Here is a 71,174-nt window from a genome sequence, read left to right on the forward strand (position 1 = left end):
CAGGGGGCAGAGAACGGTAACTCTAAAAGCAGTGTCACGGCAAAACATGGGACGCTAAAGGTGTGTTCACACCTACGCGATTCACCACCGATTCGATTCTATTGAAAGTCAATACAATTCGCGCAAATTTGGGCGGCGCAGTAGGAGCAAATCAGGCGGCGCGGCATGGGCGAACCACTGCCGGCGGCGAAACGCCAGAGTTGGATTTTCTCATCTTTTGCGGTGGATTCGCGCGGTGACCCCACATTTCAAGATGGAGGACACCCTTATCGTTGCGGTTTGTGCGCGGCCAGTCCTGTACAATGTACCGCCGAATTCTGCGGCGAGATCAGGGTGAACCCCGTGGTGTGACCTGGCGGTTGGCGCTGTGGTGTGAACACAACAGCTCTGACGGCCAATGAGAAAGCGCCGCCGGGCTTTTGTGGGAAGTGCACGGCCGTAGCGGTTAGCGCTGTGTAGGCGGCGTGCGTTCAGCGCTCATGGTACAGGCGGCTCTTTGGTAATAACTCGTTAAACCCGGTTGCGGTCTCTTCGTCGGAGAGGGCCTGGCGGCGATGGCCAGTTCTATGACTGGCTTCTCCCTTTCAATCTTCACTTCCACCTGCATCTGCTGCTCTTTGTTTGCCGGCTGAAATCCCCCCCAGCGAGTCCCGTCCAAACTCCCACGTGCCTCTCACATCCTTTTCATATATATATATATATATATATATATATATATATATACATAGTATATCCTCTTCGGTGGACTCGAGCACCTGCCTGTGTTCCACACATGAACATGTTCACATTACGGAACTTGCTTGACGCTCCGGGGGCCTGTTGCCGTGGCAACGATGAGTCCTTTCCGCCGCTGTTGTCCTTGTGTGTATCCAGTCCGGACGTCATAGATGGTACACACACACACACATGCACGCACACACACACACAAACACATGCACGCACACACATACACAGAAAGACAATTCCAAAGCGGTGGCCTCATTAGTGTGTGTGTGTGTGTGTGTGTGTTTGTGTGTGTGTGTGTGTGTGTGTGTGTGTGTGTGTGTGTGTGTGTGTGTGTGTGTGTGTATGTGTGTGCGTGCGTGTGTATGTGTGTGTGTAGAGATGGAGGCTGTGTAACTACATGTAGCTTTTCATCAAATCAAATCAAACTTTATTCATATGCACATTTCATACACAGAGGAAACACAATGCACTTTACAGAAAGAAAAGGGGGGAGGGTGTACATTTTTATTGATCCTACCCCTAATTTTCCAGAGGGAGGCAAAAAAAACAGTTGATCCATACGCTATAAGTTAGCTGGCCTCAGAATGCTACCATAGCTTACTGTAGGTGTGACATTGTGAAACGTTAGGAATGCCTCCCCTTTAGTCTGGACATCCATGGACCCGTTCATGTATCTGTAGGAGGGGTCAGCCATGCTGTCCATGGCTATGCAGGACAAGTGGTTAACTATTACATCACACAATTTCTATGGTACGATTAAGCTGGTTTCAGGACGTTAGCCTTTAGTTAGTTCGTCTGTCCGACTAACATCATTTCTACCTTAAAGTCGCACTGAAATGAAAAAAGCATTCTGTCCCATTTTGGTTGACATAATTGGTCATAGTGTTCACCTATTCAACGATGTATGCCAAAAAATAATACAAAATTCTACTTTTGTTGTAATCTTATATCAAAGTATATAATTTCTTACTTCCTGGAAAACGGTAGGTCACGTGCAATGACGACAACAGGTACCTTAGATTTTAGGGCAATAATCTCACGACATCCACCCGTCAATCAACGCTATCCTTCTATCGAATCTGTCTGAAGTTCTTAAAACCCGTCCACTTGTCAATGTTCCAATCAAATTCCTCTAAACATATGTCCCACCCTCATAGCTTGTTTGCGTCGGAAATACGTCAAACTACGGAAGTTAGATCTCAAACGTCTGTTTCTGTGCGACTTTAAACACTCTCTCTCTGTCCTCCCAGTCATCCATGCGTGTGGTGACATCAGTCGTAGGTGAGCCGGGCGTGCGCCCGCTAACGCGTGTCATGCCTCCCCCGCAGGGTGACGAGGAGTCCAGCCTGGGCCTTCCCATCAGCCCCTTCATGGACCGCTCGGCGCCACAGCTGGCCAAGCTCCAGGAGTCCTTCATCACGCACATCGTCGGCCCGCTCTGCAACTCCTACGACTCCGCCGCCCTCATGCCCGGGCGATGGGTGGAGCCTGGCCCCGAGGGGGAGGAGCCTGGCCCTGAGGGGGAGGAGCCGGACATGGCAGAGGAAGACGAGGAGGAGGAGGAGGAGGAGGACGTGTCCACCAGCTCAGAAGCATCGCGTAAGGGGGCGTTTGATTGATTACTTTCCGGTCTGACTGATCGGTCTGTCTGACAGCACCGTGTTGCGCTGAAATCAGATAGATCAGTACATCACACGCACCACACCCCCTCCCCCGCACCACACCCCCTCCCACGCACCACACCCCCTCCCCCGCCCTCCCTCTCCATCCCCTCGCCCCCCCCCCCCCCTTTCCCTCTCATTAAAGTACAGTGCTGTCAGGATATTGGCCGCGCCTGCTTGTATGGCTGCTTGTCGAGGGGGGCTGCCTGTATGGTAATTCCCTCCCCCCTCCCCTCTCCCCCCTCCCCTCCCCTGGTATTGTATTTTGTATGTATTGCATTTTGTATGTCGCTCTTTCTTCCTTTTTATGTTAATATTATCTTAATATTTGTATTGTGAAGCGGTTTGTGCATTTGTGCTGTGAAAGGCGCTATATAAATAAAGTTTACTTACTTATGGTGCGTTCGTTTATAACTGGGAGGTGGCAAATTGCGACTTGCTACTAGGAATGATTAAATAAAACACCGCATGAACTCACACTTCCTCGTCGCAAATTCGGATATGTTTCTCAGCACCCAGTTGCTCAAATGCACTAGATATAACTAGGTAACTGTGATATAATGGTATATAGCTCGAATGCACACAGGTCGGAGGTAGGTATTTTGCCACTTGCGACTTGCCACCTCCGACCACAAACGAACGCACCATTACTTACTTACTAGTAGTACGCGTTGTTACATAACCCTGCTGCTTCTTTGTTCCCGTCTGTTCAGAGACATCCGCCCCTAAGAAGAGGAGGAAAGTGTTCTGCCAGATCACCCAACACCTGATGGAGAACCACGACATGTGGAAGAAGGTCATCGCAGAGGAGGTTCTCAAACAGGGGCCGGGGACGGAGTCTGCGCGCCTCAACAACGTGGCTGAGCCAATCCTGGCCACCCATGAGGAGGAGGAGGAGCCAGCGAGCAAAGAGGAGCTGGTAGAAGGGGAGGAGCCAGAGGAGATGACAGAGGAGGAGGAGGAGGCGGAGTGGCCACTCCCCCCGCAGGAAGACTCTGAAACTACAGAGGAAGTACGGGAAGACACAGAGTGAAAAGGCTCATGGGATACATGGCATCTGCCAGAGCCAGGAAGGGATTTTTATTTTTTTTTGTCTATCAACAAGACTCGACTTCAACAAGACTTTCTTTTTGTTTGTTGCTAGCACATCACTAAGACACAACACTGTAGACGCTTGGGAAACGTGTGCCTATATAAAGAAAACAGGTTTGGGGATATTACTTGTGTTTTACACTTTTGACCTGAAAAGTCAGGTTCAGAGAACTCAGTCCTTCTGTTGAGGAACTTTCCATATTGCAATACAATATCGTACATGTACGTATAAGGGATCACAAAACTATACTCTTTTGCTACAGTCAAGAGAGGATCAAGACCCGTATGAAAGACCTCAACTCACCGTGTAAGCAAAGACTGTAGAGACTGCTGCCAATTTATATCTAAGAAATATTTTCTAAAATGCAATTATACTTCTTCACATTCACTTGTACTGTAGTCGTGTTCCGTCATTGGTCATTTCTCTGGTTCTAGAACTCCTGCGGTTACATTTCCTGTTATTGGGTTCTATCAGGGAGCCTATTAGGGTTCTATTAGGGAACCCAGGAGATGAGACAGCTGTTGAGCATCTTTTTTTCCTCCATGGACTCCAAAGTTTGTCTCCCATCTCTGCTCTGTAGCTCCTCTGTAGCTCTCAAAAGCAAGTGACAAGCCTCCTCTCTCTTCTTCTCTCCTCTCGTTATAATGTGTGATTAACAATCTTGCACATTTTTATGATTTTACTTTTCTGTCTGATGCTACAGTATGGTTCTATGCTCTTATTTTTCCACAAATAGCCAAAAGAAGGGAACATTCGTCTTCTGTATCAGTGTAAACAAGTTTTAGCAGTTCATCTGTCTTTTTTTTTTCTTTTTTTTTTTTATCTGTATAAAACCCCAACGGAATGTGATTCTTGTAATCCGAGAGAAACCTAATTCTTCTAGAAAGCATCCTGTCAGTTTCCTCATAGTGTAGGTTTATGCTGGTACAGCACCATTTAGGCACTGCAGGCATTGAGCTGATTCAAAACCAAAGCATGTACTGTCCATTCTCTCCCACCACTCGTAGGTGTAGTTATTACAGCTACAGTAGTCCTTCTGTAGTCATCTCCACAGTGAGGTGTTCACCCCGAGAACAAGCCAGCTTTAGTCCAGATCCCCTGTCGTTCTCTGTTCTGACTCCTGCTTGTCATGGAGAGAGAGAGTTCTTCTCTGCTAGCCCGGTCCTGTGTCTTGGATCAGTCATGGTCCATACCTTTATTATTATTATTATTATTATTATTATTATTATTATTATTATTATTATTATTATTACTGTATGCTGTACCACAGCACCAACCATTGATATGGGAGACGACATCTGTCCATCCATGGGTTTAGTTCTTCACCTCTCAGGGTTTGGTGATTGTGTTGCTGTCGGATGGATGAACTCAGTGGAACAGAGAGCAGGGGCAGAGCAGACTAGCTTGTACCTTTCAGCAATACCGACATCTACTTTTCGTCTCAGGTTTGCGATCTAACAACTTGAAATCAAAGGTGCCAACATAGCGGGAACTGCTGATATAATGATGAAGAAAGTGTTGGTTAGCTTAATGGCTAGCTCGTGTGGAAGTAATGCACACTCTATGATGTTAGCATCCTATGAAGGTCAGCGAGGGGAAACAACATTCTAGACTATTCCGGTGCTAAGGATGAGAGCATGTCCAGCAGTAGGCTTCAAGGCCCATGCTACAGTATCTGTCCCATTACATCATCGGATTATCTGATCCAGTAACCAGCACATAAACAGATGATGTGGTAAACCAAAGCTCAACAAAAGGCTTGCTGGCTCTCTTTATAACTCACAATGATAACAGACTTCAAGCTTTAGATTCTCTGTTCAGATCAGCTCTTCCGTTCTTTGAATACCACTCATCTCTCTCCCTCATCCCTGGAGAGACCAAGAGGAAGATCATTCGAAGGCCCAGCGTCCAAAGACGTCCCTAGACGGTTCACACACCATGCTGGAGGTCGTTCCTGCTAGCGTGTCCGGATGGTGGCAGCTTGATTCATTTGATCCTCAGAGCTGTGTTCCACTGTCCACACTCACACACTTGGATGTGCTGCCACTGCTGACGCATCTAGTAGGTTTTTCGACCAAAATAGACAATGTTTATTTCAAAACGTCTGTTTTCAGGGAGCAGAATGGCCTATAAGAACTTTGACAGCAGTGCTCTACCCCCCTCCCTCTCTCTCTCTTTCCTTCTCTCGCTCTCTCCCTCTCTCTTTCTCCCCCCTCTCTCTCTTTCTTTCCTTCTCTCGCTCTCCCTCTCTCTTTCTCCCCCATCTCTCTCTCTTTCTTTCCTTCTCTCGCTCTCCCTCTCTCTTTCTCCCCCATCTCTCTCTCTTTCGTTCCTTCTCTCGCTCTCCCTCTCTCTTTCTCCCCCCTCTCTCTCTTTCTTTCCTTCTGTCTCTCTCCCTCTCTCTTTCTCCCCCCTCTCTCTCTTTCTTTCCTTCTGTCTCTCTCCCTCTCTCTTTCTCCCCCCCTCTCTCTCTCTTTCTTTCCTTCTCTCTCTCTCCCTCTCTCTTTCTCCCCCCCCTCTCTCTCTCTTTCTTTCCTTCTCTCTCTCTCCCTCTCTCTTTCTCCCCCCCCCTCTCTCTCTCGTTCTCACTCTCATGCTCATGACTTTCTGTGTTAAGACTCAGACATGGAACAGCGTGTCCTCTCTCCCCAACTGAGCCCATGTCCACACTAAGACACAGTGTTCCTGTCATAAATCAGACAGGACACCAATGAAACGTGAGCCCCTGGGGTAGTGCCCCAGCCTGGGGTAGAGCAGGTCTATCTGGGGGTAATCGGCTCACTCGCTGATTGGAATAACATCAGACAACTGTATCAAAGACGGCCTTCTGCTCTTTTGACTTCTCTTTCTTTACTGTACGATTTCTCGACCTCACATGCCATCCGTATGAGCAAGAATCGTATAAACACAATCCCAGTTGATTATTGACAGTTATCGGGGTGCACTGTAAGCTGTTCATCACATACTGTAGATATAAGAATGACAGTTAACACCCAAAGAACCTTCTAGTAGCAGAAACAGTAGCAGGCGCATTCTTCTCAGAGATACCGGATGCGACGCTTGGCTTCGCCCGCTCAATTTCACAGTACAGTGTGTGCTTTTTGAAGCTTTTATACTTTATGGAAACTTTGTGAGGACAGTCAAACTACAGTATGTATGATCATTTGGCATCAAACACAACATATTCTTGATTTGACCAGCTCTGTGTTGCGCATTCAGCTGCTGGTACTGCATACCATTCTAAAAAAAACATCTACGGTACATCCTTTGCGAAAATACATGATTATTTATACGATATACAAATTTTATACAATATAAAAATGTTCATATGTCAAACAAGTTCAAACAGATGAAAAACTATTGGTTTTCCTAATAACTGAACAGAATATCATATTTGCATCTTTGGCCTATTTGTTTATTTTTTTATTGAATACAATTAAACACTCATTTCTCCAGCATTGAGTTGGATATATTTATATCATCTTATGCATGTTGGCCCACACGTGTGTATGGAATGCCTTTCTGAGCTGTGAATGTTGAGTGCACATGTACAGTGTGTGCTTGTGCGTGTGTGTATTTGTGTTTGTGCAGCACAGTCATCTGTGTTCACCTCTAAGAGTCATGTTATGCGTCGGTGTTCATTATTGTGAACACTTTCAATGCTTCCCTCCAAACTGTGGTTAGGAATCCTCCTTCAGTTTAGGTCAAATTAGCTCACCTGTTGATCCCCAGAGATATCTTTCCCTGTTATGACTGCTGAGGAGAAAGTTCAGAGATATCTATCTCAGCTTATGAGGTGTTAAGGGGAGAACGTTCAGACATATCTATCTCAGCTTATGAGGTGTTAAGGGGTGAGAACGTTCAGAGATATCTATCTCAGCATATGAGGTGTTGAGGGAGGAGAACGTTTAGAGATATCTATCTCAGCTTATGAGGTGTTGAGGGAGGAGAACGTTTAGAGATATCTATCTCAGCTTATGAGGTGTTGAGGGGGGAACGTTCAGAGATATCTATCTCAGCAAGGAGGTGTTGAGGGGGGAACGTTCAGAGATATCTATCTCAGCTTATGAGGTGTTGAGGGGGGAACGTTCAGAGATATCTATCTCAGCTTATGAGGTGTTAAGGGGTGAACGTTCAGAGATATCTATCTCAGCATATGAGGTGTTGAGGGGGGAACGTTCAGAGATATCTATCTCAGCTTATGAGGTGTTAAGGGGGGAGGACGTTCAGAGATATCTATCTCAGCTTATGAGGTGTTGAGGGGGGAGAACGTTCAGAGATATCTATCTCAGCTTATGAGGTGTTGAGGGGGGAACGTTCAGAGATATCTATCTCAGCATATGAGGTGTTGAGGGGTGAGAACGTTCAGAGATATCTATCTCAGCATATGAGGAGGTGTTGGTTGAAGAGGGAAGCTCTGTTCCATGTTTCTCTGGAGCGTGCGCCTCTCTAATTCCTCCCCTGTCATGTTTCTCTCAGGTGGAGTGTGCGTCTCTCTAATTCCTCCCCTGTCATGTTTCTCTCAGGTGGTCGTTCTTATTCACAGGACGTTTTTTAGCATCTTTGTGCCCCTGCCTGTTCTTTGATCTGGACAGCGCATAGCAGCCACTGGGTTGAGCGCAATGGCAACAGCTGAGGGATGTTCAGCAAGTTAATATATTGGATTCCAACAAGTAAATCTCTTGGATTCACCAATGGGGGTGTTATGGTTTCTGTATTTCCAGGTTTTTGTATTACTTTACCATTGTTGCTCACCTTGTTTTGAAATGCCAGAAGTCTTCGTTCCACCCCCAGTACCTACAGCTCATGATTTTGAAAGTCCGATGTAATATTGTGCTCTTTTGTCTTAATTGGTCTTTATTTGGTTGCCATGGTTTTTGACATTTTACCATTTACAATGAGAACCAAACAAGCTTTACAGTTCTGTAAACAAAAAATGAGACTTGTATTTTTATATAGTTGACACATGATTCAATGATTCATTGTTTTCTTCCCACTAGTACCTTGCACTTCCCACATGTAGCAATACTCACACAAAGAAGACTATATCAGAATACACAGTATTTGTTAAGTACAATGATTAATTTTCCTTGCTGGTTGATGCTCCATTTTGTACAATATATATGCTGTACAGTAAAGAAATATGAAAACTACAAAAACTCTTTTAGATATACATTATTTATTTTTACCATTTTGTAATTTAGACACTATACTGTAGCTACTATATTGCCAGAAATTACTGGAAGTGCCTATTGGTATTATGTATCAGTGAATATGTTTTGAGATCAGTAGAACTTGTCACAAGCTGAATAATGTGGATGTTGTAATGTGAATACATTGAATTACAAGACTTTAATTTCTGTGGTACTTAAGTCTCTGTGTATTTTTTTCCTGCTGGAATATAAACATAATTTTGAGAGGGTATGTAGTGTAGCGTGTTCTAGGCTTTGAGTTATGACTATGACCAGTATAATTATGATTATACCGCGGTTATCACAAATATGAAGGAAAATGGATTTTATCAACTCGTATGGGGCACCACTCTGTTATGTACAGAGAAACAGATAACCTTTATCAATAGTCTAATTTATTCATCAATCTCATTCTGTAGGCGGAGTTCTTGACTCAATAAAGTGACCTAAGATAATGTAATGACGTGGATCAAAAATTAATAATATTTATTGAAGTTATACTAATCAATTATCAAGATAATATTATAACACAATTCAATAATATATGGAAAAACACGTGGAAATATGAAAACACAGCAGAAATGAAAAGAATGAGGTCAGATTATCACAGCCTATCCTAAATCCTCTAAGCTTACAACACTTGGCACCCAACATCAAAGAGAATGTTGGGTTCAACCTTAGTGGTGTGTGAAGCGCGATGTCCGTAGGCGCTGTCTGGCTCGACGAAGGGAAGAGGCACGTGACGTGGTGGTCGCTCGGTTTGATGAAGGGGGCAGCGCGCCTGCGCTCCCGTTGAAACAGTGATAGTAGCGTTGCTGCGCGAAGTTGATGTCGCGGAGTTCAAAGTTCAGTTTCAGAGTTCACAAGTTATTCAAAACCACTGCTCTCGCCAGAGGTGGATCTTTGAAGAGTTGGTGGAGATTCCTAAGCCCTGTGTCGACTCTTCTTAGACAGTGGTTCAGCATTCCACAGATACAGGCTGATTTGATCAACCAGGCACAAACTTAGTTACTGGAGAGTTGAGAGCACACAAGAGTGTGAAAAAGAGAGGAATCTCTCCTGGTCACCTGTCCTGTACCTGGTCTGGTCTCTCCTGGACACCTGTGCTGTACCTGGTCTGGTCTCTCCTGGACACCTGTGCTGTACCTGGTCTGGTCTCTCCTGGACACCTGTGCTGTACCTGGTCTGGTCTCTCCTGGTCACCTGTCCTGTACCTGGTCTGGTCTCTCCTGGACACCTGTGCTGTACCTGGTCTGGTCTCTCCTGGACACCTGTGCTGTACCTGTGCTGGTCTCACCTTGACATCTGTACTGTGTCTAGCCTGGTCTCTCCTGGACCCCTGTATTGTGTCTAGCCTGGTCTCTCCTGGACCCCTGTATTGTGTCTGGCCTGGTCTCTCCTGGACCCCAGTATTGTATCTAGCCTGGTCTCTCCTCAGAGGCACGGTTCCCTGTGAACCCACCACAGACCCAGGGTGGCGCAGGACAAGCCCGTATTCACATGACGTTCATTTATCTATGGAAAGGTAGCCTACATTCCCACCCATTAGATTAACGAGTAGGCTATAGAAAATATGTAGCCCACACAAGCTTCTCTCTTTTTTAAAAAGACGTGGGCCCCTATAAACTGTTCAAAATATTATTGTTTTTCTATGTTTGTGTAAGGAATCTCACCCTAAATTTCTATCGGTGTCCCTGCAACAAGAAATGCAAAGGGCCTCCTGAGGTCTTGGGCCCCTGGGCCTGGGTCCTGAGCTGGCTACTGCTAATCTCACAGTGCTGAAGCTAGAATAGTACCTGGCAACCCAGCGCGCAGTAACAACGCTGTAATACTATTGGCTGGTATGATGAGTGTCATTGTCGGGCCGTCAAAATTTCGTAATGTTTATTTTAATCCACATATAACATTATTATACCTTTAAAGATTTTAGGCTACTTTCGAATGTGGTCACATTTCTAATGTAAAAAATACTCTAGCTTAATTGCCTATTGTTTGCTCAGTTACAATAATAAAGTATTTAAAGTAAGTCAAGTCCTCTTGTGCCCTGTTTAACGGAGTGTGCGGTCCCCTCCCGTTTTCATACGGGTAGGCTTTATCCCTTTTTGCTAAATTGTTTGCTGTGTTTATTCCGATATTCTACACTAAATCATCTCTCTAACAGGGATTCACTTAGCGTTTCTGCTGAGGTAGGCCTATAGGATCAGTAGACATACGGCACTGCAGCCGTTGCAAAAGGCAAACCCGGCCTCAGTTTCTTCATCGGAGTTGTTAACAATCGCACTGAAGTGCTCCCAAACTGAACTTTTCCCTTCCTTTTTTTTTTTTATTTTTTTTTTAAAGTTTTAAATTCTCCTGATTTTAATTTCTCTCTCACTTTTTTGGCGTCCAGGCAATGTTTGCTTGTTTGATTCAGGACCCCTCACGTGGGGCGTTGCCTACGTCTGTCTGCATCTACATTTGCGCCTTTTTTGTTGTTGTTGAAAAGTATAAATACAGTTTATTAAATACGAATATAACTGACAAATCCACCCGCAATCCACCCGAAATTAATCACAATGTTGATTTTATTGGCCCACCCACCCGCGGATGCGGATATCCGCGGATATATCCGCAATATTCGCATCTCTATTCCACGTGTCTCTCTTCATCACAGGGGGTGAGTAAAATGTGATACTGTTTTTTTTGCTTCCCTCTGGAATATGTAGGGGAGGGACCTATGCCCACCTGTAAAGCGCATTGTGCCTCTGTGTATGAAATGCGCTATAAAAAATAAAGCTTTGATTGATTGATAAAATAGATGGTTTTCTAGAAACAAAGGGTGGCATGCCCAACCCTACCGCAACCTCGTTACTCTACTCTGATGCACTATGAGAGGTCAGCGGGTGCGTGGCACGGAGGGACCACGGCGCGCGCTCTGCTTGCATCACGTGTGCATGAAACACCGGGGCGACTCTGCATGCGGCTCTCCGTTAAACAGTCTAGAAGGTGCTTCTCCTGTTCTCCACCTGGGGAAAATAGACAGCAAAGATAAAATATTAGTTCTACGCTATCAGGTGAACTGATCTGCAAAGAAAAGTCGGTTCATAGTGTTCATTCTGAAAGCTGGATTCAGCAGTTTATTGTTCCTAGTTTGTGCACGGTGACACCCCACTCTTGGGAATACGCTGAAAGGCACCTCCACTCTGGAAACTAGGGTAAGATGACTTTTGTAGCCTACAGTGAAACTTCGCCCTGTCAGTCAACAATTTAAGTTTAAACTCGACACCCTTTTGTGAGGTTCGGTTGTTAATGTTAAAGGCAGCTATTGTAATGTTCAGTTTAATTCGTTTATGCTCTGGGTTTACTGAATTGTACACCACACGAATCACTTCAGGTGCCTAAAAGCTGGATCTGGAGGAATAGCGATGTTTTTGTGCATAGTACCCTACTAACACACGCAGGTTGCGCGAACGTTCGACATACGGCCGCTATAGGTGACGATTCGTGTGCGCCGCGTGCGGAAATTACGCGGCCATTTACGGAAACGCGAGATCTGCCGTTTAGTAGACGCTACGTAAGAACGACACGTCATTCCGAAGTTGCGGCCGCGTGCAAAGAACGCACGTGATCACGTGGGCAGGAACCTCCGTCATAAACTCACCTGGCTCACACTAGATTTACAGGTATTTATATGACTTGGTCTGCACGTCTTTTTCGCACGGTGCAAATACGGTGCGGCCGCGTGCAAAAAACGTGGGCAGGAACCTCCGTCATAAACTCACCTGGCTGACACTAGATTTACAGGTATTTATATGACTTGGTCTGCACGTCTTTTTCGCACGGTGCAAATATGGTCACTTACTGACCACTGGCTATATTTAGCATTTGCAGTACCACTGGCTATATTTAGCATTTACCAGTACAAAAACGAATTAATGCTATATGGGGATATAGCAGCAAGCATTATACAAACCAATATAAGACTGAACACCATTAACAGTTTAGAACATTTTATTACACAAAGTACATTACTAATTAAAAGTATACATATTTACAAGGATGAGGTTTACGGTCTGTCACATTACGCATAGCCAGAAAAGCAAAAAAAAGCATGTACAAGCTCTGGCTAGCAACCCATTATCTGACAATTGCAAAAGTTCTAAAAACAAAAATGAAACAGTGCGCATTCTGTGGCAGGCAGACCGGGAACAGACCTTTGTATCCCACAAAAAAAAGGTTAAAATTTACAAAAACTATTTACAAAAAAGGCATCCATCCTTGCAGGCTGGAAAGGCAGGTTTAGGGAGACGGGCTGGGGGTCCCACATCTGAATCGAGGGTCTGGGCAGAAGAGGTCATCCTCATCTGAATACTCCACTGTGGTCAGGGCTGGAGCTGCGGTCAGGGGCTGGGCTGGGGAGGTCAGCTGGGCTGGAGCAGATGCCTAAGGACATAATGAAATGGCTGTAAAAGCAAGTCGCATACGTTCATTGGAAGCGTGCCATGTCACTGGATACGAGAAAATTAACTGCCTGACATCACATACCTTTTTGAATCGAGCAGGGGCATGTTTCAGCATCTCCTGCAGCTGGGCAGACACCTCCGTCACAGTGGTGCTTGGCTTACAGGCCATAACTGCACCTTTTAACCAAAAAGGGAATGGTTTCAATGCACATGGCATGAAGCTCAGATATCGTGTCTGCAAAACATAAAGACAATCATTTACTTTTACATTTCCTTAACACTTCCCTGCAAAAATAAGGAACAAAGTTCTGCCCTGAAGTTACTCACCATCTTCCTTTGATGATCCTTGTCCTTCAGCTGCTCCTCCAAGACCAGCAGCTCCTCCTCCGTTTTAGCAGGGTGCAGGTCATCCAGTACTGCTCCCCGATAGCTGTCTGCAGACTCGCCGGACAGTCTCTGCTCCAGCCTCTGCTCCAGTCTCATCATTGTCTGTGCCATCTCCCTCAGACTCTGCATGACGCTGGAGAACTGCTGACACATCATCCTCTGGAAGTCTGGATATTAAACACAGATGTGGCTATAAGTAATTGTACGGTCCCATAATGGATATTCAGCTCAAAGTATACCCCTACATGCAGCATGAAGTAGTTCACAAAATTCAGCATACCAGCATCTGCAGAGCTTGATGGCAACACTGCTGGAGCTGTTGGTCTCACAGGCGATGGCATCAGAGAACAACCTGAAAACCAGAGGATAAAGGGATGAGCAGGAAACTATGGTGCTGGCGGCGTAGTGATTCTGGCATAAGGGGAAGAATCAACTCGACATGAGACATGTCAGACCCTGACCTGGTCTGGCCGGGGTGCTAATCGCTGATGCATGCTGCTCGTGCCTGGACGTCTGAAGGGCTGAAGGGCCTGGGCTCACAGCGCCTTGGCTCAAAGGACCCGGGCGATGAACATCTACTGCCGAGTAGTGAGATGTGAGATGAGCGAATTAGTGAACTGAGTACATGAGTCTTCCGAAAGTCCTGAGTTAACTAAGTGTGCAAATATGCATAGACGTTTCACCAACACAAACATGCATGGATACCTGCATTGATAACTGGCAGAGCAGGCCTTCCGGCTCTGGCACAGCTGGTCTGGTCTGAGTTCTGCCGACCGGCTGCCTGGGCACTGGAACATATAGTAGAGGTAAATTAGCTCAGATTAGTCAACTCAAGTAGTACTCTTTTGGGACTGTTGAATGCACTTTATTATATTACCTTCGTCACTGGAGTCATAGCGTGTGTTGCGCTGTCTCTTCCTTGTGTCTTGGGAGTTAATCCATTGATGACTGCTGCTCAAACACCTTCGCCAAGGCACTGGCTACTTCATAATGCTCTGTGTGTTCCTCAGCAGACAGAGGTTGTCATGGCTCCTCTTGATGTGCTTGTGGAGGTAGATCTGGGAGGTATAGGAGAATGGGCACTCAGAGCAGGAGAACACCCAAGTCTTGCACAACTCTAACATCACAGCTAGGAGAGCGAATGAGAGAGACCATTAAAAAGTATTATCTCACCTGTAGTACAAGTTCAAATATAGAGTGATTATACGTCATTGTAAATGAGAGCTTACTCTCAATTGATTCACGAGGTTAAAGATTGGTTGAATAAAGATTGAATGAATATGTAGCTAGTGGGGGGTTACAACCACACAACTGTGGAGAGAGAATGAGACACTTGGTTCCCTCCTCTACTGGTGTTCATGGCCATGGCCACACACCTGGAATACTGCAACCCTGATTTAAAGGCATAAAAGTGGGGAACACATTCTTGAGACGGTTCCTAGAACTGGAGGGGGAAAAAAACGGGAAAATGATCTTCCCTCTCCTCATCACTCACTTCTGCATGGGGCTGAGCTCTACCCTGTCAGCAGTGGCAATACATGAGATAGCGGCTCAGCACACAGGAGAACTGCACAGAGAGGAAGGAGGAGAGAGAAAACCAACAACAAAAAAGGCAAGAAGGGTTAATAACTGAGCGAATCTTGCAAGTTTGCACTACAGGGAAGCAATTGCTCAATTTCCCTGATATTGTGGCGTCAGTGATGCGTCTTATGAATCTCACGTGTCTACCGCTAACATTAACTCAATATCAATATTCCCTTTTGTTTATCCCGTCTATGGAAACGTATGTGCATTTGTACTTACGTGTGCCTGCCTATATTGATGATCAGGTGTTTCTCCACCTAAGGGCTGGCCAGACAGAACCATCAGAGACCATTGGGCTGAGCTGAGGAGAGAGCGACATGTTAGAGTGTATGTGTGCATATGTATATGGTGCTCTTCTGTTAATACTCATGAGGGCATTCAACTGAACAAGACTCACAGAGCCTGTGGTGCTGTCCCAGGACTGCCCCTGGCCACGCCTGGGGCCGTCTTAGCGCCTCTATTAGTAGTCCACATCATGAGTACCTATTATGCAAAATTTGGATTTGTATGTGAGTGAAAACGTAGTACACAATTCTTTACCCGTTTGACAGAATGAGCAACCATTTCAACAGTTAAGAGTAACATGAAATCCACCAGGATGGCTGCTGTAACCAAATGAGCCAAGATGGCTGCTATAACAAATCCTGCTAGCTAGCCTAGCTCCGTTGTTGGGGCTTCTAGTATTGTTAACGTTAACTTCGGAAAAATGAATGCCTAAAAACAAACACATACTAACGGTGTCGTGGGTTAATGCGAAATCAATGAGTAAGCTAATTATCACATTTTATTCCAAGCGATGAAACAGTACGAACGTGCAGGAGCTCGCGCGAGTCTTCTTCTCAAGACTCCACCATGCCCGAAAAAGGCTAATCACGTTAGCTGGCTAGCTAGTTAGCCAACATTGGAAAGCATCTGCATATAGATAATCATTACAAAAGGGTAGCTTGCACATAACGTTGGTGTTTTATCTGGGACGATACCAAAATACATAGTATGTATGTATACATACTAATGTATACATTGAAATTTAGATACTTACATCTGTGTTGTCGCGGGGAGACAGCGTGTTGGTCTTTCTCAATCACTTCTGTTTGAAACGGGGCGGAAGTTTACCGTTCTTCTTCTCCTTCGCTAGGTTTAGTGGCGGATCGCAAACTTTAATGTGCATACCGCCACCTACTGGCACAGAGTGTGTAACTTGTTTGTCTAGTTCTTGGAATTGTTTTACCTAAGAAAGTAGCCCAATGCCTTGCATTCTACGTTCACTGCTCAGCGTTCATTGCTCACATTTAGGTTGCAAAATTAGGACTTTATTCATAGGCATATTTTTTATCATTCTTTTTATTAGGCCTAGACTGCAAATCTTTAGTGTTAATATTAACTGTAAATGAGAAATTACACACAAAACAGACATGCAGGATTTCTCCTCATTATTACAATTCTGTAACTGTATGACTTCAAAATTTATTTTAAAACCTAAGTAATTTACAAATGTTCTGACCCACTGTGACACATTTCCAATAAAGTCAGATTGGGACTGTGATCTAACCACATTGTCACGTTATTTAATTACATCGTAGTTACGGATTTAAGCAGCAGTGGCGGCTACGTTCCCTTACAGTGTACTGGAGGACGGCTATTTTGGTTATTTTGCGACTGAAAAGGCAAGTGTCAGCTAGGTGTCAGCTAGGTCCGCTGCTGGTGACGTCGCAAAGTTACCACAATTACACCAATGTGTCCCGTCAGTTTTACGTACTGTGTTAGTAGGGTAGTCTAGTCTGTGTCGGACCCAAAGCACATTGTGGCGCTCAATATGCATTGATTAATTAGGATAAGTGCGTGTGACCAGTGTATTGTGGCCAGGACTGTTCTCTTGGTGCAACAATGTTTATCCAAACAACAAAACATTGTTGTTTCTAAGCAATAGGCTTATCTTACATAATGGCATAACGCCCACACTGCAAACGGGCGAATACAACAACAACAACAATAATAATTTGCAGATAGGTTACCCTACTTACATTTAGCGTACTGATTTATGACAGTTTGACGGTGGTTAATTTTATTGATAAAACTATTACACTTAGACAACGCGCACGCAGAATGGGCGGTGCTGCTCGGTCAGGCGCACACATTCCATACACATTTTGATTGTCATGAATTAACCCGTAAACAAAGCTATTCATTTTATAGATCAACTAAAACTTTTCAACCAAAATGTAGTCCTCTACTGGAGGTCGTTGGGAATAGTGTGCTGTATGGTTGTTGCACCTGCTACTGTGTTTGTGAGAGTGCTCAGTTGGATTCAGGTCAGGGGAACGTGAGAGCCAGTCAATGGCACCATGTGCCTTTGTGATCCAGGAACTGCCTTCACACTCTGGCCACATGAGGCCGGGCATCGTCCTGCACCAGGAGCAGCCCAGGGCCCACGGCACCAGGAGCAGCCCAGGGCCCACGGCACCAGGAGCAACCCAGGGCCCACGGCACCGGGAGCAACCCAGGGCCCACGGCACCAGGAGCAGCCCAGGGCCCACGGCACCAGGAGCAACCCAGGGCCCACGGCACCAGGAGCAACCCAGGGCCCACGGCACCAGGAGCAGCCCAGGGCCCACGGCACCAGCGTGGGGGCTGACAATGAGAGCTGGACTTCCTGTGCAGCCTGAATGGGCTGCAGGTACCGCCTCATGCTACCAGCAGTGACACGGGCACTAGCAACATGCAAGACTCGAGAAAAATCAGTCAGGAAGGATGAGGAGAGAGAACTGGTCTGTGGCCACCACCTGCAAAACCATTTCCTTTTTTGGGGGGTTGTCTTGCTGTTGCAAGTGTGCGGGCGGAGAGCCTGGAGTGCACCAAACCGCCCCCTGCCAGCTGTGACCCGAGGGGGGCACCACAGAGTCGCCCAAACACAGCCACCCATTCACCTCCATTCACTTTTTGGACAAACAATTCCCCCGATTCATTGTCAATGGGGGGAATTGAAACGGCCATAACTTGACGTGGGACGGTCCCAGAGACACAAGGTTTGGACTGGCGTAAAACTCTCAACCTAATGAATGCAGCACCAAACGTCCTGTCCAACATGTCCTGCTCATACGCATGCGATGCATTCATGTTGCACTCGGAGCACCATTTCTAGTATGTTATATATATGTTATGATATACTATATGTATATTATTATTACCTCTGCCCCAGTGACAGCGCAGGGCGAGAGGTAATGTTTTTGGTGGCGTGTTTGACCGTCTGTTCGTCCATCTGATATCAGGATTATGCACAAACTACCAGACCGATGTTCACAAAACTCGATGGAGGGGTGTAGCATAGTCCAACTTAGAGCCCATTCAATTTTGGAGTGGTTGCGAATCAGGGGGCGGGTCCACAAGCTGCCCAAACAGGGCCGGCCATTCACCTCCATTCATTTTAGTTGTCAATGGGGGGAATTGAAACGGCCATATCTCGACATGGGGAGGTGACAGCAAGCCCCCAGGATTCGAAATCTAAAGTGAAGGCCTATTGAACCGCGCCATCTTGGCTAGATTTGTAGTCACTTGGCTATTTCCGGTGACTTTTGACTTGCGCAGTTGAGCTTCTCTGGCCGACGCGCGTCCACGAAAAAGTTCACATTTATCTGAAATGTAGACGCGCGTTCCCGGCTCTCTCGGCTCTCCCCGCTTTGATTTAGCAATGAAAACCGGCTTGCATATTAACCTGTTTTTGTCAAATATATCAATTGGAGAAATTATTTTTTGATCCTGGCATCTTAGTTTTAATTGGTTAAATATAATTGAACATGTTTTGTTTGCTAGTAGATGGTATTCATTCCGTTCGCGATAACGTTATTGCAGCCAGGCAAAATTCCTCCAGGGAGCCAGTGACCGGCGAGTTGAAGAGCTTCACTCTCCGCCAGCAGGAGCTCTGGCCGCGGCTACCGCATCTCGGAAAACCCGCTGAGTTCCTGGCTGCTATTTCACATTCGCCCTTGATCAATCCCAATACCGATCCATGGTAACAATGAATCAATCGTTCAGATCAGATCGGCAGTGCTGCATGCATGTTACAACATCATTGTTAGCTTTATTAACATAACCATAGCCTACATTTATCTCTCTAACGTTAGGCTATCCATCTTACACCAGTCGGCCATTCGATAGCTGGAAGCGGTCAACGCCAACGTTGACTGAAAACACCCAAACTCAGTGTATCGTTTCATCTTCATGCTACACATCAACTCCTTTACATTGTATGTGAATAAATTCCTGTTATTCTAAAAATATCCCATTTCTGTCCATTCCTGGAAAAGGCTAATAATTGCTGTCAAATGATCACTCCAGTTTATCACCGTATCCCACTACCATTTCAACTATGCACAGGAGGTTGTCTTGTGGTCATTTTCATTAAAAAATGATTAGCCTGATCAGTTTGTTGTATGTATTAAGCCCTTTTTGAGCGGTATGCTTGTATTAATAGCTTATAGCTTGCCATACTCACCAACCTTGGGACCTCAGAAATAGGGAGCATTTCCAAACCAAATTGCGGGGGGGGGGGGGGGGGCATTAAAAGCATTACAAATTAGACATTAAAAGCATTAAAACGAAATGTGAAACATTATATATATATATATATGTGTGTATGGAGCAATTGTTTTTAATGTCCGACTTTTGTCTGTGCTGTTCAGTAAATGTGCATCTGTCCTAATTTATTGTAGCCTATCTACTACACAACCTAGTTCAAATTTATGAATCTCCCGCGGAAGTCAGGAGGGTTGGCAAGTAGGCTATGGTCACTGCTCCCCAGTAAAATTGAATAATTGAGGGGTTACTTACAGTACAAAAAAGTACAGCATTTGTAGAACTCGGATGATACTACATAAATTGCCATGCAAAGCCAGAGACTGTTGCTTGTAGACGACAAGACTGCTGTAACCATTCAAATGTGGAGGCTACACTGCATTGAAGTTGGGTTGGCTTACTTGACACAGAACACAGAAAACGGACACCACAAAAAAGGGCTTAAAGCAGGTCCTAAACAGCAGCAGGTCTGGTTGAGGTGTGAACTGGTCTCCTAAAAATGGCTTGAGCTGTGAGGATAAGAGGAGGCACACTGTTTCTGTTATTACATTTCAATAATAGAATATGACACACAAACCACATACATACACACATACACATACAGCCCGTCTTGGTTTAAAGCCCACTCACCAACGTCAAGGTGCAAGCCTATCGAGTGGGAACACGAGACCAATCACGAACAGGACAAACTCAGACGGGACAACACAGCATACAAATAATCAAGGAATATGTATGTTGTCATGCTGTTTCACATTTCGTTTTAATGCTTTTAATGTCTAATTTGTAATGCTTTTAATGCCCCCCCCCCCCCCCCCGCAATTTGGTTTGGAAATGATCACGCCGCGGAAGATTCATAAATTTGAACTAGGTTGTGTAGTAGATAGGCTACAATAAATTAGGACAGATGCACATTTACTGAACAGCACAGACAAAAGTCGGACATTAAAAACAATTGCTCCATACACACACATATATATATAAGACAATCTCCTGTGCATAGTTGAAATGGTAGTGGGATACGTTGATAAACTGGAGTGATCATTTGACAGCAATTATTAGCCTTTTCCAGGAATGGACAGAAATGGGATATTTTTAAAATAACAGGAATTTATTCACATACAATGTAAAGGAGTTGATGTGTAGCATGAAGATGAAACGATACACTGAGTTTGGGTGTTTTCAGTCAACGTTGGCGTTGACCGCTTCTAGCTATCGAATGGCCGACTGGTGTAAGATGGATAGCCTAACGTTAGAGAGATAAATGTAGTCTATGGTTATGTTAATAAAGGTAACAATGATGTTGTAACATGCATGCAGCACTGCCGATCTGATCTGAACGATTGATTCATTATTACCATGGATCGGTATTGGGATTGATCAAGGGCGAGTGTGAAATAGCAGCCAGGAACTCAGCGGGTTATCCGAGATGCGGTAGCCGCGGCCAGAGCTCCTGCTGGCGGGGAGTGAAGCTCTTCAACTCGCCGGTCACTGGCTCCCTGGAGGAATTTAGCCTGGCTGCAATAACGTTATCGCGAACGGAATGAATACCATCTACTAGCAAACAAAACATGTTCAATTATATTTAACCTGTTAAAACTAAGATGCCAGGATCAAAAAATAATTTCTCCAATTGATATATTTGACAAAAACAGGTTAATATGCAAGCCGGTTTTCATTGCTAAATCAAAGCGGGGAGAGCCGAGAGAGCCGGGAACGCGCGTCTACATTTCAGATAAATGTGAACTTTTTCGTGGACGCGCGTCGGCCAGAGAAGCTCAACTGCGCAAGTCAAAAGTCACCGGAAGGCCAGAAAAGCACAACTGCGCAAGTCAAAAGTCACCGGAAATAGTCAAATGACTACAAATTTGCCAAGATGGCGCGGTTCAATAGGGCTTCATTGTTGATAGCGGCCAGTGAATGGAGTGGCTGTATCCAGTTTATATAATACATCCATGGGTGACAGAGACACGGCGTTTGGACTGGCATAGAGCTCGCGACTGCAACCATACCAAACATGTCCTGCTCGCACACGTGCACACACCCAGAGCTACAACATGCATTCATGAGCGGAGGTCTGTGCTCTCCGAACACCATTTCTAGTTATTATTATTATTATTATTATTATCATTTGTCATGCACCCACAGACCAAGGTAAATTCCTTGTAGGTGCAAGTTGGCTAAATAAAAATCTGAATCTGACTTAAGTCTGAAATATTCCTTGTATTCCAACAGCTGTGCATGAACAAAGCTGAGAGACTTGGTCGAGGAAGAGAGCGTTGGGGAACAGTGTCTTTTTGGGGAGGATGGAGGTATCAGAGAAGGAGAGATGGACTCCGGACAGCGGCCCCTCATCCACCGGGACGCAGCGCTCCTGCTGTTCCAGTCTGAAGGTAGGGCTCATCCAGCCACCCTGGTCTCGCAAGCTCACACTCTGCTTCTCTAATCAAATCAAATACAACTTTATTTGTATAGCACATTTCATACACAGAGGCCACACAATGCGCTTTACAGAGAGCAATGGGAGGGTGGGCATAGGTCCCATGCCTACATATTCCACTACACAGATCAGTCGAGACAAATCAGTCGAGACAAATCAGTCCTCGGCTGCAGTTGGCTGTCCAATCAGAGTCCAGTGTAGTTGATGATACAAATCATCACAATGGCGCTGCCCTTGAGGAGGTTGGTGTCGATGGTGCAAAGCAGCACTTGAGCGGTATCTAGCCTAGCGGCTTGAGTATCTGACCAGGGATTGAAGGTCCAGTCTGAAGGTCCAGCCTGAAGGTCCTGAAGGTCCAGCCTGAAGGTGCAGTCTGAAGGTCCTGGAGGTCCAGTCTGAAGGTCCAGCCTGAAGGTCCTGGAGGTCCAGCCTGAAGGTCCAGCCTGAAGGTCCTGAAGGTGCAGTCTGAAGGTCCTGAAGGTCCAGTCTGAAGGTCCAGTCTGAAGGTCCAGTCTGAAGGTCCAGCCTCGCTCCCCCAGCAGCTCACACCTTCAGAATGGGCAGCACCCGGACCCCCTCCTTCCTCTCTGCCATCTAAAACATTTCCTAAAAAAAACACGGCAGGATTTATTTTAGCCGATTTCGTGCCAAAAGTTGACACAAAGTCATGCAGAATTTAGGGAGATCTTGTTGGAGTTGAGAACGGTCCCCTTGGTTCCGCCTGGGGAACATGAATCCTGTTGTGTAACAGGGTGGCTGCAGCCTGTGACTGGCAGGTCGGCTCAGGATGCTGTTTCCCTCCACCTCAGCACTCTGTCTCTATCTGTCTTAAATTCAAATGTCTTTATTAGCATGACAAAAAAAAAAGAAATTGTGTTGCCAAAGCATTGTGTCGACATTTAATGGGATGAGTTATAAAATGCTCAGTGCACAGTTAAAATAATAGCGATAGAACATCAATATACTGTATTTTTTTATTTTTTTTATTTAACCTTTATTTACCCAGGCAAGCAATTAAGAACAAATTCTTATATACAAAAGCAGCCTGAGGAAGGGGGAAATGGGAGGCTGAAAATAAACATGTTATGTACACATCATTTACATCAACAATAATAAAATACAGTAATACAAATACAAATACAAAAATAATGATAGGAATAGAATAATACGAGAGGTTAAGTATAAATAGCATCATAATAGGTGAGAGAGCGAGAGAGAGAGAGAGAGAGAAAGGGGAGACAGAGAGCGAGAGAGAGAGAGAGAAAGAGCAGGGGGGGTAGAAGAGCAGTGGGAACGGGGGGAGTAAGGAACTGAGGGAGGGGGGCATGGTAGACATGGCTTTATAGATGAGCTGAAGCCAGTGAAGAAGCCGTCTGGTGTGAAGAGATGTCCAGTCTACCAGATTATAAAGGTTGCAGTGGTGAGTGGTGAAGGGTGCGCCAGTAGCGAAATGAATGGCAGAATGATGGAGGTGTCCAGTTTTCTAAGGGCGCATTGAGATGCCATTCAGTAGATGGTATCGCCGTAATCAAAGATAGGCAGGATGGTCATCTTGACAAGAGTGTGTTTGGCCGAGCGGGTGAAGGAAGCTTTATTGCGGTACAAGAAGCCCAGGCGGGCTTTGACTTTAGCTTGCAGGTGACTAATGTGAGTAGTGAAAGAGAGGGATGAGTCCAGCCAGATGCCAAGGTACTTGTAAGAGGTAACAAACTCCAACTCAGAGCCGTCGGCACAGGTGATCTTAGGGGGACTGGCAGAGCCTTGTTTCCGTTCAAGGAGCATACATTTGGTCTTCTTAGTGTTGAGAAGCAGGTGGAGGCTGTGAAAAGACTGCTCAATAGAGGTGAGACTAAGTTGCAAGGTGGATATCGCAGACTGGAGAGAAGGGCCCGCTGAATACAAGATGGTATCATCAGCATACAGATGGATCTCGGAATTGCCAGCAGCCTTGGCTACGTTGTTGATGTAAATGGAGAACAGTGTTGGGGCCCAATATTGAGCCTTGAGGTACCCCTTTAGAGATGGTAAGAGGGTCAGACAAGATGTTTTAAGTCTTCACCTGCTGAACACGGCTAGTAAGGTAGCTGACATATATACCTAAATACTTATATTTACAGTACATACTGTATCTATGTTTTGGTCTGTGATGAGTCCCTTTCGTTTTGTCAGGCTAAAATATATTCTGCTACTTGCTGCAGTGACTGGCTCTTAAAATAATCCTAAACTTAATCCTAAACTAATGTCCTCCTTGCCTCATATGACGTATTCATCAAGTGAATTTTTCCCAGTTGTTTGCTGGAGTCGGTGACTAGCTGGTACCAGTGCACAGCCAGGGAGGAGTGAGCCCGGACATCAGGGGCTTATGTCCACTGATGGGGAGGGGGGGGGGGGTGAGAGCGGTAGTATCAGGGGATTATGTGCACGGGGGTGGGGGGGGGGAGGGGGGTGATGTAGGAGAGAGGTAGTATCAGGGGGCCAATGTGCTCTTTCATGTTCAAAGTCACCTGACTGGCCAAGAGGAGCTACAGCTGGAGTATCCCTCTTACTCTTCAGCTCCGGAGGAGAGTGTGTGTGCGTGCGTGCGTGCGTGCGTGCGTGCGTGCGTGTGTGTGCGCGCCTGCAGGAGTACAGTACAGTACAGTAAAATGTATTGTGATTACAGAAACACGAGGGGACGAACAAAGCAGACCTCTCATGAAGCCAGAAGGCTGTCGGCCCCCTGGGGGGTCCCAGCAGTCAGTGGGACCTACAATAGTTTATAAGCAGCACATCTACCTTGGATCTGTGAATGAGCACCTCATAGGGGTCAACAGAGTTATTGCTTGGCGTAATCTCTATGGACCACCCAAGGACTCTCAGAAGGACAATGTACTCTACGGACCACCATGAGTATTTCTCTTCAACTATATACTACTACTGTAGTAGTAGTACTAGATGTAGTACACAACGCAGAGCTAATCAAGGACAATAATAAAAGATGACGAGATTCAACAGTACATAGGATTTATTTTTTTTTAGTCAGTTTAGTGCAAAATTGCAGGGGGCGGGGGAGAGATTCAGAGGGGAGCCATGTGATAAGGCTGATGGCTGTGGCTGGTGCCACAACCACCAGCCACGGCCCCCAGCCTTATAAAAATGGCTCCCCTCTGAATCTCTCCCCCGCCCCCTGCAACTTTGCACTAAACTGACTACCACAATGACTCTTTGTAGTTGAAAGAGTTTGGTTCTATATCTGTATTTTTTTTTGTCTCCAATCAAGTTCAAAATAGAATGTTCCTAATGGTGTGTTCGCTTAGCTCCTTCTGCCCTTTGGCACTTAAAGGCTGTCAGAAATGTGCCTGGGCTGACCACCAAGGAGGTCAGAATAGAGGTCCGGTTCTCCCCTTCCTGGATTTAAGCTGGACGCCGCTAAAAAGCTGCTTAGAGGGGAAAGTAAAACACTCGCCAACAACAACAGGATCCCCCGGAACTTCAGTCACCCTGCCATATGGGTGCTGCCGTGCTTTTAAATAATCCCACGAGAAACATCTTACTTGTGATAGGCCACATACTTCTGTGATACACACTGTGGGTGCATGCGTGTGTGGAAAGAAAGAGCTTTTTGTTTGCCTGTAGTGTTTGTAGCAGTAGCGCTCTGTGTGTGTGTTTAATTGTACATGAATATACAGCTACAGTACATGTGGACAGACGTCCATGTGTCAGGCTGTAGAGCAGGAGTGGAGGAATCAGCAGCAGGACAGGCCGGCGGAGGGTAGGCAGTATAGACGGAAGGTTGGCAGTATAGACGGAAGGTTGGCAGTATAGACGGAAGGTTGGCAGGATAGACGGAAGGTTGGCAGTATAGACGGAAGGTTGGCAGTATAGACGGAAGGTTGGCAGTATAGACGGAAGGTTGGCAGTATAGACGGAAGGTTGGCAGTATAGACGGAAGGTTGGCAGTATAGACGGAAGGTTGGCAGTATAGACGGAAGGTTGGCAGTATAGACGGAAGGTTGGCAGTATAGACGGAAGGTTGGCAGTATAGACGGAAGGTTGGCAGTATAGACGGAAGGTTGGCAGTATAGACGGAAGGTTGGCAGTATAGACGGAAGGTTGGCAGTATAGACGGAAGGTTGGCAGTATAGACGGAAGGTTGGCAGTATAGACGGAAGGTTGGCAGTATAGACCCTGGCTATAATCAAAAGCTGATTAGCGGCTCAGCAGCTCTGATTCACAGGCTTTTGGGGCAGGCTGGGGATTTGCTTTGATTAAACCTACAGTTCAACCCCACCACCCATACACATACTGTATACACATAAGCTAGTTCTGTTCAATTCCTTAACACATGCTGTTATTGTTCATTACAGGCAAGTGGTATTAAAAAATAATGATAATAATGGCTAAACTTAAAGGTTGTAGGGGGAGAGCTCGCCATTACAGCTTACAGTATGTTGTTGTGTGTGCTAAATTATCTTATTACACAGCTCTCTGAAATACTCGATTCTGATTGGACAATCAACATTCTATGCAAGGGACAACTCAGACATGAGAGACAACTCAGACATGAGAGACAACTCAGACATGAGAGACAGATGTCATTTTCAAGGTGTCCTGCTCTTTGGATCTAGACTTTCCCAGGGTATAACCTCTGACCTCTGTACATCATGTTGTAGTGTTGTGAACCAGTGGACCTTTGGAGCACCTGTGGCATTTTGGGCATAACCTTTAGCCTACTGCAGTGGCTTTAGGTTACCAAGAATGTCCTGTTAGATGACCAGCAGGAACAGTGTAGTGTTCATGGGGGGGTCTAATGTAACAGTGTAGTGTTCATTGGGGGGTCTAATGTAACAGTGTAGTTTTCATGAGGGGGTCTAATGTAACAGTGTAGTGTTCATGGGGGGGGGGGGGGGGGGGGCGTGCTCCCTCATGGTCGGGCCTGGGGGGCGGGCTGATAAAACAACGCTGGGCAGCTCAGGCTGTTCCTCCTCTGCCTGCCTAGGGTGCGTTCACACGGCAGGTTTTTTCAAAGCGTTTGTGCGTCGCTTTTCACTGTTGTCTATGGAGCAGCGCGCCTCTGCCACAGCGAGGGGTCTCGCGTTTTATCAGCGCCGAGAAGTTGAAGATATTTTAACTTTTCCACAGAGCGCGGAGGACGCGCCCTATAATTGTTGTGTTCTGTCGCTTGCCAACGAATAGCGTCGGCCAGGGACAATGCGGTGCGCCTCGCGTTTTTAGCAGCTCGCAAAATCTGCTGTGTGAACGCTGCCAAATACAGTTCACTGGTGGACACACACCCTTAGGCTGCTAGACCCCCAGGCCCCCGCTTAATGGGTGGTTCTCCAAGACTTTCTTCAAGGCTGGCATGTCTGAACCCCCCCCCAGGCCCCCCACCTCCCCAGCAATAGATTGATCTGATTGGCTGAGTCCCCAACCGAATGTGATACTCGCGTGCGCCATTGCTGCTCATGATAGCCTACAGTGATGGCCTAACATTACATGTGAATGGGCTGATGGCGCCTCTGTCTTTATTGCTTGATGGTGGGTAGGGTTTATTTCCAAAGCGGCCCTTCACAGAACATTTTGCCTAGGGCCTCCAAAAGTCTAGAGCCGGCCTAAACAAAAACCCAGAGCCGGCTCTAAACAGACAACCATGCTGCTTTGGTTGGAACAAGTTGTTCCATCATGACCCAGTTCGGCTGGGAGCACTTCCACAGGAACAAAGGTGGCATTCTGCGGGCCACTGGGCTTTTCGCTGTTTTTGTTTTGGGGGGGGGTGATTCTTCACCCGCTGGGGCACATGTAAAGATGCCCCTGTCAGCAAATTCACAGTTAAACCTGGCTAGAATTGAGACAGAAGAGATGAGAGGAGGAATGAGAAATGAGCCATGTTCCACTGTACTTAGTCCCTAAGTGGTACAGTAGGCGGTTTTGGGGGGGGTGAGGTTACTTTCCCATGGTCGTCACGCTGATGATCAGAGAGGTAGAACAGAGGCTGTGGAAGCAATCGATGACGTCACACAGCATATCACGTACTTCACGGTGACCGACGTCAACAAATTCCTGGGACGAGCAAACTACCATGGCAATAAACAAATTCTGATTCTGATAGTAAGAGGATTGAAGAAATCTGTTAGCCCTCTCGACTTAGCATGGGGAATCAGGTATGCACTGTACAAGGTTGAGTTCAATGTCTCCATTATGATTATGCTCACACACTGGAGCTGACTGGCCCAGGCCACACATCGCACACTTGGGTTATTTTAATCCCTGAGGCCGAGGCTGACTCTCACCTGTTTCCAATTACTGGCCCCGGCGTTGTGGATGTTATGGATGAGCTCGTTTGGCTAATGCTAATCCTGCCTTTGTGCCGGCGGTCCGTGGGGAGTCGTGCCACCCAGGACTCCCCGCAGCACCGCCACGCTCTTCAGGTCCAACGCAGCGCCTCTGAGCTCTGCTCATAAGTCTCATAAGTCCACCTGCTTCAGGTTATGCTAACAGTAAAGAGATTTGTGACAGGCTGGTAACAGTAAAGAGATTTGTGACAGGCTGGTAACAGTAAAGAGATTTGTGACACGCTGGAACAGTAACAGTAAAGAGATGTGTGACAGGCTGGTAACAGTAAAGAGATTTGTGACAGGCTGGTAACAGTAAAGAGATGTGTGACACGCTGGTAACAGTAAAGAGATTTGTGACAGGCTGGTAACAGTAAAGAGATTTGTGACAGGCTGGTAACAGTAAAGAGATTTGTGACAGGCTGGTAACAGTAAATAGATTTGTGACAGGCTGGTAACAGTAAAGAGATTTGTGACAGGCTGGTAACAGTAAAGAGATTTGTGACAGGCTGGTAACAGTAAAGAGATTTGTGACAGGCTGGTAACAGTAAAGAGATTTGTGACAGGCTGGTAACAGTAAAGAGATTTGTGACCGGCTGGTAACAGTAAAGAGATGTGTGACAGGCTGGTAACAGTAAAGAGATGTGTGACAGGCTGGTAACAGTAAATAGATTTGTGACAGGCTGGTAACAGTAAAGAGATTTGTGACAGGCTGGTAACAGTAAAGAGATTTGTGACAGGCTGGTAACAGTAAAGAGATTTGTGACAGGCTGGTAACAGTGAAGAGATTTGTGACAGGTTATGGTATCACCACACTAGCTGCTCTTTAGTCAAGTGTGCAGATGACGCTGCCCTAGTGGGTCTCTTAACAGACACAGAGCAGGACTACAGGACTGAGGTAGACCACTTCTATGAATGGTGCACGACAAACTCACTTATTCTATTTAAAAAAACAAAAGAAATGGTGATCGATTTTCGAAGAAGCCCCCCCTTCCCTGCAACCAGTTACCCTACAAGGTACACCGATTGAGACAGTGGAGGAATATAAGTATGTGGACACTATCATTGACTCCAAACTCACCTGGACTGCAAACACAGTGGCAAGATATACAAAAGCACAACAGAGACTTTATTTTTTAAGGAAGCTACGCAGCTTCAAGGCAGACGTAACAACGCTGAGACTGTTCTACCTGACCTTCATTCAGAGCGTGGTGACCTTCGCCATCCAGTGCTGGGGTGGACGTCTGTCCATCCAGAACAGAAACATGCTGGACAAGGTTACTAAGACGGGGAGGGAAATCACTGGCTCAGAGCATCTCTCAGCTCTCTGATCAGTACACCATCAACCTTGCCAGACGAATACTGGACGATCCTTCCCATCCACTCTTCTCAGAGTTCCCCCTACTCCCCTCTGGACGCAGGTTTAAAATGCCCAAAACAAGGACAAAACAAGCCAGCGCTTCCTTTGTGCTAAGAAGTATTAAATTATTGAACAGCTGTTGATGCCTGTTGCAGTGATGATGATGTTGATGCGATGATGTTGATGACGATGATGGTGGTTATTGCGGTGTTGGTGCGATGGGCGTACATTTTAATGTTTTATGTATGCTTGACATTTGCTAAACAAATTCCCCTCTGGGGCAATAAAGGTTTCAATTCAATTCAATTCAATTCAGTAAAGAGATTTGTGATAAGCTGGTAGTCTCTGTCCAGACTGCAGACTCAAATATTACGTTGAATCGCTGCGCTCCGCATACTACATAATAGAGTCTGTGCCACTTCGCCGCCCAAGCTGGTGTTCTCAGGGCGTATCGACAGGTCAAAATTGAAAGAGTGACAGGTCGTAGCAGCAAATGAGAGACGCTAGCCCAGATTAGATGGGCGGGGCATATCTATGGGTGGGAACGCCTGATCACGAAAGTCGTTGCTGATTGGTGTCGCAGGGATTCCTGCAAAGCCAATGAATTGCCAGGATTTGAGCACCAGACTTTTGCATGAAGTGTCCCAGACCCATAGAGAGACCTGCAGCATGCAGTAACGTAGTTAGCGTAGCTTATGTAGTGTATCAGCGAAAGAACACTCATGGGTCTGGTGTTGAGACTAACAAGCTGGTAGCAGTAAAGATATTTGTGACAAGCTGGTAGCAGTAAAGAGATTTGTGACAAGCTGGTAGCAGTAAAGAGATTTGTGACAAAAAGGGTACTGAAATTTCAATGCAGTTTTAAGTTTTAAGTTTGCAAGAGCTCCATTCTCACCTGTGTCTCACCTGGCCCGGCCTTCTCTCCGTGCCTGTAGATGTTCCTGGCGGCCTTGTCTTTCGCCTACTTCTCCAAGGCCCTCTCAGGGAGCTACATGAAGAGCACCATCACACAGCTGGAGAGGAGATTTGATATTCCAACGTACTTGATAGGTGTTATAGATGGGAGCTTTGAAATAGGTGAGTAGCTTTGTCATCACTATGTGTGTGTGTGTGTGTGTGTGTGTGTGTGTGGGAGGGATGTGTCCACTTATACTGTATGTGTGTGTGTGTGTGTGTGTGTGTGTGTGTGTGTGTGTGTGTGTGCGCATGTGTGTAATAATGGGCGTGTGTGGGTATTTGCCTCCATCAAAATGGGTGTAGTGTGTGTGTGTGTATGTGTGTGTGTTTGTGTTTGTGTTTGTGTGTGTACAGTATATGCATGTGTGTGCTAATCTTCTGTACTGTATGTTAGGGCATTTACATGCTAATGTTAGTGGGCCAAGTATACAATATACCATTGTTGTCCTTCCCATTGAATCTTGCTGTTATCCTAATGGGCTATTTATGGACACCGACTGAATGGTCTCTGGATGTAATTTGAAATGTATAAAATCTAGATACTGACTTTTCTTCAGTCACCTTCCAGAGAATACACTTCTGCCCACGGCCTAGTAGGTGCTGTGGTGCACAGCCTAGCAGCCAGTGACTGTATGAGGTGAAGAGGGGATTTGTCCAACCCGCCTCACAAAAGCCCTGAGGAGCCTTGTTCCCGTGTGAATGGCCCCCCTGCAGTTCTACTGAGGTGACGGGCTGATATCCTCATCAGCCTCCATGAGTCTGCTACGTAACCATAGATGACGATACAGACATGTTTCTATGGTGACGTTTTCCACGAGCAACCGTAGATGAGGAGGCAGGAGATCCAGCTCAAGCAGCGATCATTCTGCCGCCGATCGTACGTCCACATGACAGCTATTGAACCTGTATCCAACTGTGGATCAATCGGTTTATTCTGAGTTCTCAGGTTGTTGTCCCTGTGTGTCCAACTGTGGATCAATCATGTTTATTCTCAGGTCCTTTATTGTAAATACACGTGCATCTCAGAAAATTAGAATATTGTGAAAAAGTCCTTTATTTTCCGTAATTTAATTAAAACAGTGAAACTTTCATGTATTCTAGATCCATTACACCACAGAATCCAGGCTGTCCAGTTGTTTCCCTCAGACTGGTAGAACCTCCGCAGCAGCCTGCTACACACATCCAAGGAAGGCATAGGATTTTGATGGGTGGGCTTTGCTTTTTATGTAGTCATAGATATGACCATGCTATAAGCAGCTAGGTGGGTCATCTGGAACCCTGCTCCATGCGGGACTTTGGTTACCTTATAGTTCGCCCACGGCCTCCAGTTCGCTCACAGCCTCTATAGTTCGCCCACAGCCTCTATAGTTCGCCCACAGCCTCTATAGTTCTCTCACAGCCTCTATAGTTCTCTCACAGCCTCTATAGTTCGCCCACAGCCTCTATAGTTCACTCACAGCCTCTATAGTTCACTCACAGCCTCTAGTTCTCTCACAGCCTCTATAGTTCTCTCACAGCCTCTATAGTTCGCTCATGGCCTCTATAGTTCGCTCATGGCCTCTATAGTTCGCTGACAGCCTCTAGTTCACTCACAGCCCCTATAAAGTCCCCCCACAGCCTCTATAGTTCGCTCACAGCCTCTAGTTCGCTCACGTCCTCTATAGTTCGCTCAAGGCCTCTATAGTTCGCTCACAGCCTCTATAGTTCGCTCATGGCCTCTATAGTTCACTCACAGCCTCTAGTTCGCTTACAGCCTCTATAATTCGCTCACGGCCTCTATAGTTCACTCACAGCCTCTAGTTCCCTCACAGCCTCTATACTTCGCTCACGGCCTCTATAGTTCCCTCACGGCCTCTATAGTTCGCTGACAGGCTCTATAGTTCACGGCCTCTATAGTTCACTCACAGCCTCTAATTCACTCACAGCCTCTAGTTCGCTCACGGCCTCTATAGTTCGCTCACAGCCTCTATAGTTCGCTCACAGCCTGATACCCCCACCACACACCCACGCACACACCCGTACGCCAATGTATCGCACAACACAGCCAATAAACAAAATGATGCATACCGACAACGCGACCACAACCAAACAGACTATCAATCACTACAAATACTATCCTACTGGCATATAGCCTGCCCAGTATAGTCCACTTTTCATAATGAAGAGTTGTCGTTATCCAAACAAACACAACACAGAATGATCATCTTGCTGTCTCCACAGCAGGAGAAAAAACTGCTGTTTGGGCAACTCCACTGTGGGGGTGACTGACAGGTGACCATACAATTCAGTCTCATTATCACAGTAGGCCTACATCAACACAGAGAAAAAGTAATTTTACTCACCATTAGTAGAGCTGAAAGCCACGACTGGCTGAATGAAACTTTCTGAAAACGATGTCCTTCCATTCGTTCTGGCACTTCTTGGTCATGTCACTGTAGTGACTGTAGTCACTTTACCGAGTACTCTAAACAGTCTCTCCTATGATACAAGCTGCTAACAAACGCTCAGTTTTCCCACCATAAATGCAGCTTGGATACTTGGCCAGTGTGACCTGATTTGGGTTTTCACAACCGAGATCATCAGGTGGAGTAGTAGATGGTAGAGGCTCTGGTTCAGTTCTTGAGCTGTTGCTAACGTTAGCTGAGGAAGCTGCAGAGTTGCTAACGTTAACGTTAGCCTGGCTAGCTTCCTGCGTGGCAGGGAGGGAAACATCGCTGTCAACACTTAAAGAAGGCCAATTTGAAGGAGTGAATCCTCAATCAATCAATCAAAGCTTTATTTGTATAGCGCATTTCATATCCAGAGGTAACACAATGCGCTTTACAGAGAACAAGGGAGGTGGGCATACGACCCACTCTCTACATATTCCAGAGGGAAGCAAAAAAACAGTTATCACCCAGGGGCCAGATCCTGTTGTAGATGCTGGTTTTGGTGGTGCAGATGGGGTTTTGAGCCATTTTCTAATATCCATTTTTAAACACTTTTACAAATTGCTAGCTTCGTTCGTTCGTTCGTTCCACGTGTAACAGGCAGGCGGCAATTCAGAGTGATGATGATGACATGCTTTAGCCAGTCAGGTAGCGCTATCAAATTAGATTTTGCGCTATAAAGAGGGGGGCATTAGGGGGTATGCCTACACGATGGCCCAGATAATTTGTATATGCATTTTTAACTAATTTATTTATTTTCAAATTAATTGTTTTAACAATTCATCATCAATACACGTTTATTTTGTGTAGACTAACATCTTTATGGTACTTGGTTGGGGGGGCACACAAGCCCATTTGGACAGGCATTGCCCCTAAATGCCCCCCGCCGGACCTGCGTGCCTATAGATGGTCTCAGTGTTGTTGTCCGTTAATGGGGCTTGTTCCTTCTGAAGTCCATCACCAGTTCCTTGGTCTTGCTGACGTTGAGTTGGAGCTGGTTCTCCTCAGAACAGCTGACGAATCTCCTGACCACGTCCCTGTACCCCTCCTCGTCGTTTGCCCTGATGCAGCCCACAATAGAGGAGTTGTCCGAGAACTTCTGGAGGTGGCACACTCCAGAGTTGTGGCTGAAGTCGGTGGTGAACAGAAAAGGTGACATGATGGTTCCTTGGGGGTGGGGGGTTGCTTATCACCACCTCAGACAGGCAGCCCTGCAGTCAGACATACTGTGGCCTGCCGGTGAGGTAGTCAGTGATCCAGGCCACCGTGTTGTGGTCTACCTGCATGGCTGGGAGCTTTACTGCTAACTGGAGGAGTAGGATGGTGCTGAATGTGCTGGAAAAGTCAAAATAACATGACTCTCACTGAGCTTCCTGGCTTCTCCAGGTGTGAGTAGGCCGTGGAGCAGGTAGATGATGGCATCATCTGTGCTGATTCAGGCCTGGTACACGAACTCCAGTGGGTCCAGGAACTCGCTCACCATGGGCCTCAGGCGCTGCAGAACCAGCCTCTTGAAAACGTACATGACCTGTGATGTCAGTGCCACTGGCCTGTAGTCATTGAGAACACTGGGACGTGCTTTTTTGGGCACCGGCACAATGCAGGAGGTGTTCCACGGCTGTGACACCTTCTTCAGCCTCAGACAGAGGTTGAATAATGTAGGTGTTGGAACACTCCTGGTGCCTTGCTGATTCTAAGCTTTCTAAGCTCTCCCCTATTAAATCTTCTTTTGAACTTTTATTCTCATTTTTACTTTTTTTAGTTTCTTATTTTCAATTCTCTTTTATCATATATTATCTGTCCTGTTATATTTTGTATTTTATTTTTTATACCATTTACTAATTAACATTTTTATTTATTTATCTTTTCTTATTCTGTAAAGCACTGTGTGCTACATTTGCTTGTACGAACATGTGCTACTGTATATAAATAAAATTGACTGTGACTCTACCTCGAACAGGTAACCTGCTGGTAATTGCTTTTGTCAGCTATTTCGGCGCCAAACTCCACAGACCAAAGATTATCGCCGCTGGATGTGTCCTTATGTCTTTGGGGACGTTCTTAATGGCCACCCCTCATTTCATCATCGGACGGTAAGTACAGCAGGTCTACATCCTGGTTGTTTACCTCAAGGCAGTGGTTTTGTTAACGTCGCTGAAGATCTAATCTGGTTTAGCCAGCGCTGAATTAGTAGTAGTACAAAGTGGTTGGATAATTGGCTTTTATCATTTTTTGATTAGTGTGTTATTTCTGTATTCTGTGTATCTAATAAAACCGATGCTTTCTCCCTTCCCTTGCTTAACAGTCACCTTGGTATTTTGTACGCAGCTATAAATTCGAAACATCAGTTAGATCGTCAGTGAATTCAACCAATAACTTATCTCCATGTCCAGTAAGCTCACCTGAGTCCACGCATGCAGGTGACAGGCCCTCTCTACTGCCCCCTGCGGGTGAGATCTGGGAACAGCACCATTTACAATGAGTTCATGTTGACAGCATACATTTCCAAGGTTGTCATTTATCATGACCCTACCCGTCTGCCAGGTTGTGAGCGCGAGTCCAGCGTTTCCATGTGGGTCTACGTGTTCCTGGGCAACGTTCTACGAGGCATAGGAGAGACGCCTGTACAGCCACTGGGCATCTCATACATCGACGATTACGCACGGTCAGAAAACGCAGCTCTCTATATCGGTAATAAGCTGTGATTTTTTTCATGCTTTTTCTTACAGGAAACGACCTCAGATAGCATGAGTCTCATACTGTAAGTGTCTCATTCTCTGCGTGTCTGATAGTTGTGCTCTGGATCAGCCCAGGAGACATGATGCACATTAGACTAAAAGAGGACTGGCTCTGCTGCATGTCATCTATGCCACTCTTAAAATACATCTCTCAGTGTAACTCTATAGGATTTATTGGCATGTCTTTGCCCTGGTCAAGGTCCTGTCTCTCTTGATTTATTTCAGGTTGTGTGCAGACTATATCAATTATAGGTCCAGTCTTTGGATACCTGCTGGGATCTTTGTGTGCCAAGATTTACGTTGACATTGGATATGTGGACATGGGTGAGTGAGCCGGCTGACATAGTGGCCAGAGCTGCCAGGGAGGCGTCATCATGTTGACATTACAGATAAAGTCCATCTGCTGTCAGAGCGGAGCTGACTAGTGTCTTTATCCATGGACTGGATGTACTGTACCCTCTCGTAAAGCTGCTTCTGTCATGCAGTCACACAGCTGGGGGAGGGGCTACTGTGACTCAGGGAAGTTGTGTGTGTGTGTGTGTGTGTGTGTGTGTGTGTGTGTGTGTGTGGTACTGTGACTCAGGGAAGTTCTGTGTATGTGTGTGTGTGTGTGTGTGCTACTGTGACTCACGGAAGTTCTGTGTGTCCCCTTTCCCCTCTAAAGAGAACGTCACCATCACCCCCGGCGACGCCCGCTGGGTGGGGGCGTGGTGGCTCGGCTACCTGGTCGCCGGCACCGTCACGCTCATGTCGGCCGTGCCCTTCTGGTTCCTGCCCAAGTCCCTGCCCGTGCCCGTGGACCAGCACGATGCCAGCTGCAGCCCGGAGCAGGCCCGCTTCATCACAGACTCCCCTGACATGCGGCACAAGCTCAGGCAGGAGGAGCCTGCTAGCTTCCATGACATGGCCAGAGGTACTGGAGCTCCTAGCGCGCTCAACACACATGCTCTGCTTTCATAGCATTGGTCAAATATTAATTTCCATTGTTTGTTGTTGTTTTGTCCTACAGAATTCATTCCAACGTTGAAAACTCTTTTAGGGAATCCGGTCTACATCATCTACCTGTGTGTGACCATTTTACAATTCAACTCCCTCATCGGCATGGTAACCTATAAGCCCAAATACATAGAGCAACATTATGGGCTGTCAGCATCAAAGGCCAACTTTCTCATGGGTGAGTAAAGTGTTTTTTGGTCTTGGGTTCATTTTGTGTTACATACTCGTACTTGGAAGTGGGCTTGTGGTGAACTTAGCTGATTTGTCATTTTGGCAGTTTCATAAATGAACCATCTTTTATCTATTTTTTATGCACTCCACGATGGTGTACTCTTTTCATACTAAAGACAGACATACAGTATGGCAGTGACTTCACAGGAATTACCTCCTGACAGGAGATAGACACTGAATGGAAAAGAAAATTCCTCTTAATGAGACATGTCAATGGTCGTCCGTGATAAAAGCTATTCAATGTTCTGATAACAGCATTCCTTCTTTCAAGATGAGAGGGCGGCGGTGTAGGAGGAGGAGGGGATGCGGTTATGAAATACATTGTACATTTCCCTGCCCTTTCAAGCATCGAAATACTTGTTCATCTCTCATGACAACCACTTCACCTGAAATATGAATGAGGTCACTTTGATATAAAAGTTAAAGATTCAAGATCCGTTTTATTGGCCATGTATATGGTGCACACATCCAGTACTAGGAATTTAACCAGGGTTCAGGCATAGGACAGGGTGCCGGACAGGTAGGGGTGTCACAATATATCGTGTCACAATATATCGCGATACAGAAACGTCACAATACGTATCATCAAGGTGAAAACAATATGGTGATATGTTTATTGTATATCAGTGAACGCTGGCTACACAACGCTGGTAACAAACACGTATTTTGTCTCTAGGTCTATCCATGATATTACAACAGTTAAGCTCTAAATTCACAAAGTGTAGTGGAGTAGAAATGTGGAGAAATGCACTATTGGTGTGAACAGCAGCACTACTGCAACGCTTCACACCTGCGCTTAGGACTGGACTGGACTGGACTGGACAGGACAGGACAGGACAGGACAGGACAGGACAGGACAGGACAGGACAGGACAGGACAGGACTGGACTGGACTGGACAGGACAGGACAGGACAGGACAGGACAGGACTGGACAGGACAGGGTGCAGGACAGGACAGGACAGGACAGGACAGGACAGGACAGGACGGGACTGGACAGGACAGGACAGGACAGGACAGGACAGGACGGGACTGGACTGGACAGGACAGGACAGGACAGGACAGGACAGGACAGGACGGGACTGGACAGGACAGGACAGGACTGGACAAAACAGGACAGGACAGGACAGGACTGGACTGGACTGGACTGGACTGGACTGGACTGGACTGGACTGGACAGGACAGGGTGCAGGACAGGTAAGGACAGGGTGCAAGACAGGACAGGGTGCAGGACGGGACTGGACAGGACAGGACAGGACAGGACAGGGTGCAGGACAGGACAGGGTGCAGGACAGGACAGGGTGCAGGACAGGACAGGGTGCAGGACGGGACAGGACAGGGTGCAGGACAGGACAGGGTGCAGGACAGGACAGGGTGCAGGACAGGACAGGGTGCAGGACAGGACAGGGTGCAGGACAGGACAGGACAGGGTGCAGGACAGGACAGGGTGCAGGACAGGACAGGGTGCAGGACAGGGTGCAGGACAGGACAGGACAGGGTGCAGGACAGGACAGGGTGCAGGACAGGACAGGGTGCAGGACAGGGTGCAGGACAGGACAGGACAGGGTGCAGGACAGGACAGGGTGCAGGACAGGACAGGGTGCAGGACGGGACAGGACAGGGTGCAGGACAGGACAGGGTGCAGGACAGGGTGCAGGACAGGACAGGACAGGGTGCAGGACAGGACAGGGTGCAGGAGAGGACAGGACAGGGTGCAGGACAGGACAGGGTGCAGGACAGGTAAGGACAGGGTGCAAGACAGGACAGGACAGGGTGCAGGACAGGACAGGGTGCAGGACAGGACAGGGTGCAGGACAGGACAGGGTGCAGGACAGGACAGGGTGCAGGACAGGATAGGACAGGAGAGGACAGGACAGGAGAGGACTGTGCAAATTACTTTCATCTTCTTGGGGAAACGACTGCTGCGGCTATCTGTCCCTCCACCGCTGTCTAAACCTGTTGTGATTGGTCGGTTGTGCCAGGCATGATCAACATCCCCGCCGTTGCTCTGGGGATGTTCTCCGGGGGCGTGGTCATGAAGAGGTTCAAGCTAGGCATCATGGGAGCGGCCAAGTTTGCGTTTGGGACCTCCCTGCTGGGCTACTTCCTGTCCCTCTTCTTCTTCGCTTTGGGCTGTGAGAACTCCAAGGTGGCAGGGATAACGCTGTCATATACGGGGTACGCTGCTCCCGTCTCCTCCTCCCTCTCCTTCTCCTCTCCTCTCCTCCTCTTCCCCTCTCCTTCTCCTCTCCTCCTCTTCCCCTCTCCTCTCCTCTCCTCCTCTTCCCCTCTCCTCTCCTCTCATCCTCTCTCCTGGATGTATTGTATGCAGGCATTATGTAATCCCATCATGGCTGATTGAAAGGCCTATTTTTAGAGGTCCAAAGGTGGATGTGTTTGAGCTTTGCTGTAATCTCCTCCTTCAGATGGATGGTTTCCAGGGTTAAGGCATCTATTATGGCATTCCTCTATTATGCTATCACTGCTCTAAGAAACATGTTCTCTCTCTCTTGTATTTGTGTGTGCGTGTGCGTGTGTGTGTGCGTGTGTGTGCGTGCGTGCGTGTGTGTGTGTGTGTGCATGTGTGTTCATGCGAGTGCGCGTGTGTGTGTATGTGTCTCTAGATTGCGATTCTTGCACTTAGATTGCCATTCTTGCACTTTGCCTTCAGCACTAGATTATGCTCTTAGTCACTTGTTTTAGAAAGAAGATGCACTTTCTGTCTGAGTTCTGGTGAGTAGTAGTACATTGGCTCTTCCTACGTTAAATGCAATTATTGTTAGTCGCTTTGGATAAAAGCGTCTGCTAAATGACTGTAATGTAATGTAATGTAATGTAATGTAATGTGTGTGTATGCGTGTGTGTGTGTGTGTGTGTGTGTGTGCCCAGGGTGGAGGGCCTGTCCTATCACGAGCACTCTCTGTTCTCGGAGTGCAACTCCGGCTGCGCGTGCTCGGGGACAGCCTGGGACCCGGTGTGCGGAGAGAACGGTGTCACCTACGTGTCGCCGTGTCTGGCCGGCTGCGCCTCGTCCTCGGGCTCCGGCAGGAACACGGTGAGACCACCAGCTTTGCCTCGGACGCCACCGCTTCCTCCCGCCAGCGTGGTCTCTCACCGGGACCTCCTGCCATTACTAGCGCTTCAGAGTGCTTCTGTTGAGCAGAACCTGGGTTTCTGGAACCTGTGTTTCTGGATCAGAACTAGAGGATGATCTCTGGCAGTGCCATTTGAGTGAAGAGAATACTTTCGTGTGTTATGCCTCTGTAATCATTCAAAAGTTTCAAGGTTTCTTTATTTGTCACATGTAATGTAAGTGTACAGTTACAGTGAAATGTTTCTGACGGCTCCAAGATTATGCTCAAAATTGACAAATTACTAATTTAGAAGTTACAAATTGACAAATTACACAATAAGTACTATTTCTATACAGTATGAAGATAGGGGTGAAATAAGATGCCTGTAATCCCTCCGGTCTGGATGGATTATGTACATGCTAGACAGTATATGGATATGAATAAATAAACAAATAAATAACCCAGAGGGGGGGGGGGGGGGTATCTACATGCTATACAGTATATGGATATGAATAAATAAACAAATAAATAACCCAGAGGGGGGGGGGGGGGGGTTATGTACATGCTATACAGTATATGGATATGAATAAATAAACAAATAAATAACCCAGAGGGGGGGGGGGGGTATCTACATGCTATACAGTATATGGATATGAATAAATAAACAAATAAATAACCCAGAGGGGGGGGGGGGGGGGTTATGTACATGCTATACAGTATATGGATATGAATAAATAAACAAATAAATAACCCAGAGGGGGGGGGGGGGGTATCTACATGCTATACAGTATATGGATATGAATAAATAAACAAATAAATAACCCGGAACCCGGAGGGGGGGGGGGTTATGTACATGCTACAGCTATAATAAATAATCCCAGTGGGGGTTATGGTTATATTATGTACACTAGATATTCTATGTACTCTGGATAGAGTCATTTAGGAGCCGGACGGCTCAGAGTCTCTCTGTGCTCTCCATTTGAGTGGATCTCTTCCCTGACCGTAGCAGAGAGAACAGTCCATTTCCTGGGTGGCTGGAGTCTTTCAGAATCCTGTTGGCCTTGGTCTTCTGGTGTAGATGTCCTGGAGGTGGTGGTGATGTTCCCAGTCAGGTGGTGATATTCCCAGTCAGGTGGTGTTATTCCCAATCAGGTGGTGATATTCCCAGTCAGGTGGTGATATTCCCAGTCAGGTGGTGATATTCCCAGTCAGGTGGTGATATTCCCAGTCAGGTGGGGATATTCCCAGTCAGGTGGTGATATTCCCAGTCAGATGGTGATATTCTCGGTCAGCATGCTCTCGATCGTGGATGAGTAGAAGCTCCGTCGGATCTGGTGAGATGCTCTGAATGTCCTCAGTTGTCTGAGGTGGTCCAGTCTCTGACATGCTTTCCTCACCACTGTGTCTATGTGTGTTGACCATGTCAGGTCTTTGGTGATCTGGAGGCCAAGGTACTTGAAGCTGTCCACTCTCTCTACAGGGGTCCCGTTGATGATTAGAGGGGTGTAGTTCCTCTCCTGCTGCCACCAGCATCTCCTTTGTCTTGCTGACGTTCAGATGGAGCTTGTTTTCCTGACACCACTGGGTCAGGAAACTATGACCTGACACCCATGGTTCAGATCCTCAATGCGATGCCATTTTGATTGCATCGTGCCTCTCTGCCAATACAGACTCAACCATACAACATCATGACTTGTGTTGTTTGTTCTATCCTCATTCCACTCCCTCAGGTGTTCGACCAGTGCAGGTGTGTGGCGTCTGCAGGCTCTCACCCAGGCAACCTGACCGCAGCGCTGGGCCACTGTCCACTCAGAGACAGCTGTGACAGGGTGTTCCCCTACTTCCTGGCTCTGTCGGTCCTCAGCTCCTTCATCATCTCCCTGGGAGGAACTCCTGGCTTCATGCTGCTCATTAGGTCAGGTCGCCCCCTACTGGGCACACAGCTGAACTGGAACATTTGCCCTAATGCCCACTCGCCATGTCTGTGTGTATTTGCAGCGCTAGCTAAGCTAAGACCCTTGTGTCTCTTGAGAGGTTGCTAGACTTGAATGTATCACATGTTGACACTTAAGCCTAATTTATACTTCATAAAACGGCTCATGGCTCATGTCTCATGGCTCTTGGTTGCTAAAAGGCATTCCATTCCATGGCAACCAAGAGCCATGAGACATGAGCCATGAGCCGTTTTATGAAGTATAAATTAGGCTTTATGTGCTTCTTCTAGGTGTATAAAGCCAGAGTTGAAAGCCTTTGCTCTTGGAGTCCACACACTGACCACTCGGACCTTTGGTAGGAGAGCTTCATTGCCATTTTCCTTACTGTAGGTCTGAGATATTCAGGGCACTGTTGAATGTCATGTGACTGCTCGGCTGCGTCAGACTGCTCTCCCATTGGCTGTGCTTGCAGCTGGAATCCCCGCCCCCATCTTCTTCGGGGCCGTCATCGACACCACCTGCCTGAAGTGGGGCTTCAACAGATGTGGAGGAAGGGGGGCGTGCAGAATATACAACACCACCGCCTACAGGTACGTCCTCCTGAACCAGCACCATTCAGCACAGCCATGTTCAGTTTCATTACACTCCTAGAGGGTCATCCTCTGTAATCCCAGAGGTGATTGATACAGGACAGCCAGTTTCCTAGAATGTCCTGGGTGTTTACTCCCTTGAGAGAGAGAGTGCGTGCCTGCGTGTCTTTGAGTGTGTACTTGTTTGTGTTCTAGGGTAGTATACCTGGGCCTGACGCTGGGGTTAAGGACCGCCTCCTTCTTCCTGTGCATCCTGGGTTTCGCTCTGCTGAAGAGGCACATCAGGACGGAAGCGGGAACCACCCTGACCAATGGGAAAGCAGAGCTGGATTCTCTGAGGAATGAGGAGGGAATACACTGCGACCAGTTCCTGCGGGCGTTGGACTTCAACCCTGACAGAGAGACACGCCTGTGACCCACAGCTCTCTCTCTCTCTCTCTCTCTCTCTCTCTCTCTCTCTCTCTCTCTATCTCTCTATCTCTCTCTCTCTCTATCTCTCTCTCTCTCTCTCTCTCTTTCTGGGCCCCGACAGAGAGACAAGCCTGTGACCCACAGCTCTCTCTCTCTCTCTCTCTCTCTCTCTCTTTCTGGGCCCCGACAGAGAGACAAGCCTGTGACCCACAGCTCTCTCTCTCTCTCTGAGCCCAACAGAGAGACAAGCCTGTGACCCACAGCTCTCTCTCTCTCTCTGGGCCCAACAGAGAGACAAGCCTGTGACCCACAGCTCTCTCTCTCTCTCTCTGGGCCCAACAGAGAGACAAGCCTGTGACCCACAGCTCTCTCTCTCTCTGGGCCGACTCCTCAGAGCACCGCGGTCTGGAGACGAGGACTGCCACCCTGGGCGTTTTTATAGAGAACGGAGTATATATTTGTACGGGACTTCTGTAGATATGAAATGAGAGAGAGTTGTTTCTGATATAAATGAAAAGGCCCCAAAAAAAAGCTAGTTCTAGAATGTAAAAAAAAATCATACCCAGGTGGTGAAGTAAGCGGTGCAAGTTTAGGAGTTCATGGCGTGCTCTCTACTGCCCTCTGCTGGTGTTCAATGGTATTGGTCTAAATGTTATGCTACAAACGGACACACATACAGACGGACGGACGAACACAAATGTCACATATAAAAGAGGCTGCACCACTTAAAACTGATGTTTGTGTTTTACATAACTGGAGCTGTCTTTTGTAGAAACTAATGACATTTTGTTATTTTTATGTTTTTTATTTTATTTTATTCTGCTTGATAAGGTTTATTTCATAATAGTTGATGTTGATACACTGTTTTGTGTAAAAGACTGTAAAGCTATTATGAATGCAGTTTTTTCCATTTCTTGACATATCTACAGGGTAAAGGCATCAGCAGGACTGCAGGATACTCTATACTCTCCTGTAAATGTTTCTACTGTTCTTGTGATAAACACAGTAACCTCTGAGTCCGGATTACTGGCCACCTGTAACAAGGGTTACCAGGAATAGGTGCCTTTGTGAGAGAAAGGGAAAAACCTTGTTTTTTTGTTTAGTTTTTGTCTTTACGTTCAGGGCAAATTAGTAGCACAGAAATGTATTGTTACTATTTCTACAAAATGCACTGTGGGTCATGGAAAAGTCACTTGTTTCAATCAGTCCAGTCCCTATTCATCTATTCCTTCATGGGACGGCTCGTAGCTCGGGAGGTAGAGCGGCCGGCTGGGGATCGCAAGGTCCTCGGTTTGATCCCAGCTTCCGGAGTGTGCCGACATGTCCTTGAGCAAGACTTTGAACCCCAAAATCACTCACATGCAGCACGGTGGCACAGTAACTACTAACTACTCACCAGAACTCACAAGTGCATCTCCTTTCTAAAACAAATGACTAAGAGCATAAAATAGTGCTGAAGGCAAAGTGCAAGAATAGTCATCTAAAATCCAATAGGTGTTTGCAAGGGTTTTCCCCATAAAATAACCCAGTATGAAAAACATGCAGAAGAACAGATCGCTGATGCTGTTCGTCCCTGGTGAAGACGGACAGGAGCACTTGGTTGGACCCCAGGCGCGTCCCCTGCATGCTGCCTACTGTCTGCTCCCTGCTGCCCTTGGGGGAAGGACGTTGGGATGGGTTAAGAGCAGAGAAAAATGTCATCAGTGGACACTTCAGTCTGTGTGTGTGTGCGTCATCACCGTGTGCTGTGAAAAACCCGTTTTATAAATAAAGTTGTTTTTGTTTATCCCAAAAACGAACCTGGTTTGAACACAGGGACAGTGAGGCTGTCTGACTGGGATCACCAGGGTGTGGAGGGACATTCTGTAAAATCGATTGGACTCCAAGGCCCGTTTACTGTATGTATCTACCTAAATGTACAGTACTGTATATGTAGTCACCATTGTGCCTCGTCTATTTAGTCATTTCAATACAGTTTGTTTTCAAAATGTAGCAGATGTCTTCCGTTTACACCTCTATAACTGGAAATACACATTAGCATGCTAATAGAGGGCAAGAAAACAATACTTCATTCATGTGACCTTAACAGTCATGATCCACAACACCGCATTAAAACTAAACTGAATCTTACTGCCATGCATGACACCTAAAACACTGTGGGAATCTGTTCCAAACTTTATTTTCAATAACGGCACAGAAAAGACTGTGTGGCACAAGGCAGAGAAACATTACTCACCGTTCCCTGCCAGTATGCCCTCTATATTTAAAACCTTCATACCATTCCAGGACAGCGTTTAGAAGCTATCCTCCACATTAGCCTGATATGCCAGGGCTGTTCACTATTACACCTTTATACTTCAATATCTAAATCATTCATTTGCAACCAAGCATATGGCATGAGCCCCTGAGAACAAAGTTAAAGGTGCAGTGTGAGATGTTTGGCGGCATCTGGTGGTGAGGTTGCAAATTGCAACCAACTGAATAGTTACATGGTGCAACATGGCGGTCTCTGCAGAAGGACCCCCTCCCTATGTAGATATAAAGGGCTCATTCGAAGGTAACAAAATAAATAATGATTCTTATTAATGGGATTATACACTAATTAAAACGTATATATTATATATAACAATTATATTCAATTTCTGCCAAGACTACACAATATTCTGCAAAACATTTCTACACATTGCACCTTTAAGCCAATCAGTTAATTATGCACATATCCTCTGTTCTAAAATATCCTTCTGTATACTGTAAGTGTTTAATAGTGGGTATAACCCCCCCCCCACACACACACACACAAGGACCAGTACGTGTAGTGTTTACAGATGTGTTGGATCAGTGTACTGTAAACCCTCCTGGTCTCACCAGGGGAGCGTGGACATGAGAACACGCAGACCTGCAGCTGCAGCTTTAATCCAGATAATACACAGAGCCTGGCTGAGCTACAAACATGAGTTAAAACCATTAACACTAATCATGCAATGTGGTGCCTGTGGTGAAAACACATTAATATGCATTGCTGTTACGTCTCTTATTCAGTGCACAGTGAATGACTCAAAACATGCGAAGAGTCTCTCGGCTGAAGTGCAGGTGTCCATGGGAGGTGTCGGGGCAGGTGTTTTATCATCTGTAATCTGATCTGGATTAGGAGAACCTCTCGTTACTGACCCTTTTTGTCCTCCGCTCCGTCTTGAGCATTCTGGAGAAAAACATTTCCAAACTCGACAATTAGACAACCCAGTACAGTTGTTAACATCTTCATTATCAAGCCTTGCTGTCCATGTAGTACAGTATGAAGTGTGTTAAGGTGTTAGCGTTATCTGGAGGTTCTTGGTCCTATGATGCGTGTTAAGGTGTTTGTGTTACCTGGAAGCACTTGGTCCTATGATGCGTGTTAAAGGACAATGCTCGTTTTTGACAACCTGGACCTTATTTACGCCATATTATAAGATATTTCACTCACCGAGATAACTTTGGTGTAATTCGGAGGCCTGTAGAAGAAATGTAAAATCCAGCGCTAGTTGTGCTTACATAGAGCGTAGGCCTGTTGTGGTTTTTCACATGCCTCTGTAATATGATCTTTAGAAACGTCTTTCGAAACGAAATAGCTGCCCCACTTGCTCCAGCACGCATGCGCACAGCGCGCAATCGTTGCTCCAGCACGCTGTGCGCATTCGTGCTGGAGCAAGTGAGGAAGCTATTTCGTGTCTAAAGACGTTTCTAAAGATCATATTACAGAGGCATGTGAAAAACCACAACAGGCCTACGCTCTATGTAAGCACAACTAGCGATTCATAAAGACAGATTGATGAAAACAACCGTTTCGCGGCAGAAAATAGATTTTTAGAAGCTGCATTCTCAGTGCCCCGTCCGCCGCCATTACATGGATATACTTGGCTCGTGCTGGATTTTACATTTCTTCTACAGGCCTCCGAATTACACCAAAGTTATCTCGGTGAGTGAAACGTCTTATAATATGACGTAAATAAGGTCCAGGTTGTCAAAACGAGCATTGTCCTTTAAGGTGTTGGTGTTACCTGGAGTACTATGACGTGTGTTCAGGTGTGAGTGTTACCTGGAGTACTTGGTCCTATGATGCGTGTTAAGGTGTTGGTGTTACCTGAGTACTATGACGGGTGTTAAGGTGTTGGTGTTACCTGAGTACTATGACGGGTGTTAAGGTGTTGGTGTTACCTGAGTACTATGACGGGTGTTAAGGTGTTGGTGTTACCTGAGTACTATGACGAATGTTAAGGTGTTGGTGTTACCTGAGTACTATGACGGGTGTTAAGGTGTTGGTGTTACCTGAGTACTATGACGGGTGTTTAGGTGTTGGTGTTACCTGAGTACTATGACGGGTGTTAAGGTGTTGGTGTTACCTGAGTACTATGACGAATGTTAAGGTGTTGGTGTTACCTGGAGTACTTGGTGTTCTTTCAGCAGCCTGTCGTACTCTTGGCTCAGACCCTTGGACTGTCTCTTCATGGCCTCCACCTCCGCCTGGGACTTCTTCACAACTGCATACAGAAACCACACGTACATGGCACACACCTCCACGTGCTCTCTGTCACACTCAACACCTGCAGTAGCTGCTACACACCATTGAGCTCAACCCCCTCAGATCCGTGATTAAAGAAAATTCAGACACCATTTCAGACGCCATAAAATCAACACACCTACTTTCCTGGGCAGAGGACTCCCTCAGCAGTCTAGATTCAGTAGTGAAATATATCAAGTACAAGTCCTTCCTGGTCAGGAGCGCCACAGTGGTGTTTTCTGCAAGCCCAGCACACTGCGAGTCTCCTATAGACACGTCCTTCCAGCTTTGTGCTGGTCCAGCCTGAGTACCTACCGCCATCTGCAGCCTTCAGCTCTTTCTGCAGCCTCTCAGTCTCCTTCTTCAGGAGCTCCTTCTCTGCTGCGTTGGCTTTGTCTTCATCCAGAAAGGCCTGGGCAGACACAACACTGTTAGATATCTTCTTAGTCCTCCTCCAACCAAGACAACACTGTTAGATATCTTCTTAGTCCTCCTCCAGCCAAGACAACACTGTAAGATATCTTCTTAGTCCTCCTCCAGCCAAGACAACACTGTTAGATATCTTCTTAGTCCTCCTCCAACCAAGACAACACTGTTAGATATCTTCTTAGTCCTCCTCCAGCCAAGACAACACTGTAAGATATCTTCTTAGTCCTCCTCCAACCAAGACAACACTGTTAGATATCTTCTTAGTCCTCCTCCAGCCAAGACAACACTGTAAGATATCTTCTAAGTCCTCCTCCAGCCAAGACAACACTGTAAGATATCTTCTTAGTCCTCCTCCAGCCAAGACAACACTGTTAGATATCTTCTTAGTCCTCCTCCAACCAAGACAACACAGTTAGATACCGTCTAGGCAGACTCGCTGGATGTACAGTAGGTTTTGGAGATAAGCCTTGTCATTAGGGGCCAGGCAGCGTAGCTGCCGGAACCCTATTGTATTTGCCTATATTATTATTATTATTATTATAATTATTATTATTCTCCATCTTCCACTGAAGTCTAACTTCCCGTGGACAAAAAATCACCAAAATTTGCACAAAGCTCCAGTCCTATACCCAAAGTCCTCAACCTGCATTGTAGGTCAATAAACCTGAAGGTGGCGCTACAGCAACAGTCTAAAGTTTAAAACTTTAAAAAAATCATAACAAATCAGCCATAGGTGCTATCACTGTAAAACCACCATGTGAATGTAGTCCCAAGTGAGACAAAACTTTCATACGCTTTGACCTTGCAGGAATTTTGAAGTCCATCACTCTGATTTCTTCATAAACTGTAAAACCTATCAAACCTATCTCCTCCCACATTTTTTGTTCAATTGACACCAAAATTGATCTACTGTATCTTCAGTCTGTCCTTACCAAACGATCCTCACAGATTTTTGAAATATGAAAAATAGAGCCTACAGCACTTCAAAAAGTTTTACTGTTAACAGTTCTGTATACAGTTCCTATTAATTCTCGCCAAATCAATGTCTGATCATCCTCATAAAAAGTGACAACATTGGCCACAAATTCAAGATGTAGTATGATTTTTTTCAGAATTCTATCTCAAAAATTGAATTTTTTAAAATATGTTTAATTCTGTCCTCTGAAACCAACACTTCATACAGAGAAAACTACGTTACCCACAATCCAACGCAAGCTCCACGAATCTGAGACATCGCTGTTGGCAACCATACCCCACCCCCGCCGAGGATTACAATGACTAAATCGATTGATTGGCAACTGACTGAGTACACAGCTGCTGAAGTTAATGTTCAATTATGAAAAAAAAGCTAACAAAACCTGTAACCCACATTTTTCAATCAATTAACACTAAAGTTGCTACACTGGATCTTCAAACTGTCATTCACAAACTCATTGACCAGATTATTGAATTATCAAAATTGAGCTTACAATGCATCAAAATGTTTTACTTATTATTATTATTCTCCATCTTCCACTGAAGTCTAACTTCCTGTGGTCAAAAAATCACCAAAATGTGCACATAGCTCCAGTACTATACCCAAAGTCCCCAACCTGCATTGTAGGTCAATAAAGCTGAAGGTGGCGCTACAGCAACAGTCTAAAGTTTAAAACTTTAAAAATCATAACAAATCAGCCATAGGTGCCATCACTGTAAAACCACCACGCAAATGTAGTCCCAAGTGAGACAAAACTTTCATACACTCTGACCTTGCAGGAATTCTGATTACTATTATTATTCTCCATCTTCCACTGAAGTCTAACTTCCCGTGGACAAAAAATCACCAAAATTTGCACATAGCTCCAGTACTATACCCAAAGTCCTCAACCTGCATTGTAGGTCAATAAACCTGAAGGTGGCGCTACAGCAACAGGCTAAAGTTTAAAACTTTAAAAAATCATAACAAATCAGCCATAGGTGCTATCACTGTAAAACCACCACGTGAATGTAGGCCCAAGTGAGACAAAACTTTCATACGCTTTGACCTTGCAGGAATTTTGAAGTCCATCACTCTGATTTCTTCATAAACTGTTAAACCTATCAAACCTATCTCCTCCCACATTTTTAGTTCAATTGACACCAAAATTGATCTACTGTATCTTCAGACTGTCCTTACCAAACGATCCTCACATATTTTTGAAATATGAAAAATTGAGCCCACAGCACATCAAAAAGTTTTACTGTTAACAGTTCTGTATATAGTTCCTATTAATTCTCGCCAAATCAATGTCTGATCATCCTCATAAAAAGTGACAACATTAGCCACATATCCAAGATGTAGTATGATTTCTTTCGGAATTTTATCTCAAAAATTGAATTTTTTAAAATATGTTTAATTCTGTCCTCTGAAACCAACACTTCATACAGAGAAAACTACGTTACCCACAATCCAACGCAAGCTCCACGAATCTGAGACATCGCTGTTGGCAACCCTACCCCACCCCTGCCGAGGATTACAATGACTAAATCGATTGATTGGCAACTGACTGATTACACAGCTGCTGAAGTTAATGTTCAATTATGAAGAAAAGCAAACAAAACCTGTAAAAATGAATAAACATATCTCATCCAACATTTTTCAATCAATTAACACCAAACTTGCTACACTGGATCTTCAGACTGTAATTCACAAACTCATTGACCATTGTTGAATTATCAAAATCGAGCTTACAACGCATCAAAATGTTTTACAAATGTTTTACGATACGAATGTACAAAATGAACATTGGAATGTCAACTTTCTTGTTGTCCTATTCTCTCGCTTATTGCTCCTAAACTTGTCGGAAATTGCCTGGCCCCGCCTCATCGCTGCGAAGCAGCTTTAATTGGGTTTATTACTGCCCAATCAGTGGTGACAGAGATTCTCCTGGCCAATCAGATTCAATACAGACCCCTCCCCTTCTGCTATCTGCGTGTTCAGGTTGTCCTCCTGGTTCTTCTACCTCACCTGTCTGAGGAGAGGTTGTCCTGGTTCTTCTATCTCACCTGTCTGAGGAGCAGGTTGTCCTCCTAGTACTTCTTGGCGGCCTGGTTGGCGCTGCCCACCTGTTCCTGCAGGCTGGCCCCTGTCTCCGTGGAGACGGCCACTTGGTTTATCAAAGTGAGAACACGGCGCATGATGCTGGGGGGGTCAGAGGTCAGAGGTTAGAAAAGAGAACCACTTCCCACAAACTCACAGGACCGTAGTTTACAGTATACTGTACAAACTTGAAGTATGGCTGCTATCTGAGGATTAGCTTCTTTTTTACTTCTTTTATTAACTGTTTTTAGTTATTTTGTTAGTTTATTTGTATATTGTGTCCAACCTATTTATCCTCTATCTATTTACTATTTATTATGTATTCTTATTATTATCCTCTATTTACTATTTATAATGTATGCTTATTCTTATTCTGCATATTTTATTAACCCTACTCTCTTAATGTGCTGTGAAACAGAAATTTCCCCATGGGAATAAATAAAGATAGATCTATCTATCTATCTATCTATCTATCTATCTATCTATCTATCATCTATCAAAAAGTGATGTCACTCAACACAGGCAAACATGCCAGTGAACATTAATATACAGATGTGCGGTGTGCAGAACAATATGGCAATCGTTTGGACTGAAGCATAATTATTACATAATGTGTAGAAGATGTAATAATTCCGACCAAATGTCCATTTAGCAGCCCTAAGCTCCAGTATGTGAGAGGAGGAGAGACTGACAGCCAGAGGAAGAGAGAGAAGCCAGAGATGTAGAGGTTCCTCTGGGCTCTGAACAGCTTCATGTGCAGGTGGTCGAACAGGCCGGGGTTGAGCTTGGCGTCCTGCATGGGCTCCGTACTTGAGTACTTCTTCACCTCACGAAGAGCATCTTAGAGGGGAGACACGAATACAACAGGAGACTCAGGAGAAGAATGGAGACTACCCAGCTAGAAAACATTCCCAGAACGTCCTGAGAACGTCCGCGCTGGGGTGAAGCCACTCTAACCCTAACCCTAACCACCATTCTGTAAAATCGATTGGACTCCAAGGCCCGTTTACTGTATGTATCTACCTAAATGTACAGTATATGTAGTCACCAGTGTGCCTCGTCTATTTAGTCATTTCAATAGTTTGTTTTCAAAATGTAGCAGATGTCTTCCGTTTACACCTCTATAACTGGAAATACACATTAGCATGCTAATAGAGGGCAAGAAAACAATACTTCATTCATGTGACCTTAACAGTCATGATCCACAACACCGCATTAAAACTAAACTGAATCTTACTGCCATGCATGACACCTAAAACACTGTGGGAATCTGTTCCAAACTTTATTTTCAATAACAGCACAGAAAAGACTGTGTGGCACAAGGCAGAGAAACATTACTCACCGTTCCCTGCCAGTATGCCCTCTATATTTAAAACCTTCATACCATTCCAGGACAGCGTTTAGAAGCTGTCCTCCACATTAGCCTGATATGCCGGGGCTGTTCACTATAACACCTTTATACTTCATTATCTAAATCATTCATTTGCAACCAAGCACATGGCATGAGCCCCTGAGAACAAAGTTAAAGGTGCAGTGTGAGATGTTTGGCGGCATCTGGTGGTGAGGTTGCAAATTGCAACCAACTGAATAGTTACATGGTGCAACATGGCGGTCTCTGCAGAAGGACCCCCCTCCCTATGTAGATATAAAGGGCTCATTCGAAGGTAACAAAATAAATAATGATTCTTATTAATGGGATTATACACTAATTAAAACAAGTATATATTATATATAACAATTATATTCAATTTCTGCCAAGTCTACACAATATTCTGCAAAACATTTCTACACATTGCACCTTTAAGCCAATCAGTTAATTATGCACATATCCTCTGTTCTAAAATATCCTTCTGTATACTGTAAGTGTTTAATAGTGGGTATAACCCCCCCCCCACACACACACACAAGGACCAGTACGTGTAGTGTTTACAGATGTGTTGGATCAGTGTACTGTAAACCCTCCTGGACTCACCAGGGGAGGTCGACATGAGAACATGCAGACCTGCAGCTGCAGCTTTAATCCAGATAATACACAGAGCCTGGCTGAGCTACAAACATGAGTTAAAACCATTAACACTAATCATGCAATGTGGTGCCTGTGGTGAAAACACATTAATATGCATTGCTGTTACGTCTCTTATTCAGTGCACAGTGAATGACTCAAAACATGCGAAGAGTCTCTCGTCTGAAGTGCAGGTGTCCATGGGAGGTGTCGGGGCAGGTGTTTTATCATCTGTAATCTGATCCGGATTAGGAGAACCTCTCGTTACTGACCCTTTTTGTCCTCCGCTCCGTCTTGAGCATTCTGGAGAAAAACATTTCCAAACTCGACAATTAGACAACCCAGTACAGTTGTTAACATCTTCATTATCAAGCCTTGCTGTCCATGTAGTACAGTATGAAGTGTGTTAAGGTGTTAGCGTTATCTGGAGGTTCTTGGTCCTATGATGCGTGTTAAGGTGTTAGCGTTATCTGGAGGTTCTTGGTCCTATGATGCGTGTTAAAGGACAATGCTCGTTTTTGACAACCTGGACCTTATTTACGCCATATTATAAGACATTTCACTCACCGAGATAACTTTGGTGTAATTCGGAGGCCTGTAGAAGAAATGTAAAATCCAGCGCGAGCCAAGTATATCCATGTAATGGCGGCGGACGGGGCACTGAGAATGCAGCTTCTAAAAAATATTTTTTCTGCCGCGAAACGGTTGTTTTCATCAATCTGTCTTTATGAATCGCTAGTTGTGCTTACATAGAGCGTAGGCCTGTTGTGGTTTTTCACATGCCTCTGTAATATGATCTTTAGAAACGTTTTTCAAAACGAAATAGCTTCCCCACTTGCTCCAGCACGCATGCGCACAGCGCGCAATCGTTGCTCCAGCACGCTGTGCGCATGCGTGCTGGAGCAAGTGAGGAAGCTATTTCGTGTCTAAAGACGTTTCTAAAGATCATATTACAGAGGCATGTGAAAAACCACAACAGGCCTACGCTCTATGTAAGCACAACTAGCGATTCATAAAGACAGATTGATGAAAACAACCGTTTCGCGGCAGAAAATAGATTTTTAGAAGCTGCATTCTCAGTGCCCCGTCCGCCGCCATTACATGGATATACTTGGCTCGCGCTGGATTTTACATTTCTTCTACAGGCCTCCGAATTACACCAAAGTTATCTCGGTGAGTGAAACGTCTTATAATATGGTGTAAATAAGGTCCAGGTTGTCAAAAACTAGCATTGTCCTTTAAGGTGTTGGTGTTACCTGGAGTACTATGACGTGTGTTCAGGTGTGAGTGTTACCTGGAGTACTTGGTCCTATGATGCGTGTTAAGGTGTTGGTGTTACCTGAGTACTATGACGGGTGTTAAGGTGTTGGTGTTACCTGAGTACTATGACGGGTGTTAAGGTGTTGGTGGTACCTGGAGTACTTGGTCCTATGATGCGTGTTAAGGTGTTGGTGTTACCTGAGTACTATGACGTGTGTTCAGATGTGAGTGTTACCTGGAGTACTTGGTCCTATGATGCGTGTTAAGGTGTTGGTTTTACCTGAGTACTATGACGGGTGTTAAGGTGTTGGTGTTACCTGGAGTACTTGGTGTTCTTTCAGCAGCCTGTCGTACTCTTGGCTCAGACCCTTGGACTGTCTCTTCATGGCCTCCACCTCCGCCTGGGACTTCTTCACAGCTGCATACACAAACCACACGTACATGGCACACACCTCCACGTGCTCTCTGTCACACTCAACACCTGCAGTAGCTGCTACACACCATTGAGCTCAACCCCCTCAGATCCGTGATTAAAAAAAATTCAGACACCATTTCAGACGCCATAAAATCAACACACCTACTTTCCTGGGCAGAGGACTCCCTCAGCAGTCTAGATTCAGTAGTGAAATATATCAAGTACAAGTCCTTCCTGGTCAGGAGCGCCACTGTGGTGTTTTCTGCAAGCCCAGCACACTGCGAGTCTCCTATAGACACGTCCTTCCAGCTTTGTGCTGGTCCAGCCTACTGAGTACCTACCGCCATCTGCAGCCTTCAGCTCTTTCTGCAGCCTCTCAGTCTCCTTCTTCAGGAGCTCCTTCTCTGCTGCGTTGGCTTTGTCTTCATCCAGAAAGGCCTGGGAAGACACAATACTGTTAGATATCTTCTAAATCCTCCTCCAGCCAAGACAACACTGTTAGATATCTTCTAAGTCCTCCTCCAGCCGAGACAACACTGTTAGATATCTTCTAAGTCCTCCTCCAGCCAAGACAACACTGTTAGATATCTACTAAGTCCTCCTCCAACCAAGACAACACTGTTAGATATCTTCTAAGTTCTCCTCCAACCAAGACAACACTGTTAGATACCGTCTAGGCAGACTCGCTGGATGTACAGTAGGTTTTGGAGATAAGCCTTGTCATTGGGTTTATTACTGCCCAATCACTGGTGACAGAGATTCTCCTGGCCAATCAGATTCAATACAGACCCCTCCCCTTCTGCTATCTGCGTGTTCAGGTTGTCCTCCTGGTTCTTCTACCTCACCTGTCTGAGGAGAGGTTGTCCTGGTTCTTCTATCTCACCTGTCTGAGGAGCAGGTTGTCCTCCTGGTACTTCTTGGCGGCCTGGTTGGCGCTGCCCACCTGTTCCTGCAGGCTGGCCCCTGTCTCCGTGGAGACAGCCACTTGGTTTATCAAAGTGAGCACACGGCGCATGATGCTGGGGGGGTCAGAGGTCAGAGGTTAGAAAAGAGAACCACTTCCCACAAACTCACAGTACCGTAGTTTACAGTATACTGTACATACTTGAAGTATGGCTGCTATCTGAGGGTTAGCTTATTTTTTACTTCCTTTATTAACTGTTTTTAGTTATTTTGTTAGTTTATTTGTTTATTGTGTCCAACCTATTTATCCTCTATCTATTTACTATTTATTATGTATTCTTATTCTTATCCTCTATTTACTATTTATAATGTATGCTTATTCTTATTCTTCATATTTTATTAACCCTACTCTCTTAATGTGCTGTGAAACAGAAATTTCCCCATGGGAATAAATAAAGATAGATCTATCTATCTATCTATCTATCTATCTATCTATCTATCTATCTATCGAAAAGTGATGTCACTCAACACAGGCAAACATGCCAGTGAACATTAATATACAGATGTGCGGTGTGCAGAACAATATGGCAATCGTTTGGACTGAAGCATAATTATTACATAATGTGTAGAATATGTAATAATTCCGACCAAATGTCCATTTAGCAGCCCTAAGCTCCAGTATGTGAGAGGAGGAGAGACTGACAGCCAGAGGAAGAGAGAGAAGCCAGAGATGTAGAGGTTCCTCTGGGCTCTGAACAGCTTCATGTGCAGGTGGTCGAACAGGCCGGGGTTGAGCTTGGCGTCCTGCATGGGCTCCGTACTTGAGTACTTCTTCACCTCACGAAGAGCATCTTAGAGGGGAGACACGAATACAACAGGAGACTCAGGAGAAGAATGGAGACTACCCAGCTAGAAAACATTCCCAGAACGTCCTGAGAACGTCCGCGCTGGGGTGAAGCCACTCTAACCCTAACCCTAACCACTCTAGAGACTACGGAGGTTAGACTGGACAATAACTAATACACAAGACGGTAGTCTCACCCAGGAAGAGAACGATGAGGATGATGATCATGGTGAAGAAACACTTGTTCCAGTACGGAGAGACCCAGGTCCATAAACTCCAGTTGAAAACAGACCGCCATCTATTAGAGGATGCGATTGTGTTTGAGCATTTTCTTGATGCCCCAGAGGAATGCGACTTGGGAATGTAAATGTCTGTGTTGTGTGTGTGTGTGTATGTTGCACTGTATTTTATGCGATGCTATTTTAATTTCCTCCTCAGAGGATCAATAAAGTAATCAATCAATCAATCAATGCACCCTATTGGTGACTTAATGTGAAATAATCGCTATTGTTGACACTTCTGTCCCCTACCTCTGGGCTGAGATGAATGGCAGGCAGAGGATGAGGATGACGGCTATCTCCACATAGAGGAAGAAGGCCACAGCAGTCCACTGGAGGGTCATCCTGACCGGGGTCGACTGAAGGAAAAATTAGTCATGTGATATCTGCTGCATGTACAGTTTATAGTGTATCTACTGCAATTACACAATTCATTAAGAATTACACATTTGAATTTGTTGCATTATGTTTGCAACATTGAAAAGTGTAGATGGTAAACATCATGACTGGAATTTATAGGTTGAAGAGAATATATAATCCTTGCCTGAGCCCTACAAACGTTTAACAACTGTCTGTACATATGACTGTATATTACTGTATCCTATGTCTAGAATGAACAGTGTAGCACAGCATGTCATGCATCATTATCAAATAGGGCTAAGTGGAAGAAAGCTGATCATCATATCCTATAGCAATGCCGAATAGAAGCCGCGCCAATTTTATATTAATATTTTGGGCACAAAGTAACTTTGGGGGCCTACATTTCTAATTTAACGACGTTCAGACCTCGTACAGTATCAGCTACTTTCAAAGCAAAGCACAAAGTTGTCTACAGTTACTAGCCTAGATCGCACGAACATCGATCAGGTTCAATGAATTAACCAGACAAGCATGTATTCAGGCTGCCCTGTGCTATTCATATCACGTATACGTCTCTAAACTTCTCACACTTCACCTAAACGTGTCTGCTACAGACTGCTTCTTCGCGGGACACTGAACGAACACACTCTTAAACAAGCGAATAAATAGATTCATAGCCTAAATCTTACCCGACAAAATTGACAAAGTAGGAGTGTGTTTAACGGAACACTCGCCCACCCACACGACAGCTGTTAGTGACCAGTCATCTGACGTCAGACGACTAGTTGAACGGGACACCAACAAGAGCCCCGCTAAAAAAAAATATAAAAAAACAAGAGCCCCTTTGGTCTGTTATAGCTGATGCTCATCGATGAACTAGCCTACAATGTAATACAAAAAAATAATTAAGAATTTAGGAGTCTTTTCTAAAAAGTTTATTATTATGTTTTCTGTAAAAGCTTGCATGCACTGCCACAGTAGCCTATACCTTCTCCTGTTGCATGGAATACCCTGCTCCATATGATGGCCCGTCTATAAATAAACAGGAAAGACCCTACACCCTAGAGCCATCTTGGAGCTCACCAATTACTTTGTCATTCAAAGAATCTCCCATTTGTAGAGCTACTTTAGTAGCTTGTTGTAATACTCTGCTACTAATTGCTGTGACAGTGACAGATTATTAACAGCAGATATAGAGATACTGCTGGCCTTCATGGATGATGTCTCCCTACATCTCTCCTATAAGACCCTCTGGTTAGAGGAGCACCTTCAGTAGCAGACTGATCCTGTCATGGTGCTCGACAGAGCGCTTCAGTAGCAGACTGATCCTGTCATGGTGCTCGACAGAGCGCATCAGGAGCTCCTTCCTACTGGCCGCTATCAGACTGTTGGCAATGTCTCCCCTGACTGGACACTATGAACCTGAGCCAACTCAGAGGGTGCCTAGACCCAGCGGGTAGGACATGAACATTTACTTTTACAAACATGGCATACAGTAGGCCAAGCAGTGAACAATTTAATTATTTCCACCAGAAAAAAAACATAAGGGTTATTTATGGCGTTTTTTTCAGACCAAATTTATTTTTATCTACAATCTTCATGAACATTCACAGGTATGTAGAACAAACAGTTCTGATTATAGATCTGCCACCCAGGGGTGTCTAGTCCATTCCTAGGCCAAGCAGTGAACAATTTAATTATTTCCACCTGAAAAAAAATATAAGGGGTATGTATGGCGTTTTTTTTTCAGACCAAATTTATTTTTATCTACAATCTTCATGAACATTCACAGGTATGTAGAACAAACAGTTCTGATCATAGATCTGCCACCCAGGGGTGTCTAGTCCATTCCTAGGCTGAGCAGTGAGCAATTTAATTGTGTCCACCTGAAAAAAAACATAAGGGCGTTTTTTTTTTCAGACCAAATTTATTTTTATCTACAATCTTCATGAACATTCACAGGTATGTAGAACAAACAGTTCTGATCATAGATCTGCCACCCAGGGGTGTCTACTCCATTCCTAGGACGAGCAGTGAGGAATTGAATACATCCCAAAACAATAATTTCTACCCCAAAAAACTATAAGGGGTATGTATGACTTTATTTTCAAATTTATTTTTATCTACAATCCTCATGTACTTTCACAGGTATGTAGTACAAATAGTTCTGATCATAGATCTGCCACCCAGGGGTGTCTAGTCCATTCCTAGGCCGAGCAGTGAACAATTTAATTATTTCCACCAGAAAAAAAACATAAGGGTTATTTATGGCGTTTTTTTCAGACCAAATTTATTTTTATCTACAATCTTCATGAACATTCACAGGTATGTAGAACAAACAGTTCTGATTATAGATCTGCCACCCAGGGGTGTCTAGTCCATTCCTAGGCCAAGCAGTGAACAATTTAATTATTTCCACCTGAAAAAAAATATAAGGGGTATGTATGGCGTTTTTTTTTCAGACCAAATTTATTTTTATCTACAATCTTCATGAACATTCACAGGTATATAGGCCAATCAATTCTGATCATAGATCTGCCACCCAGGGGTGTCTAGTCCATTACTAGGCCGAGCAGTGAGGAATTTAATACATCCCGAAACAATAATTTCTACCCCAAAAAACTATAAGGGGTATGTATGACTTTATTTTCAAATTTATTTTTATCTACAATCCTCGTGCACTTTCACAGGTATGTAGTATAAACACTTCTGATTATAGATCTGTCACCCAGGGGTGTCTAGTCCATTCCTAGGCCGAGCAGTGAACAATTTAATTATGTCCACCTGAAAAAAAAAACATAAGGGGTATGTATGGCTTTTTTTTTTTCAGACCGAATTTATTTTTATCTACAATCTTCATGAACATTCACAGGTATGTAGAACAAACAGTTCTGATTATAGATCTGCCACCCAGGGGTGTCTAGTCCATTCCTAGGCTGAGCAGTGAGGAATTTAATACATCCCAAAACAATAATTTCTACCCCAAAAAACTATAAGGGGTATGTATGACATTTTTTTCAAATTTATTTTTATCTACAATCCTCGTGCACTTTCACAGGTATGTAGTACAAACAGTTCTGATTATAGATATGTCACCCAGGGGTCTCTAGTCCATTCCTAGGCCAAGCAGTGAACAATTTAATTATTTCCACCAGAAAAAAAACATAAGAGGTATGTATGGCGGGTTTTTTTTCAGACCAAATTTATTTTTATCTACAATCTTCATGAACATTCACAGGTATGTAGTACAAACAGTTCTGATTATAGATCTGTCACCCAGGGGTCTCTAGTCCATTCCTAGGCCAAGCAGTGAACAATTTAATTATTTCCACCTGAAAAAAAACATACACACAAACATAACAACGTATGGCGTTTTTTTTTCAGACCAAATTTATTTTTATCTACAATCTTCATGAACATTCACAGGTATATAGGCCAATCAATTCTGATCATAGATCTGCCACCCAGGGGTGTCTAGTCCATTCCTAGGCCGAGCAGTGAACAATTTAATTATGTCCACCTGAAAAAAAACATAAGGGGTATGTATGGCGTTTTTTTTTCAGACCAAATTTATTTTTATCTACAATCTTCATGAACATTCACAGGTATGTAGAACAAACAGTTCTGCTTATAGATCTGCCACCCAGGGGTGTCTAGTCCATTCCTAGGCCGAGCAGTGAGGAATTTAATACATCCCAAAACAATAATTTCTACCCCAAAAAACTATAAGGGGTATGTATGACTTTATTTTCAAATTAATTTATATCTACAATCCTCATGCACTTTCACAGGTATGTAGTACAAATAGTTCTGATCATAGATCTGCCACCCAGGGGTGTCTAGTCCATTCCTAGGCCGAGCAGTGAACAATTTAATTATTTCCACCAGAAAAAAAACATAAGGGTTACAGTATTTATGGCGTTTTTTTCAGACCAAATTTATTTTTATCTACAATCTTCATGAACATTCACAGGTATGTAGAACAAACAGTTCTGATTATAGATCTGCCACCCAGGGGTGTCTAGTCCATTCCTAGGCCGAGCAGTGAGGTATTTAATACATCCCAAAACAATAATTTCTACCCCCAAAAACTATAAGGGGTATGTATGACTTTATTTTCAAATTTATTTTTATCTACAATCTTCATGAACATTCACAGGTATATAGGCCAATCAATTCTGATCATAGATCTGCCACCCAGAATTGTCTAGTCCATTACTAGGCCGAGCAGTGAACAATTTAATTATGTCCACCTGAAAAAAAACATAAGGGGTATGTATGGCGTTTTTTTTTCAGACCAAATTTATTTTTATCTACAATCTTCATGAACATTCACAGGTATATAGGCCAATCAATTCTGATCATAGATCTGCCACCCAGGGGTGTCTAGTCCATTACTAGGCCGAGCAGTGAGGAATTTAATACATCCCGAAACAATAATTTCTACCCCAAAAAACTATAAGGGGTATGTATGACTTTATTTTCAAATTTATTTTTATCTACAATCCTCGTGCACTTTCACAGGTATGTAGTATAAACACTTCTGATTATAGATCTGTCACCCAGGGGTGTCTAGTCCATTCCTAGGCCGAGCAGTGAACAATTTAATTATGTCCACCTGAAAAAAAAAACATAAGGGGTATGTATGTATGGCTTTTTTTTTTTCAGACCGAATTTATTTTTATCTACAATCTTCATGAACATTCACAGGTATGTAGAACAAACAGTTCTGATTATAGATCTGCCACCCAGGGGTGTCTAGTCCATTCCTAGGCTGAGCAGTGAGGAATTTAATACATCCCAAAACAATAATTTCTACCCCAAAAAACTATAAGGGGTATGTATGACTTTATTTTCAAATGTATTTATATCTACAATCCTCATGCACTTTCACAGGTATGTAGTACAAACAGTTCTGATTATAGATATGCCACCCAGGGGTGTCTAGTCCATTCCTAGGCCGAGCACTGAGGAATTTAATACATCCTAAAACAATAATTTCTACCCCAAAAAACTATAAGGGGTATGTATGACATTTTTTTCAAATTTATTTTTATCTACAATCCTCGTGCACTTTCACAGGTATGTAGTACAAACAGTTCTGATTATAGATATGTCACCCAGGGGTCTCTAGTCCATTCCTAGGCCAAGCAGTGAACAATTTAATTATTTCCACCAGAAAAAAAACATAAGAGGTATGTATGGCGGGTTTTTTTTCAGACCAAATTTATTTTTTTCTACAATCTTCATGAACATTCACAGGTATGTAGTACAAACAGTTCTGATTATAGATCTGTCACCCAGGGGTCTCTAGTCCATTCCTAGGCCAAGCAGTGAACAATTTAATTATTTCCACCTGAAAAAAAACATACACACAAACATAACAACGTATGGCGTTTTTTTTTCAGACCAAATTTATTTTTATCTACAATCTTCATGAACATTCACAGGTATATAGGCCAATCAATTCTGATCATAGATCTGCCACCCAGGGGTGTCTAGTCCATTCCTAGGCCGAGCAGTGAACAATTTAATTATGTCCACCTGAAAAAAAACATAAGGGGTATGTATGGCGTTTTTTTTTCAGACCAAATTTATTTTTATCTACAATCTTCATGAACATTCACAGGTATGTAGAACAAACAGTTCTGCTTATAGATCTGCCACCCAGGGGTGTCTAGTCCATTCCTAGGCCGAGCAGTGAGGAATTTAATACATCCCAAAACAATAATTTCTACCCCAAAAAACTATAAGGGGTATGTATGACTTTATTTTCAAATTAATTTATATCTACAATCCTCATGCACTTTCACAGGTATGTAGTACAAATAGTTCTGATCATAGATCTGCCACCCAGGGGTGTCTAGTCCATTCCTAGGCCGAGCAGTGAACAATTTAATTATTTCCACCAGAAAAAAAACATAAGGGTTACAGTATTTATGGCGTTTTTTTCAGACCAAATTTATTTTTATCTACAATCTTCATGAACATTCACAGGTATGTAGAACAAACAGTTCTGATTATAGATCTGCCACCCAGGGGTGTCTAGTCCATTCCTAGGCCGAGCAGTGAGGTATTTAATACATCCCAAAACAATAATTTCTACCCCCAAAAACTATAAGGGGTATGTATGACTTTATTTTCAAATTTATTTTTATCTACAATCTTCATGAACATTCACAGGTATATAGGCCAATCAATTCTGATCATAGATCTGCCACCCAGAATTGTCTAGTCCATTACTAGGCCGAGCAGTGAACAATTTAATTATGTCCACCTGAAAAAAAACATAAGGGGTATGTATGGCGTTTTTTTTTCAGACCAAATTTATTTTTATCTACAATCTTCATGAACATTCACAGGTATATAGGCCAATCAATTCTGATCATAGATCTGCCACCCAGAATTGTCTAGTCCATTACTAGGCCGAGCAGTGAACAATTTAATTATGTCCACCTGAAAAAAAACATAAGGGGTATGTATGGCGTTTTTTTTTCAGACCAAATTTATTTTTATCTACAATCTTCATGAACATTCACAGGTATGTAGAACAAACAGTTCTGATTATAGATCTGCCACCCAGGGGTGTCTAGTCCATTCCTAGGCCGAGCAGTGAGGAATTTAATACATCCCAAAACAATAATTTCTACCCAAAAAAACTATAAGGGGTATGTATGACTTTATTTTCAAATTAATTTATATCTACAATCCTCATGCACTTTCACAGGTATGTAGTACAAACAGTTCTGATTATAGATCTGCCACCCAGGGGTGTCTAGTCCATTCCTAGGCCGAGCACTGAGGAATTTAATACATCCCAAAACAATAATTTCTATCCCAAAAAACTATAAGGGGTATGTATGACTTTTTTTTCACATTTATTTTTATCTACTGTGATAGTTATTTTAGACTGGTGTAGTCCAAAGATTTACCAAGATACGTTCAAAAGGTTGAGTCTGGTTTATTGAATGAAATCAAATACTTGCGCAAGGACTTCCTGACAAACGCAGCAAAGGTGGTTCAGTCAGAGAAGTGAAGTCAGTCACTTCTGCCCTGGCTTATGTACAGTCCAAACAAAGGTACAGTGCTTCCAGGATGTGATTGGCTACTGCATTGTACATGAATGGCAGGCGTGGCCAAGAGTATAGACATGTGACATGAGAAAACAAAGAAAACAGAGGTCTGAATCAGGACGAGGAAGACTAAGGTGGGGCCCTTCTGACTTAAACAAAGAGATGAGGAAGAGCTATGCAGAGTGTGTTTACAATGACAAAGGGGGGAGAGTTGGTGTTTTACATTAGACTGAAACTGGGGTTTTGCAGGGGACTTGGGGGGAGGTGATAAATTACAAAGACAAAAGCTTAAGGTGTTTGGATGTAAATTCCTGGACAATCCCTCATTTGTGCCTGAACAGGCACACAAAAATAAAATATAAAATCCAAACACAGTGTAAACAGTCAGCTATGCTATACATGTGGAAAGGAAATAATCTCTCCACTAGGTGGAAACTTTAATTATTTTCTCTCAACGTGCAAAATCACACACCAAAAACCCCTTGCTTCAGAAATTTGACAGGAAACAAGATAAAAAATTGACATGATTATATACTATTTATAGTCTAAGAGTGGACAACCATTCACCAAAAAACAAACTTGATTTAACAAGGCAAAAAAAAGATAAAATGGTTACCAGTGTAAGAGGGGCAAAAAACCTCTTGGTCAATTTAGAGGAAAAACCCAAACTTATTTATCAACTCATGTTTCAACCATTGCAATTCTTGTAAACAAATATGATATTTTTCAGATTATTTCAAAGTTCATTCACTCTTGTGAGGAGGTGACCGGCAAGGTCAGTCTCCGATTGCTCATCAGAGGAGAGGAGAGTGTGGCGGTGACTGTCAAAGTCACTCTTGTTCACAGTGTATCCCAACAGTCATTTAGGTGGCACTTCTCTTTTGGGCAATAGAATGTCATTGGGGAATGCAAGGCGTCTTCTCTTCTAGATCGCAACTTCAATGTCGCGTTGTTTGAAATCAGTTATGTTCAATGTTAGTGTGTGCAGGTGTGTGTGCGTGTGTGGTGCATCTTGTGAGGAGGTGACCAGCAAGGTCATTTTTCCTCCGATTCCTCGTCAGAGGAGAGGACAGTGTGATGGCCCATGGTTTTGGCCTCTGAGCCCTCTGGTTCAGCTGCATTCTGATCTCCTGGTGTTTGCGATCCCTTGGTGGACCGTCCTCTGCTGCTTGGACCCGTCGGCAATGGCTTGCATGGGTCCAACGAAGTCCTCTCAGATCGCTGTCTGCGTGATGAGTAGAAACTGGTACGGCCCGAGCCACCTCGGCGAGTTCCAGCTCCTTCGTCTGTGGTCGTGGACCAGGACCCAATCCCCAGGAGAGATGTGATGCAGGAACCCCTCCTTAGCCTCAGGAAATGGCGGTCCTCACTCTGTTGGAGACATCTGTTAACATCTTCCGCCACCCCTGTTTTTGAAACATGATCTGGCCCGTGGGCTAGTTTGAAAGCATAATGAAAACATGAACGAGGTAGTACAGGTTTGTCATTAGGCCCTAGATACAGGTTAGTTTGGTGGTGGAAATGTGCACTTAGTCCTTCATTTCTTTTTCTCCGCAGGTGGAGCAGATGCTTGTAGGTCAGAAATGTCTCGGCGCTCCCGCCTCCAGCACAGGCTGATGAAGTGCTCCGTCTGTGGATCCACAGATGAGAGAGACAAACAGAGACAAAACAGAAGAGCAAAAGAGAGTCCTCTGGTCTGGTCTCCCTGTTCCCTTCTTTGGTCAGGAACGGTTATTCAACAGTCTGTAGGAGATACTCAGAAACATGGTTAAGCGCAAGCTCCTGCTTTGGGGAAAAAATGTTGTTATTCCGTCAGGAAAACTTAAACAGGGTGACTGTTCAAGTGTCATTTAGAGCCAGTCTGCAGTAGCCTACAGTGACATCAGGGGCAGTGTTAGAATGACTTCAACACGCTTAGTCCCCAGTCATGATCAAGGCAATTGGATTTGGCTCTAGCAGTTCTCTTGCGATTTTATGAAAAGAAAATAACCATATTCTCGTCTCAACAAAACAACACCCCCTAAGGGTGAAAGCAAAAATTTCCTGAAGTCAGGATAAAAATAGATATGGGTCAAAAAAAATGACACTAAAATGAACTGGCTTCATTTACAATTAACTAATCAAAAAACTCCATCAAAGCTTCATTTGTATAGCTAAAATTTGTATATCTAAAACCTCCCTCTTCTGCATTTGAGGACAGAGTATTTGGGCACTGCTCCTGTTTCATACTTATCTGTCGCTCACAGTGAGTTGGTGACATGGCGTTGGTCTGCATCTCACGAACCCCAGATCGCTTATCTGTAGGGAAACAGGCCAGTAACCTCCGGTGTCCTGTGCCCGTCTCCTGGTTCGGCATTCACCCATCACTCCCGGAACGACAGTTGTCTGTAAAATACCACTCAGAAAAAAACACTCAGGCCCGATGAATGTGCCTCAAACTATAAACATGAGATATTTAACATACTCATTTAAAAAATATATAATTGGGTTATGAGATGGTGTATTCAGATTAAGATACTGGCAACCCTTATCTATTCCCCCCACTATTATGCACAAACCCTTATGTCTTAAGCTACATATCAGAAAGAGAGACAAAACAAACAACAGTTAAACAGACCAATAGCAGGTTCCAATGTCCCCAGGAAGGCATGATCCAGGCTCCTCAAAGACCTGCCGCCCAGGGTCCATAGCACCTGAAAATTAAGACTCAAAACAAAGACTGGGTTCAATAGCAGAGGAGAAGGCCTAATGCCAGCTCCTCAAAAAACACATTATCATTATATGAATGAAAATTCATACAGTAGAAATGCATAAAACGAACAGCTTATGGCCATTCATTGACTATTGAAACAAAACTCCTGAATCAAACACCTATTCAACCCTGTCAGACTTTTGAGTTCGCTCTACATCTATTTTATCCTGTTTATTTCCCTTAAAAATTAAAACTCTCTATCTTGGCTAGTTTAAAATCACCCTTATGGGTTGTTCAAGGGAAGTCCAGCAGGTGGCGCTCGACTTCAAAATCGGAGGCTCTTCCTTCCGGACCTGTTCGGACAAATACCTCGTAGAAACGGGTGGCTTAACTCGTAGAGAGAAGGGGCGTGGCTAATGGCGCAACAAGTCGAGGGGGAATCTAATTTTAAATCAGAGTTATTCTGCTGGGGAAATGGCGGAGAGACTGTTTGCTGAATCTCCTTATCTTTCCTTCCTGACCTAAAAAAAAACTCTCTCGTGCTACTCTCCCAAAATCTTAAAAACAGACCAGTCTAGAGAATTAACTCTACTTTTCCCTTAACCCTCTAGCTGAGCCCGAATCTTAGAATTTAACACTAAAATGTCAGATGTGGATGTAAGAAATCGAAAATGCTTTAGCACATAACGAAATCTGCCACAAACGCTCGCAGAAATATGCTTCAGTGCAACAATCACATCAGGCTAGACGTTTGCAGTAGAATTCTTTACATCCTCTAGCATATCTTAATAACTAGTGTTACGGGGACACCTAGTGGTGATCCCAAAATGTTGCATGTATGACCCGGAAGTTGTCTTTGGCAGCGCGGGGAAATTTAAAGAAACAAATCCCAAATAATCACGACGCAGCCTAAAACCCCAAAACAGCAATGAAAGGAAACCTTATAGTTAACTCACGGCGGGAAAGAACATTAAGACACATTAAATTCGCTTAGTACTCACCTAGTCAGCGAAGTGCTTTGTTCTCTTCTGGCTCAATGGCAGAACACCGCGATAGCGGAGTTTTCCTTATCTCCTAGGCAACCAGCTAGCTAGCCTACTGGGAATCTAGCAGAATTTTAACAGTGTACAAAAAATACTTTACAATACTTTACCTGGATCCATGGCGCGCGTAACAAACATACAATCAAGAGCCGAGGCTCAACAGTAAACATAAGACGTATAAGACGAAACAAAAGGCCCACGTTACAAACAACAAGCATGCCCGGCTGCACCAGCAACCTGGTCAGAGCTAAACCTAGTTTAGGTCCACCAAACACTGCACAGCCACTTGGTCAAAGCTAACGCTCGTTAGGTTCACCAAGCCACCCGGGAAAAGGGGAAATCGTTTCTCCAAGAAACGCGGATTGCAAAAACTCTCAATCACTCCCGTAGCTACCATCTCGTTGGTAATCGTTCTTCAACGAACATCAACAATCACTTCGAAGCTAGTCGGCAATCGTGCTAACACGAACATCAACAACGGGGCTTAAGCTAGTTGGTATCGTTCTTGAAACGAAACATCAACAATGAGGCTTAAGCTAGTTGGTATCGTTCTTGAAACGAAACATCAACCATGCTCTTCCTACCCTCGGTAGGACTAAATACCCACGCTGGGGTTTTCTGTTTTCAAACAATCCAGACCAACAAGCTGAACCAAATCAAGGCAAATACAACTCAGAACCACAAGAGGGTTCGTTTAAACGTACCTGTGCGCTTCAAGAATCCAGTGGAAGAACTGAGGAAATAATCTCGGCTGGCGCTCTAGCGCAAGAGAGAAAATTGATTTTCCAACGCCCACTATGGACCCGACACGTCTGCCGATCAGTCCTTTCCACTGGAATCCCGAAGCAAACGCAGGCAGTGCTCCCATTCCCGTTCGCCAAACTGTGATAGTTATTTTAGACTGGTGTAGTCCAAAGATTTACCAAGATACGTTCAAAAGGTTGAGTCTGGTTTATTGAATGAAATCAAATACTTGCGCAAGGACTTCCTGACAAACGCAGCAAAGGTGGTTCAGTCAGAGAAGTGAAGTCAGTCACTTCTGCCCTGGCTTATGTACAGTCCAAACAAAGGTACAGTGCTTCCAGGATGTGATTGGCTACTGCATTGTACATGAATGGCAGGCGTGGCCAAGAGTATAGACATGTGACATGAGAAAACAAAGAAAACAGAGGTCTGAATCAGGACGAGGAAGACTAAGGTGGGGCCCTTCTGACTTAAACAAAGAGATGAGGAAGAGCTATGCAGAGTGTGTTTACAATGACAAAGGGGGGAGAGTTGGTGTTTTACATTAGACTGAAACTGGGGTTTTGCAGGGGACTTGGGGGGAGGTGATAAATTACAAAGACAAAAGCTTAAGGTGTTTGGATGTAAATTCCTGGACACTACAATCCTCATAAACTTTCACAGGTATGTAGTACAAACAGTTCTGATCATAGATCTGCCACCCAGGGGTGTCTAGTCCATTACTAGGCCGAGCAGTGAACAATTTAATTATGTCCACCTGAAAAAAAACATAAGGGGTATGTATTGCGTTTTTTTTTCAGACCAAATTAATTTATATCTACAATCTTCATGAACATTCACAGGTATGTAGAACAAACAGTTCTGATTATAGATCTGCCACCCAGGGGTGTCTAGTCCATTCCTAGGCCGAGCAGTGAACAATTTAATACATCCCAAAACAAAAATTTCTACCCAAAAAAACTATAAGGGGTATGTATGACTTTTTTTTCACATTTATTTTTATCTACAATCCTCATGCACTTTCACAGGTATGTAGTACAAACAGTTCTGATCATAGATCTGCCACCCAGGGGTGTCTAGTCCATTACTAGGCCGAGCAGTGAACAATTTAATTATGTCCACCTGAAAAAAAACATAAGGGGTATGTATGGCGTTTTTTTTTTCAGACCAAATTTATTTTTTGTCTACAATCTTCATGAACATTCACAGGTATATAGGCTAAGCAATTCTGATCATAGATCTGCAACCCAGGGGTGTCTAGTCCATTCCTAGGCCGAGCAGTGAACAATTTAATTATTTCCACCAGAAAAAAAACATAAGGGGTATGTATGGCGTTTTTTTTTTCAGACCAAATTTATTTTTATCTACAATCTTCATGAACATTCACAGGTATGTAGAACAAACAGTTCTGCTTATAGATCTGCCACCCAGGGGTGTCTAGTCCATTCCTAGGCCGAGCAGTGAGGAATTTAATACATCCCAAAACAATAATTTCTACCCCAAAAAACTATAAGGGGCATGTATGACTTTATATTCAAATTAATTTATATCTACAATCCTCATGCACTTTCACAGGTATGTAGTACAAACAGTTCTGACTATAGATCTGCCACCCAGGGGTGTCTAGTCCATTCCTAGGCCGAGCACTGAGGAATTTAATACATCCCAAAACAATACTTTCTATCCCAAAAAACTATAAGGGGTATGTATGACTTTTTTTCCATTTATTTTTATCTACAATCCTCATGCACTTTCACAGGTATGTAGTACAAATATTTCTGATCATAGATCTGCCACCCAGGGGTGTCTAGTCCATTCCTAGGCCGAGCAGTGAACAATTTAATTATTTCCACCAGAAAAAAAACATAAGGGTTATGTATGGGTTTTTTTTTTCAGACCAAATTTTATTTTTATCTACAATCTTCATGAACATTCACAGGTATGTAGAACAAACAGTTCTGATTATAGATCTGCCACCCAGGGGTGTCTAGTCCATTCCTAGGCCGAGCACTGAGGAATTTAATACATCCCAAAACAATAATTTCTACCCCAAAAACCTATAAGGGGTATGTATGACTTTATTTTCAAATTAATTTATATCTACAATCCTCATGCACTTTCACAGGTATGTAGTACAAACAGTTCTGATTATAGATTTGCCACCCAGGGGTGTCTAGTCCATTCCTAGGCCGAGCACTGAGGAATTTAATACATCCCAAAACAATAATTTCTATCCCAAAAAACTATAAGGGGTATGTATGACTTTTTTTTCACATTTATTTTTATCTACAATCCTCATGCACTTTCACAGGTATGTAGTACAAATAGTTCTGATCATAGATCTGCCACCCAGGGGTGTCTAGTCCATTCCTAGGCCGAGCAGTGAACAATTTAATTATTTCCACCAGAAAAAAAAC

The 71,174-nt window shown here is 44.5% G+C and overlaps 4 protein-coding genes, 1 long non-coding RNA gene and 1 pseudogene across 7 annotated transcripts in view; 2 read left to right on the forward strand and 4 right to left on the reverse strand.

Moving 5' to 3' along the window:
* Positions 1 to 3,420, forward strand: part of LOC311320914 (cGMP-inhibited 3',5'-cyclic phosphodiesterase 3A-like) — a gene marked incomplete at both ends in the record, with an annotated part of 94,754 nt that extends 91,334 nt beyond the window's left edge. Inside the window, 2 exons of the mRNA XM_084452781.1 lie at positions 2,055 to 2,325; positions 3,101 to 3,420. Of these exons, the coding sequence (XP_084308907.1) occupies positions 2,055 to 2,325; positions 3,101 to 3,420 (591 nt within the window). The remainder of the gene's footprint in view (positions 1 to 2,054; positions 2,326 to 3,100) is intronic.
* Positions 3,421 to 12,720: 9,300 nt separating this feature from the next.
* LOC311321155 (uncharacterized protein) lies at positions 12,721 to 14,414 on the reverse strand. Of its 2 annotated transcripts, XM_084453082.1 has the most exons (7): positions 14,379 to 14,414; positions 14,207 to 14,289; positions 13,963 to 14,079; positions 13,782 to 13,853; positions 13,442 to 13,668; positions 13,197 to 13,349; positions 12,721 to 13,094 (listed from the first exon to the last, which is right to left on the reverse strand). In XM_084453082.1, the coding sequence occupies exons 4-7, from the start codon at positions 13,840 to 13,842 to the stop codon at positions 12,951 to 12,953; spliced, it is 585 nt and encodes a 194-aa protein (XP_084309208.1). In that variant the 5' UTR covers positions 13,843 to 13,853; positions 13,963 to 14,079; positions 14,207 to 14,289; positions 14,379 to 14,414; the 3' UTR covers positions 12,721 to 12,950. The 2 variants fall into 2 exon arrangements, 1 of the variants encoding a protein (XP_084309208.1); XR_014630868.1 differs by lacking the exons at positions 14,207 to 14,289; positions 14,379 to 14,414 and having other exon boundaries at positions 13,197 to 13,291; positions 13,963 to 14,083.
* Positions 14,415 to 14,686: 272 nt separating this feature from the next.
* Positions 14,687 to 16,161, reverse strand: LOC311321156. The gene is made up of 3 exons (XR_014630869.1): positions 15,483 to 16,161; positions 15,305 to 15,386; positions 14,687 to 15,068 (listed from the first exon to the last, which is right to left on the reverse strand). It is a non-coding gene; the product is annotated as an uncharacterized lncRNA (long non-coding RNA).
* A 5,796-nt stretch (positions 16,162 to 21,957) lies between these two features.
* On the forward strand, positions 21,958 to 43,123 carry LOC311320825 (solute carrier organic anion transporter family member 1C1-like; the record flags this gene model as incomplete). The annotated part of the gene is made up of 14 exons (XM_084452670.1): positions 21,958 to 22,044; positions 30,698 to 30,839; positions 35,109 to 35,241; positions 35,477 to 35,598; positions 35,693 to 35,839; positions 36,112 to 36,210; positions 36,551 to 36,799; positions 36,896 to 37,060; positions 39,093 to 39,288; positions 40,000 to 40,165; positions 41,915 to 42,099; positions 42,409 to 42,473; positions 42,591 to 42,708; positions 42,904 to 43,123. 14 exons carry the CDS (start codon positions 21,958 to 21,960, stop codon positions 43,121 to 43,123), a joined length of 2,094 nt encoding a protein of 697 aa, XP_084308796.1.
* A 2,857-nt stretch (positions 43,124 to 45,980) lies between these two features.
* LOC311320915 (B-cell receptor-associated protein 29-like) lies at positions 45,981 to 52,390 on the reverse strand (annotated as a pseudogene). Its single transcript has 6 exons — positions 52,381 to 52,390; positions 51,836 to 51,983; positions 51,110 to 51,245; positions 47,972 to 48,068; positions 47,536 to 47,636; positions 45,981 to 46,061 (listed from the first exon to the last, which is right to left on the reverse strand). The product of its transcript is annotated as a B-cell receptor-associated protein 29-like (transcript).
* Positions 52,391 to 52,659: 269 nt separating this feature from the next.
* Positions 52,660 to 57,202, reverse strand: LOC311321152 (B-cell receptor-associated protein 29-like). Its single transcript, XM_084453079.1, has 7 exons — positions 57,098 to 57,202; positions 56,765 to 56,865; positions 56,427 to 56,574; positions 55,704 to 55,839; positions 55,162 to 55,258; positions 54,723 to 54,823; positions 52,660 to 53,448 (listed from the first exon to the last, which is right to left on the reverse strand). The coding sequence occupies exons 1-7, from the start codon at positions 57,187 to 57,189 to the stop codon at positions 53,410 to 53,412; spliced, it is 714 nt and encodes a 237-aa protein (XP_084309205.1). The 5' UTR covers positions 57,190 to 57,202; the 3' UTR covers positions 52,660 to 53,409.
* Positions 57,203 to 71,174: the final 13,972 nt, after the last annotated feature.

Source organism: Borostomias antarcticus (assembly GCF_949987555.1).
Source record: "Borostomias antarcticus genome assembly, chromosome: 18".
NCBI lineage: Eukaryota > Metazoa > Chordata > Actinopteri > Stomiiformes > Stomiidae > Borostomias > Borostomias antarcticus.

Coding starts and splice junctions, on each gene's coding strand:
- LOC311321155 (XM_084453082.1), bottom strand. CDS start 13,842: ATGCCATCGCCTGTGAGACCAACAGCTCCAGCAGTGTTGCCATCAAGC. Junction 13,350..13,441: donor AGGATCATCAAAGGAAGATG/GTGAGTAACTTC, acceptor TATGTTTTGCAG/ACACGATATCTGAGCTTCAT. Junction 13,095..13,196: donor CCCCTGCTCGATTCAAAAAG/GTATGTGATGTC, acceptor TTATGTCCTTAG/GCATCTGCTCCAGCCCAGCT.
- LOC311321152 (XM_084453079.1), bottom strand. CDS start 57,189: ATGACCCTCCAGTGGACTGCTGTGGCCTTCTTCCTCTATGTGGAGATA. Junction 55,840..56,426: donor TTCTCTCTCTTCCTCTGGCT/GTCAGTCTCTCC, acceptor TGACCCCCCCAG/CATCATGCGCCGTGTGCTCA. Junction 54,824..55,161: donor GCTGAAGGCTGCAGATGGCG/GTAGGTACTCAG, acceptor TTGTGTATGCAG/CTGTGAAGAAGTCCCAGGCG.